The sequence below is a fragment of the Carcharhinus amblyrhynchos genome, chromosome 17 (genome assembly GCF_965287045.1).
Source record: "Carcharhinus amblyrhynchos chromosome 17, sCarAmb.v2.hapA, whole genome shotgun sequence".
Taxonomy (NCBI): domain Eukaryota; kingdom Metazoa; phylum Chordata; class Chondrichthyes; order Carcharhiniformes; family Carcharhinidae; genus Carcharhinus; species Carcharhinus amblyrhynchos.
In genome coordinates, this window is record NC_137340.1 from 2,001,305 (window position 1) to 2,052,514 (window position 51,210).

At 43.5% G+C, this 51,210-nt stretch overlaps 1 protein-coding gene across 3 annotated transcripts; it reads right to left on the reverse strand.

The window, feature by feature from the left end:
* Positions 1-2,554: 2,554 nt before the first annotated feature.
* On the reverse strand, positions 2,555-50,919 carry slc25a16 (solute carrier family 25 member 16). 3 transcript variants are annotated; one of them, XM_080205382.1, is made up of 10 exons: positions 50,843-50,919; positions 47,774-47,911; positions 39,157-39,249; positions 33,240-33,373; positions 26,806-26,869; positions 16,388-16,509; positions 8,645-8,711; positions 7,772-7,934; positions 6,632-6,700; positions 2,555-3,755 (listed from the first exon to the last, which is right to left on the reverse strand). In XM_080205382.1, the coding sequence occupies exons 2-10, from the start codon at positions 47,868-47,870 to the stop codon at positions 3,599-3,601; spliced, it is 966 nt and encodes a 321-aa protein (XP_080061508.1). In that variant the 5' UTR covers positions 47,871-47,911; positions 50,843-50,919; the 3' UTR covers positions 2,555-3,598. The 3 variants fall into 3 exon arrangements, with proteins under 3 accessions (XP_080061508.1, XP_080061509.1, XP_080061510.1); XM_080205383.1 differs by lacking the exons at positions 47,774-47,911; positions 50,843-50,919 and having other exon boundaries at positions 33,314-33,373; positions 39,157-39,176; XM_080205384.1 differs by lacking the exons at positions 26,806-26,869; positions 33,240-33,373; positions 39,157-39,249; positions 47,774-47,911; positions 50,843-50,919 and adding an exon at positions 25,723-25,742.
* Positions 50,920-51,210: the final 291 nt, after the last annotated feature.

Below are 51,210 nucleotides of genomic sequence, written 5' to 3' on the forward strand. Positions count from 1 at the left end.
AGTAAGGTGACCAGAACTGAACTCAGTATTCTAGAGTGGTCTCACCACTGCCCAATACAGCTGCATCAGCATTTTCCTACATACTCCACCCCATTAGCAATGAATGCCAAAGTTCTGTTTGCCTGCTGTACCTGCACACTAACTTTCTGCAATTCATGCTTTGCACCAAAGCATTTTTAAATTTCTCTTCATTTAAGATAAATTGCCTTTTTATTCCTCCACCTAAAATGAGTAGGTAACCTGACATTTATCCATGTTAAATTCCATCTGCTAAATTTTGGCCTGCTCACCTAACCTACCCATATCCATTCATAAATTTCTTACTTCCTCATTCCAATTTGCTTTCCTGTTTTAGTGCCGTTTGCACATTTGACTGTGTCCAAGTCATGAATATAGATTGAATAGCCTCCAACAACCACAACCATCTTCCTTTGTGCCACAAATGATTCTGATGGAGAGTGTCCCTTGCTTACAATTAACTTCCATTTTGCTGGAGCTTCTTGAACCTGCAGTCAGTTGATTGTTGCTTTGATGTGAAGAGCAGTCACTCTCTTTTGGAATTGTTTGTTTTCCATTTATAGAGCAAGTTTAATTAGCCCTGTTAAAATCCAAACTAATTGGTGAGGAGGTTAATGTTGAGTAAGTGCTGATTGACTGCACTATTGCCAACACCTTTAATTACTACTGATTATTGAGTGCAGACTGGGTTAATTGTCCTGTGGCTAAGACACACCAAGTCAATTTTGAAGCTTGTAGGTGGACTGGATGGGGCTAGTTCTGTGGCATAAGCCTTCAGTACAATGCTGGGATGTTATCAGGGCACATGGCCTTTACTGTGTTCCATGCCATTTCTCCACCCAATTTACCAGCCTATCTATATCCTGCTGTATTGTCCAACAATGTTCATCGCTATCCGCAAGTCCAGCCACCCTTGTTGCATCTGCAAACTTACTGATCACACCAGTTACACTTTCTTCCAAATCATTTATGTATGTCACAAATAGCAGAGGTCCCAGTACAGAACCCTGTGGAATACCACTGGTAAGAAGTCTGACAACACCAGGTTTCCACATCGCCAACACCGCTGGTCACAGACCTCCAGCCGGAATGAGTGGATGTGGTGTGACTGCAGAACTTGGATCTGTTCTGTTGATTGTGAGATTGTTTGCCTGGTGCTAATGCTGTTTAGCATTGCATGTAACCTTGTATTACCTGGGTCCACGGTGCTAACTACTGTGACCATCTCAGTTCTAAGGCATCATTGCAGGAGTTCCTCAGGGTAGTGTCCTAGGCACAATTTGACTTTTGTGCTGTTTCCTGCCTGCTGGAGAACTGAGCTTGATTGGATGAAAGCAAATTACTGCAGATGCTGGAATCTGAAACCAAAAGAGAAAATGCTGGAAAATCTCAGCAGGTCTGACAGCATCTGTAAGGAGAGAAAAGAGCTGATGTTTCAGATCCAGATGACTGTCATGTGATCTTTCTCTAACCACTCCTATGGTTCCAATCCAACCATTTGTTACGTGACATGATGTCTCCCAGTGCCTTGCCAATTCTGCTTTGAAAGCAAGACTCTTCAAAGCTTTGACAAAAAGAAATGTCAGCTCTTCTCTCTCCTTACAGATCTGAGAGTTTCCAGCATTGTCTCTTTTGGTTTCTGATTGAATGAGTTGGAGTCAGTGCAAAACTGATTGCTGAAGGCAAGGCAGATCTGTACAGAATGCCCGGGAGGTCTCTCAGAACCTTTCACAGCCAGTGCATGGGTTTGCAGGGTCAACATGAAGGGATCAATAACACTACAGGCTGCTTTTCACCCAAATGAAAAAAGTGTTTACGGCACAGATTGTGTTCTTCCACTGCTTAACAGGGACAGTCCAACTTTCACCTACCTTGAACTTTACTCACATTGATCTATGTTCCTGCTGTCAGCCTTCAGTGCAGCCTGGCTTTCAGGTTCTACCGTGAATCCCTGCTGAAATAAGAGCAGGAACACCAATAGCAGCAGCTACCCCCTGCACTCATCTCCCCCCCTCCACCCCTGCCCACGTGTTTCTTCCTGTCCCCCACCACTCCCAGCCACATGCTGCTCCACCAGCCAGCAGGATGAACATGGTTCCAATATGGAGAGCAAATGGGCTTCCTCAACATGCTGCAGGAAGTGTCTGAAGGATTTGAGCTCTCTCAGAAGGTTGATGTTACAGCCACCTGGGACAATAACTCCTCCCCCAGTGAATGAGGTGGTCCTCTGGCCAATGGTTCCACGCCCACTATTGGTTACGTGACATGACCTCTCCTAGTACCTTGCCTTCCCAATACCACTTGGAAAGTAAGAATCTTTATATTCAAACTAGCTGATTCTAGCTATAACTGTAACACTACATTCTGCACCTTCTCATTTCCTTCTCTATGAACGGTATGCTTTGTCTGTATAACATACAAGAAATACTTTTCACTGTATACTAATACATGTGACAATAATAAATCAAATCAAAGATTCTTCACATCTTCTCACAGCTTCAACATTAAACAATAAACATAAGTATTCACGAGAAAATGAAAGTAGAACAATTTCTTTAATGACCCATTGTTTTTCTCCCAGGTCTGCAGTATCCTTCACTTTTATTTTCCTGGAGACTCCAGTTTGCCTGGACTGAGGCACATAAAATAGACGGATTAAAGCTAGATAAACAGGAAGGACAAAGGAATAGAAGGATATGCTAACTGGGTTAGATGAAGAGGGGTGGAGGGAGGATTGTGTGGAATCTAAACACTGGCATTGACCAGTTCACTGGATGGTCAATTTCCAGGTTTTCCAATTCCATATCACCAGATCCTGTCGATATGAACCCTCCACACAAACAGACAACAAAATGAAGACTGGACAAATCTGTGGCCCTTCATTTAAGGGCAGAACTCTTGGGGTAGAGGAACAGAAGCCACTGGAGCTCAACACACAATATTTGGTACCAACAGGACAGAATTATAAAATGCAATGGTTTCCATTTGAAATTACACTCCGAATAAATGTGCATCAAAATCTAAATCCCTGGAAGTTTACTGCTATCAGCCAGAGATAGGAATTGGTCAGAACAATTATTCCCAGAACTGAAACAATCTCGAGGACATATCTACAAATATTCACAACGGTTTACTGCAGTATCAATTGCCAGAAATTACAATTATTACAGTATTTAAAAATACACCAGATATTTGACCAAGGCTGCAAAAGAAACCTCATCAAACATTTATATTTCTATACATGATGAACAGATTGATAAAATGTTGATATGTAAAGCATTAACAGAAAACTGTTGCTGGATATAATAGGTCCAATATTTCTGCTGCAAACTCAGCCCCTGTCCCAAGAGCTGGTGTGCAGGAACTGAAGCCATTTACTGAAACAAGGTGTGGCAGCAAACAGCACATATCTAAAAATGCAAAGCAAAACTGGTGTTGACTTTCAGTGTTCATCACAATGACTGAATTAAATAAATAATGGTTTAGTGTACACATCTGACCAGAGCTGTGCCCACTGTGGAAATATTCTTATGATCAAGGGTCCCAGAATGTGACGATGAATTGAAAAGTCCGGATGTCTTCAGTTCAGATGAAGAACTTGTCTCATGAGCTCATACGTGGTGAATGCCACAGCCTGAGATGGGATACAGCGGATGTAGTTGAGAGTGAGTCCCCGGTACAGGCCTTTCTGTATCCCATGCATCTTGTAGACATGCTTCAACGTTTTACTCATTGAACTAAAGGAGAAAGGTTAAATTGGACATTATTCCCCGTGTAAACACACCCATTACAAGCAATTTAAGTTTCCTTGCTGAATTAACCAGCTGATTATGACTATGAAGGAACGTTTGTAATAATTAGTATTGATATTGGCTAAGAAAATTTTGTTAATTAAACATCCTTTCCCCATTGGTGGGAGAGGGGGAGGCAGTTGTCAATGACTGGTGACATTTGGGTCACATGTTCTAGGCCTGAATTTCACCCAAATTTGATCATCTCAGTTTATGGAATACAGGGTGGGAGATAAAACCTCCAGGTGGTGTCTGAATATTTAACCAGCTCTCACTCCCAGATTCCTGTGCTAGCCTCTATAGATTTACTGACACAATTAAATCAGAGAATATATGAAAGCTGGCCTAGCCTGAGAGGCTCTGTTCTCAGATTTATTCTGAAGTTTCTCTTTTGCTTTTATATATAGAACATAGAACATTACAGCGCAGAACAGGCCCTTCAGCCCATGATGTTGCGCCGACCAGTTAAAAAAAAATGCTAGTTTCTTGTACATTTTTGGTACCAGTCTCTTCTCTTACATTCAAACATTAAAACTGCACTAAAATAAAAGCTAAATACTGCAAATCTGAAATATAAACAGAAAATGCTGGAAATACTCAACAGTCTGATAACATCCATGGAGAGAGAAACAGTGTGTCCAACATGGCTTGATTTTCCAAAGTGTTATACTGGGCTTAAAGTTTTAACTGTTCTCTCTCTGCCAGACTTGCTGAGTTTTTTCAGCATTTTCTACTCTTATCATTAAAACTGCACACTCATTTTGCAGTACTTGGCCAGTAGAGTGCAGTACCCACTGTTAGCTCCCTGTTAGAAAGTATTGCAGTCACATGAGTATTACCTCAGTGTACAAAGATTTTGAAAATATTCTTTTACAAGGTGAGGGTGTCACTGGCTAGACCACCATTTTTATTGTTCCTCCATAGCTGCCCTTGAGAAGGTGGCAATGATCTGCTTTCCTGAATCACTGCAGTCCCTGTGCTCTAGATACACCCACAGAGCTGTCAGGGAGGAAGTTCCAGGATTTTGACCCAGTGACAGTGAAGGAACTGTGGTATATTTCCAAGTCAGGACAATGGGTGACTTGGACTGGAGCTTCCAGGTGGCAGTGTTCCCATGTGTCTGCTGCCCTTGTCCTTCTAGATGGAAGTGCTCACAAGTTTAGAAGGAGCTGTCTAAGAAGCCTTGCTGCAGTACACACTGTGAATCAGTGGTGGAGGGATTGAGTGTTGAAGGTAGTCGATGGGGTGCCAATCAAGTGGGCTGCTTTGGCCCGGATAGTGTCAAGCTTTGGAGCTGCACCCATCCAGACAAGTGGGGAGTATTCCATCACACTCCTGACTTGTGCCTTGTAGATGGTGGACAGGCTTTGGGGAGTCAGGATTCCCAATCTCTGACCTGCTCCTGTAGCCACAGTAATCTATATGGCTAGTCCAGTTCAATTTCTTGTCAATGTTAAGTCCAGGATATTGAGAGTTCGGTTCAGCAGTGAAAGTACATAGAACACTACAGCACAAACAGGCCCTCTGGCCCACAAGTTGTGCCGATCATATCCATACCTACCAGGCCATAGAACTATCTGTAACTCCCAGTCCCACTAAATCCCATATACTCATCCAGAAGTCTTTTAAAAGACCCCAGTGAGTTCGCCTCTACCACCACTGACGGCAGCCAATTCCACTCACCACCCTCTGAGTGAAAAACTTACCCCTGACATCTCCTCTGTATTTGCTTCCCTGCACCTTAAACCTGTGTCCTCTCGTAGCGACCATTTCAGCCCTGGGAAATAGCTTCCGAGAATCCACCCTATCTATTCCTCTCAACATTTTATAAACCTCTATCAGGTCGCCTCTCAACCTTCGTCTCTCCAGGGAGAAGAGACCGAGCTCCCTCAACCTATCTTCATAAGGCATGCCTCCCAATCCAGGCAACATCCTTGTAAATCTCCTCTGCACCCTCTCAATAGCTTCCACATCCTTCCTGTAGTGAGGTGACCAGAACTGCGCACAGTACTCCAAGGTCTGACAAGGGTCTTATAAAGTTGCAGCATTACCTCCCAACTCCTAAACTCAATCCCTCAATTAATGAAGGCCAGCACACCATTCGCCTTCTTGACCACATCTTAGAACATAGAACATAGAACATTACAGCGCAGAACAGGCCCTTCGGCCCACGATGTTGCGCCGACCAGCTTTTAAAAAAAAAACAACACTAACCCACTAATCTAAACCAATCCCATTTCGTCCATAAACCTATCCACAGATCTCTTAAACGCCCCCAAACTAGGCGCATTTACAACTGCAGCTGGCAGGGCATTCCAGTCCCTCACCACCCTCTGGGTAAAGAACCTACCCCTGACATCAGTCCTATAACTACCCCCCCTTAATTTAAAGCCGTGCCCCCTCGTGCTAGCTTTCTCCATCCTAGGAAAAAGGCTATCACTATCCACCCTGTCTAAACCTCTAATCATCTTATATGTTTCATCTTCCACCTGCGAGGCCGATTTAAGAGTCCTATGGACCCGAATCCCAAGATCCTTCTGCTCTTCAACACAGCTAAGACTCCTACCCTTGATAGTGTACTCCTTCATCCTGTTGGTCCTGCCAAAACAGACCAGTACACATTTATCCGCGTTGAAGTCCACCTGCCACTTCTCCGCCCAGTCTTACATCCTATCTATGTCACAGTGTCCTATGTCACTAGTGATAGTAATGCCATTGAAGATTGATTTATTATGTGGCAAAGAGGAGACAGAGTCTGTTGTCATTTCACATTCTCCTGTCGCTACCAGAAGTGACTTTGTGTGTAGAAAGATTGTACTTACACATATTTATCAGCTTCAGTCAGAATGGAACCTAACTGCATTCGTCTTCGAGCCACATCTAAAGGGTATCTACAACAGAAAAATTCAACACAATCCCTGAAAATACGCTAGAAATATTTCTACTGATAATGAAAACAAGCCCAATGATAGGATTTCCTCCGGGTGCTCCGGTTTCCTCCCACAGTCCAAAGATGTGCGGGTTAGGTTGATTGGCCATGCTAAGAAATTGCCCCTTAGTGTCCAGGGATGTGTAGGTTAGAGGGATTAGTGGGTATAATATGTAGGGATATGGGGATAGGGCCTGGTTTGGGATTGTGTTCGGTGCAGACTCGATGGGCCGAAGGGCCTCTTTCTGCACTGTCGGGTTCTATGATTCGTACACTAGCATTTTCCGCCTGCTGCTTCAAGGCTCTACCCAGCATTCTCTCTAAATGGAAAATTGCCAATGACACTCCATAAAGAAGAAAAGTGAGAGATCAATTCAGAAATGATAGGCTGATGAAATCAATGTGGGAAAGTTAGAATCACAGTGACTGCAACCTGAACAATAATGAACTGATCTGAAAGGGGTAGAAGTTAGGTCACAGCTACATAGCATTTTGATTAAATTGTATAGACTATTTTATATTCCACTGAATATAGGAGATTAAGGGTTGGTCTAAATTAGAAATAGTTCAAACATTTCAGTAGATTTTTAAAGACCCCTGAAGAAGCTATTTGAATGTTAATGTTCGTGTCAGGACATGCAGCCATGATATCAGGAAGCAAAGTGGGAATCTGGAACTCCCCCGCCCACCCCCAAACACATTTGAAAACTTTAAAACTGATTTGAGGGACTTCTTGGGTAATATATTTGGATATGGACACAAGGGTAGATGGTGTGAAGATACAGATCAGCCATGATCAAATTCAGTGTGGGACATATTTGGGGGTGCACCCCGTCCAACCCCGGAGTGGGGGGACCCAGTGGAATTGAAGGACTAGCAACTATTTGAAATTTGGATGGTTAGATGGTAGTATCGCTGGTAAAATCTTAAATACAGCTGATTTTCTTTTACCAATTATCTACTAAACACATTTTGGAGCACAGTGGCCCACGTCCCTCTTCCTCTCTTCCCTGTTACCCAGATGGACACTTACGATACTGTTTGAGCAAACGCTCCTGCTATTCCACCACACAGCAAGTTCACATGGGTTTTTAAAACCAAAACATTTGGATTATCAGAAGAAGGTCTTCCCAGGATACCAGGAGCCTGACTGAGCCCAATACTCTTCAATGTTCCAAATGTGAAGAACGAAATTCCTGAAATTAATATTTAAAACAAAGTAAACATCTGGAATAACAAACCTGTAAATATCCAAAACTAAAAAATGACCAACTGTTGATTAAAGCAAGATAGGCACAGAGGGGACAAGATGAGTGTCATAAACCAGGTGAGCATGGAGTGTACAGGAGGAAGCAGGAGTAAAGAACCTGGGTTCAATATGTATATTTGCTCATAGGTTCTGTACAGGGGAGCAGTAGCATACTGGTTATGTTCCTAGACTAGGAATCCAGGGGCAATTATCCAGAAATCAGAGTTCAAAGCCTACCACATCAACCAGGAATTCAGATTTCATTAAATCTGGAATAAGAAGCTAGTAACAGTAAAGGTGACTGGATTGTTATTTTGGGTGGGGGGGTGGAATCTGCTGTTCTTACCTGTCTGGGGAGCATGTGACTCTCAATCCACAGCAATGTGGCTGATTCTATACGTGCCCTCCAAAATGGCCAAACAAATCTCTTAGTTGTCTCCCTACCTTGTTGATTTGGGCAGTTAGGATGGATAATAAGTGAAGGAATAAAAAGAATCTTTTTGAGACGACGCAGTTGATCATCTTCACATTTTATATTCAAAGTGAAAGTGGAGCAGTTTTTAAATGCACTATGGCCCCCCCCCCCCAGTCCTTACAGAAATGTTTATTAAAAGCATTGATGAAGAACGGTAGGTGTTCTTTCAGCCCTTGGAATACCTGCATATGGAGCCATTCCAATGATAGTCGGGGTCAGACCTCTGTAAAACCCTCGAAATCCTCCTTCCTTAGCAACAGAAAAACAACATTTGGAACATGAATAAACTTCCTCATTCAATCAATATTATTCAAAAACAGTCAAACCGACTTCATTAACCCAGCAACAGCAACTCTCTGACTAATGGGTTTGACACAGTAAGAAGTCTGACAACACCAAGTTTAAGTCCAACCGATTTATGTGATAGTTATTTGAGTTTACTATCAAATAAATCAGTTGGACTTAAACCTGGTGTTGTCAGACTTCTTACTGTGTTTACCTCAGTCCAACGCCGGCATATCCACATAATGGGTTTGAGCCTTGGGACAGTTCAGCATTTCACAACCTGTTACAGGGAGGCAGCATCAGATATTACTGCAAAGTGGCCCCGGGATTTTGGTGGGGGGGAGGGGGGGGCAGAAACGACTGTGGGCTGAGGATATGGGCAGTGACCACATGGAAATAGACAAATGTGATGGTAACAAACGCTGACGCAACAGATGAGTCAAGGCAGTGTTAGCAATGAAGTAGGTGACTGTGTTAATGATGGATGGATATGTGGTCAATTGGCCTGTGCTGGAGTCAAATACAAGACCAAGATTATGATCTGGTTCATCCTCAGCAGGGAGAGGATTAGGATCACAGATGAGGGAAAGACACTAGCCGAGTGTGATTGAACACTCCCCATTTGCCTGGATGAGTAAAGCCCCAGCAACGCAAGAAGCTTGACACCATCCAGGACAGAACAGCCGGCTTGATTGGCACCACACCCACTCCCTCCACCAACAACTCTCAGTGTGCCATCTACAAGTTGCATTGTAGCAATTCACTGAAGATCCTTAGACAGCATCTCCCAAACCCACAAACACTTCCATCTCAAAGGGCAAGGACAGCAGATACATGGGGACACCAACACCTACAAGTTCTGCTCCAAGCCACTCTCCATAGAACCATAGAAAATTACAGCTCAGAAACAGGCCTTTTGGCCCTTCTTGTCTGTGCCAAACCATTTTTTGCCTCGTCCCACTGACCTGCACTTGGACCATATCCCTCCACACCGCTTTCATCTATGAACCCGTCCAAGTTTTTAAAAGTGACCCCACATTTACCACTTTATCCGGCAGCTCATTCCACACTCCCACCACTCTCTGCGTGAAGAAGCCCCCCTAATATTCCCTTTCAACTTTTCTCCTTTCATCCTTAACCCATGTCCTCTGGTTTTTTTCTCCCCTAGCCTCAGTGGAAAAAGCCTGCTTGCATTCACTCTATCTATACCCATCAAAATCTTATACACCTTTATCAAATCTCCCCTCATTCTTCTACGCTCCAGGGAATAAAGTCCTAACCTATTCAATCTCTCTCTCTCTAACTCAGCTTCTCAAGTCCCGGCAACATCCTTGTGAACCTTCTCTGCACTCTTTCAATCTTATTTACATCCTTCCTGTAACTAGGTGACCAAAACTGTACACAATACTCTAAATTTGGCCTCACCAATGCCTTATACAACCTTACCATAACACTCCAACTTTTATACTCGATACTCCGATTTATAAAGGCCAATGTACCAAAAGCACTCTTTACGACCCTATCCAACTGTGACGCCACTTCTAGGGAATTCTGTACCTGTATTCCCAGATCCCTCTGTTCAACTGCACTCTTCAGAGTCCTACCATTTACCCTGTACGTTCTACTTTGGTTTGTCCTTCCAAACTGCAATACCTCACACTTGTCTGCGTTAAATTCCATTTGCCATTTTTCAGCCCATTCTTCTAGTTGGTCCAAATCCCTCTGCAAGCTTTGAAAACCTTCCTCACTGTCCACTACACCTCCAATCTTTGTATCATCAGCAAATTTGCTGATCCAATTTACCACATTATCATCCAGATCATTGATATAGATGACAAACAACAACGGACCCAACACTGATCCCTGCGGCACACCACTAGTCACAGTCCTCCACAACCACACTCTGGCTTCTTCCATTGAGCCACTGTCTAATCCAATTTACAACCTCCCCATGTATATTTAGTGACTGAACCTTCCTAACTAACCTCCCATGGGGGATCTTGTCAAAGGCCTTGCTGAAATCCAGGTAGACAACATCCACCGCCTTCCCTTCATCCGCTTTCCTGGTGACCTCCTCAAAAAACTCTAATAGATTGGTCAAACATGACCTACCACACACAAAGCCATGTTGACTCGCCCTAATAAGTCCCTGTCTATCCGAGTATTTGTAGATCCTATCCCTTAACACACCTTCCAATAACTTGCCCACCACCGATGTCAAACTTACTGGCCTATAATTTCCCGGATTTCTTTTGGAACCTTTTTTAAACAACGGAACAACATAAGCCACCCTCCAATCATCCAGCACCTCCCCCGTGAATACTGACATTTTAAATATGTCTGCCAGGGCCCCTGCAAGTTCACTACTAGCCTCCCTCAAGGTCCACGGGAATACCCTGTCTGGCTCTGGGGATTTATCCACTCTGATTTGCCTCAAGACAGTCAGAATCCCTCCCCTTTAATCTGTAAAGGTTCCATGACCTCCCTACCTGTTCGCCCTATTTTCATAGACTCCATGCCCATTTCCTCAGTAAATACAGATGCAAAAAACCCATTTAGTATCTCCCCCATCTCTTTTGGTTCCATACACAGTCTACCACTCTGGTCTTCAAGAGGACCAATTTTATCCCTCACTATCCTTTTGCTCCTTACATACATATAGAAGCTCTTTGGATTCTCCTTCACTCTGTCTGCCAAAGCAACCTCATGTCTTCTTTTAGCCCTGCTGACTTCCCTCTTAAGTAGCTTCTTGCATTTTTTATACTCATCGAGCATCTGATCTGTTCCTTGCTGCCTGTACATTTCATACAACTCACTTTCCCTCTTAATCAGTGTTACAATCTCCCTCAAGAACCAAGATTCCTTATTCCTATTTACTTTGCCTTTAATCCTGACAGGAACATACAAACTCTGCACTCTCAGAATTTCTCTTTTGAAGGCCTCCCACTTCCCATTTACATCCTTAGGGTTAGGACGTATGCGCACTTAGAGCGTTGTGATCTGATTAAGGATACGCAGCATGGCTTTGTAAAGGGGAAGTCTTGCCTTACGAATCTGGTAGAATTCTTTGAGGAGGTGACAAAAACAGTCGACAAAGGACGAGCCATTGATGTTGTCTATATGGATTTCAGTAAGGCATTTGACAAAGTCCCTCATGGTAGGTTGGTAGAGAAGATTAAAGCTCATGGGATATGTGGTCAGGTATCTAGATGGGTAGAGAACTGGCTTGCAAAGAGGAGTCAGAGAGTAGTAGTGGAGGGGGTCTTTTTCTAGCTGGAGGTCTGTCACTAGTGGTGTGCTGCAGGGCTCAGTACTGGGACCTCTTTTCTTTGTAGTGTATATAAATGATTTGGAAAATTTTTGAAAATTTGCTGATGACACCAAGATGGCTGGATTGGCAGGCAGTGAGGAGCAGTGTCTGGCAATACAGCGGGATATTGACAGGCTGGTTGATTGGGCAGATACATGGCAAATGGAGTTTAATCCGGATAAATGTGAGGTGATGCGTTTTGGCCGGAATAACGTAGGGGGGGGAGTCATATGGTAAAGGGTAAGCCCGTAAGGAGTATAGAATTGCAGCGAGACCTGGGGGTGCAAGTGCACAAGTCTTTGAAGGTGGCAGTGCAAGTGGAGAGTGTGGTGAAGAAAGCCTATGGTATGTTAGCCTTTATAGGAAGGGGTATAGAATATAAGAGCTGGAGTCTAATGTTGCAGTTGTACAGAACGTTGGTTAGGCCGCATTTAGAGTACTGCGTCCAGTTCTGGTCGCCTTACTACCGGAAGGACGTGGAGACTCTGGACAGAGGAGGTTTACCAGGATGTTGCCTGGTGTGGAAGGACTGGGGTATGAGGAAAGATTGAAGAAATTGGGGCTCTTTTCCCTTGAAAGACGCCAACTGAGGGGGGATCTAAAAGAGGTATATAAGATTATGAAGGGTATAGATAGAGTAAACAGGGGTAAGCTATTTCCTATGATAGAGACACGTAGGACAAGGGGTCATGGACTTAAGGTGAGGGGGGAGAGGTACAACACAGATATTAGAGGGAGGTTTTTCACACAGAGGGTAGTGGGGGTATGGAATGCTCTGCCAAGTAAGGTGGTGGAGGCAAACACACTAGAGTCATTTAAGAGTAACTTAGACAGGCACATGACTGGGTTGGAGATGGGTGGATATAGGAGATTGTTTTAAATAAGGGTTATTAGCATTGGGGCATCCCTGGTAATGTAAATGGATATGGTTTTATCTCTTTTCATTCACAGGTTTTAAGTCAGTCCACCTCGTGTCCAACGAGGCGCATACAGGCGATGGGTCGTACTGGGGCTGCTCTTGGTTGTTCGAGATTGGCCTAGTGCTTCATGTCGTTAGTGTGTGCCTAAACTGGACAAGATACTGGGCAAGACGACAGCTCAGTGACTATCGCTGTTTGCTGTGCAGACACATGAATTTGGGCCGGTGTCTGTGGGAGTTTGCGCATTCTCCCCGTGCTTGCGTGGGTTTTCTCCGGGTGCTCTGGTTTCCTCCCACACCCCAAAGATGTGCTGTTAGGCTGACTGGCAGGAGTAAATTGTCCCTAAATCAGTTTCCCTCAATCTGGATGGCCATAAAACATTAGATAAGGGTCGTGGGTGGAGGGGGGGGACTGGTGGTGTTGAGATGGCGGCGCGGGCTCGTTGGGCCGAAGGGCCTGTTTCCCGGGCTGGTTTTGTTCTCTGTCCATCCTTACCAGAGAACAGCCTGTGCCAATCCACACTTCCCATCCTGACTTGGAAATATATTGTTGTTCCATCGCATCGCTGGGTCAAAATCCAGGAATTTCCTCCCTAACAGCATTGTGGGTCAACCCACAGAACATGGACTGCAGTGATTCAAGAAGGCAGCTCACCAGCACCTTCTCAAGGGGCAACTAGGGATGGGTAATAAATGCTGGCCAGCCAGTGACACCCATGTCCCAAGAATGAATTTTTAAAAAAAGCGGTTTGTGATGGGGACCAGAAACCATAGCTTTGCTTATCCCAGTATTTAATTAGCAAAAACTTCTGCTCATCCAGTACTAGATGTCACAAAGAGTGGAAGAATCCAGAAAGCTGGTAGTGAGCTAGAGCAGGGTGTTGTGGATAGTGTGATTTTGGATGAAGTTGAAGCATGAGGAATGCCAGAGTAATGATGTGGTACCGGGCAGAGAAGCTGTTACAAGTGATTCTTTGGCTACAATGGAACAGATAAGAAAGCGATCAGTCAGGGTCAATCCTACCCAAATAAGCAATGAAGGAGAAATGATTTGCAATGGTCACAGTCACAGAACATGCCATTTGTGAATGTGATAAGGGGAGGTTTCAGTACTGTAGCAGAGGGAGAAACTCAGTAGGATTGATTAGAACATGGAGCTGCGGCCCACTGACCCAATTTTGGAGGTGACAACACATTCAAGGACTTTGAAAATGAGGCAAAATAGTTTGCAAGGGCAGAGAGACAAAAGTGATTTTCTGAGGGTGGGAGATGGGATAGGGAGGGGGGGGGGGGGGGGGGGGGGGGGAGGCAGCACCTGGGCAAAGAAACCATTTCACTATAACAGCTAAGGTGGTGGTCAGGGAAAGGGATCTGAGTGCTGAGCAGTCTGATGGTTATAGAGTGTAAAGAGCAGGAGGTTAATAATCCAGCACGGTAGTGTAGATTGCAGCCTTTACTGACTGGCAGCTCTGACAAAGGGTTACCCAGATTCGAAACACTGGCTCTACTCTCTCCTCACAGATGCTGTCAGACCTGCTGAGATTTTTCAGCATTTTCTATCTTTAATGAATGTTTGGCCAGTGAGCTGAGACAAGGCAACTGAACATTCTCAATCTTAGTGACAGAGGGGTTCAGGCACTTGGCGAGGGTGAAGCAGACACAGGAGATAACATTTCCCTCGAATAGAAGACAGGTCATTTTGGGATGATCTCGGAACAAAGAAGAATTTTGACAGATGGGAACAGGACCCGATAATGGTTCTGATCTGTGGCAAGTGGCTAAAATGGTTGCCTGCCTGTCCAGTTAAACCTGCATCACTTGGACTTATCAGCATGGAAGCTGCAGGAACAAACAGGTGAGGGTAATGTTTTTACTGGAGAGGGAGGCATTAGAGTGGAATGTGTGGCTGAGGCAGCTGCACAAGTATCATGGGGAATGGAGAGTTAAAGGGCAGACACAAGAGTTTTTACTAGAGGTGAACAATGAAGAGAGGAGGATTTAGAGGGGAATGTGGGTGGACAGCAATACAAAGAAGGAAGAAGCAAGTGAGATGGTGCAGTTTAGAGAATGGCCATGAGAGTGGGTTGGAAGTTGAGATGAAAGAGAGTGGCCTAAGAGGAGAGAGTATGATGAGTTGAGATGGAGCTTGAGAAAGATGAGGTGCAGGAACTGAAGGAGGAAAGCAGTAAAATAACAAAGGGTCATCCACACTTGAATTGACTCTATTCTCTCTCTCTCTCTCCACAGACGCTGTCAGACCTGCTGAGATTAGAACATAGACATAGAACATAGAACACTACAGCACAAACAGGCCCTTCGGCCCACAAGTTGCGCCGATCACATCATCACCTACCAACCTACAGACCTATCTATAACCCTCAATCTCATTAAATCCCATATACTCATCCAGAAGTCTTTTAAAAGACCCCAGCGAGTTCGCCTCCACCACCACTGACGGCAGCCAATTCCATTCACTCACCACCCTCTGAGTGAAAAATTTACCAGTCTTTCTGTTTTTATTGTTGAAGCTGTAAAGGTAGCTGGTTGAGAGACTTGGCATGCTATTTGAGTGGGCAGTATAGGATTTTAAATGAGTTGAGACGGGGGCAAAACAAGGTGAATTGCTCAAAGGGAGAAAGTGCCAGAAGAAAAGGCAAATAGATAAAATTGTGATTGCTGATAAGAATCACACCATCAGTGTGAATGTTTGGATGGGACAAGCAATGGAAGTTATCAGAATTAGTTTAGGAAGAAACTGTCCTCACTCAGCCTAACTTCTGCCATGGAAATGATACTGGTGCAAATCATCTACAAGGAACTAGCACAGCAAGAACTTGTTCACAACGGACTCAATATCCTGCAGGGAGATGAAACCCCATTTCAGTTGCAGAGGGCTGAGCGATACAGGAAAGTGGTTGGAAAGATTACCCCTAAGTGGGTGAACAGGGCAGGATGATTGGTGAGAGAACAGGACTGGGCATTTGGGGTTCTACCCATGGGAGCCAGTGCCAAGAGTTTCAGTGAGCTCTTTGGAGATGTCAGAGTGGTACACAGTGAAGTGTACTGGCTAACAGGGAGTCTGACTGGGATAGCAATGGTTACTGAATGGAATACAGTATGGAACTGGAAGGGCAGAATGCCTAAGGATGAAGAAATGAAAAGGAGCACGAGTGAGGGTCCAGGATAGATAAAGAGAGTGAGGAAGCTGCAGGAGAAGGGAGAGGACACCAAGAAGCTGTAATGGGGACATAGCTGTGCTGCGACTCTAAAGAAGGGCTGCCTCTTTAGCTCATGGCATTGAGGTCTGAGTCTCAAACCATGATCTATATATTAGTCATCCAAATACAGAACAGAAAAACTTTACAACATATTAGATGTTCTCAAAGTGTAACAAAAAGATGCAATACGCACCTGTGTATAGATGACCCTGAAAGCATCAATGATTCCAGCATACCTGTGCTCACCCTTCACCTGGAAAGCTAGACGAGCTCGAATCATGTCAAGTGGATAGGTACATATCACTGCAGTCATCCCTGGAAAACAAAACCACTGGTTGCCCACCGTTCTCTGAAAGAGCAAGGAGTAAATCAAAACCTAACTAAGGAGGTTGTAGCATGCTTGTGTAATGTTAGTGTCGTCACTGTTTGTGACACAGCAAAACCCATCCGTACATCAACTATCTCACACGGGACAGATGCATTCATCATTATTTTTCACACCAAGCATATCTCCTGTTACCGTCACTCTGACCAGTTTAAAAAGGGACATTGGCAAGATCCATGGTGGCTTTGCATTGAAACCTGAGAACTTTCCTGGAGCTATATGACCACCTAACTACCAATCCTGGGAAATGTCACCCCAGCATCAGCAGCAACTTTCTGTAAACCACGAGAAACACAGACCAAATCCAACAACAGTGCGATAAAGATCGAGGCGTCACTATCTCTTGGGTATCAGAGATTGACAAACCCACCATTGACAGAAACTTCAACATTCATGAGAGTCAGACCTTCAAACCAAGCAAGGTGTCAATGACAAATCTGGTTGGAGATTAGCACTGTCCTTAGAAACACAGAAACACTACAGCACAAAGAGACCCTTCGGCCCACAAGTTGCACCGAACATGTCCCTACCTACTAGGCTTACCTATAACTCTCTATCTTACTAAGTTCCGTGTATTTATCCAAAGTCTCTTAAAAGACCCTATCAAATCCGTCTCCTCCACCACTGCTGGCAGCAGATTCCATGCACCCACCACCCTCTGAGTGAAAAACTTACCCCCGACATCTCCTCTGTACCCACTCCCCAGCACCTTAAACCTGCGTCCTCTTGCGGCAACCATTTCAACCCCGGGAAATAGCCTCTGAGAATCCACCCGATCTATACCTCTCAACATCTTGTACACCTCTATCAGGTCACCCCTCATCCTCCACCTCTCCAGGGAGAAAAGACCGAGCTCCCTCAACCTATCCTCATTAGGCATGCCAACCAATCCAGGCAACATCCTTGTAATGTCCTCTGCACTCTTTCTATGGCTTCCACATCCTTTCTGTAATGAGGTGACCAGAACTGCGCACAGTACTCCAAGTGGGGTCTGACCAGGGTCTTATTAAGCTGCAGCATTATCTCCTGACTCCTAAACTCAATTCCTTGATTGATGAAGGCCAGTACACGATACGCCTTCTTAACCAGATCCTCTACCTGCGAAGCTGCTTTCAGCATCCTATGAACCTGAGCCCCAACATCCTTCTGATCTTCCACACTGCCAAGAGTCCTACTATTAAATTATATTCTGTCATCCTATTTGACCTGCCAAAATGGACCACTACACACTTATCAGGGTTGAACTCCATCTGCCACTTCTCTGCCCAGTCTTGCATCCTATCAATGTCTCGCTGGAACCTCTGGCATCCCTCCACACCATCCACAACACCACCAACCTTTGTGTCATCAGCAAACTTACCAACCCATCCCTCCACTTCCTCATCCAGGTCATTTATAAAAATCACAAAGAGCAAGGGTCCCAGAACAGATCCCTGGTGACCGACCTCCGAGCAGAAAAAGACCCATCTACAACAATTCTTCGCTTTGTGGATTTAGAATTGGCTTGCCCACAGAAGGCAATGTCCCCTTGGATCCCATGCCCCCTCACTTTCTCAATAAGTCTTGCATGGGGTACCTTATCAAATGCCTTGCTGAAGTCCATATAAACTACATCCACTGCTCTTCCTTCATCAACGTGTTTAAACACATCCTCAAAAAATTCAATCAGGCTCGTAAGGCATGATCTGCTTTTGACAAAGCCGTGCTGACTATTCTTAATCATATTACACCTCTCCAAACGTTCATAAATCCTGCCTCTCAGGATCTTCTCCATCAACTTACCAACCACTGAAGTTAGACTCACTGGTCTATAATTTCCTGGGCTATCTCTACTCCCTTTCTTGAATAAAGGAACCACATCCGCAATCCTCTGGGACCTCTCCTGTCTCCATCGATGATGCAAAGATCATTGCCAGAGGACGAGCAATCTCCTCCCTCGCCTCCCACAGTAACCTGGGGTACATCCCATCCGGTCCTGGCGACTTATCTAACTTGATGCTTTTCAAATGCTCCAACACATCCTCTTTCTTAATATCTACATGCTCAAGCTTTTCAGTCTGCCACAAGTCTGCACTACAAGATCCTTTTCCATAGTGACTACTGAAGTAAAGTATTCATTGAGTACCTCTGCTATTTCTACAAACTTTCCCACCGTCACACCTGATAGGTCCTATTCCTTCAGGTCTTATCCTCTTGCTCTTCACATACTTGTAGAACGCCTTGGGGTTTTCCTTAATCTTGCCTGCCAAGGCCTTCTCATGACCCCTTCTGGCTCTCCTAATTTCCTTCTTAAGATCCTTCCTCCTAGCCTCTTTAGATCTCTAACATTACCTAGCACCCTGATCCTTTTGTAACCTTTTCTTCTTGACTACAGCTTTCATGCACCATGGTTCCTGTAACCTACCATAACTTCTGTCTCTTTGGAACGTTGCTATACAGAACTCCAGACAAAAATTTGCCACATTTCTTCTGTACGTTTCCCTGAAAAAACCTCTTTCCAATTTAAGCCTCTAATTTCCTGCCTGACAGCTTCATAATTTCCCTTACTCCAAATAAACACTTTTCTACCTTGCCTGATCCTATCTCTTTCCAATGCTAATGTAAAGGAGATAGAGTTATTATCACTATCCCCAAAATGCTCTCCCACTGAGAGATCCGACACCTGTCCAGGTTCATTTCCCAACACCAGATCGAGTACAGCCTCTCCTCGCGTAGGCTTATCCATATACTGTGTCAAGAAACCCTCCTGAACACACCTAACAAACTCCTCTCCATCTAAACCCCTCACCCTAGGGATATTCCAACCAACATTTGGGAAATTAAAGTCTCCCATCACAACAACTCTTATTATTACATCTCTCCAGGATCTGATTCCCTATCTGCTCCTCAACATCCCTGTTACTATCGGGCAGCCTACAGAAAACACCCAGTAAAGTTAATGACCCCTTGCTGTTCCAAACCTCCACCCACACAGACTCCATAGATAATCCCTCCACGGAACCCATCTTTTCAGCAGCCGTGACACTATCCCTGATCAACAGTGCTACTTCCCCACTTCTTTTGTCTCCCTCCTCGTCCCTTCTGAACATCTGAAACCCGGCATTTGAAGTATCCAGTCCTGTCCTCAAGTAATCCAAGTCTCTGTAATGGCCACAACATCATATTTCCAAGTAGTGATCCATGCTCTAAGCTCATCCACTTTGTTCACAACACTTCTTGCATTAAAACAGACACATCTCAAACCTTCGGTCTGAGTGCTCCCCTTCTCCATCACCTGCCTATCCTCCCTCTCACACTGTCGACAATCTCTCTATTTGTGAGCTATCCTCCTCGCTCCCAGTCACTTCATTTCGATTCCCTCCCCCCAACCATTCTAGTTTAAACTCTCCCAGGTAGCCTTAGCAAACCTTCCCACCAGGATATTAGTCCCCCTGGGATTCAAGTGCAACCTGTCCTTTTCATACAGGTCACACCTGCCCCTAAAGAGGTCCCAATGATCCAGAAACCTGAATCCCTGCCCCCTGATCCAATCCCTTAGCCACGTATTTATCCTCCAACCCTTTCCATTCCTGCTCTCACTGTCGCGTGGCACAGGCAGCAATCCCGAGATTACTACCTTTGTGGTCTCCTTCTTAACTCTACCTAACTCCCTATATTCTCTTTTCAGGACCTGTTCCCTTTTCCTACCTGTGTCAGCGGTACCAGTATGTACCACAACCTCTGGCTCCTCTCCCTCCCACTTCAGGATATCTTGGACGCGATCAGAAACATCCTGGATCCCGGCACCAGGGAGGCAAACCACCATCCAAGTTTCTCATCTGCCTCCACAAAATCATCTGTCCGACCCCCTCACTGTAGAGTCCCCTATCACTACTGCTTTCCTCCGCCTATCCCTACCCTTCTGAGCTACAGGGCCGGACTCAGCGCCGGAGGCATGGCCACTGTTGCTTCCACCAGGTAGGCTGTCCTCCCCAACAGTACTCAAACAGGAGTACTTATTGCTAAGGGGCACAGCCACTGGGGTACTCTCTAGTACCTGACCTCTCCCCTTCCTAACTGTGACCCACTTGCCTGTCTCCCAAGGCCTCGGTGTGACCACCTGCCTGTAACTCCTCTCTATCACCTCCTCGTTCTCCCTGACCAGATGAAGGGCATCCAGCTGCAGCTCCAGTTCCCTGACGCGGTACCTTAGGAGCTGCAGGTTGACGCACCCGGCACAGATATGGACGCCTGGCAGGCTAGGAGACTCCAGGACCTCCCATATCCAACACTGAGAACAACAAACTGGCCTCACACTCATAATATTACTCTGAAGGAAATACACTGAGCACAGTCTGATCAGCAACTATGCAGCTTCCCAGCTGCCAAGCACATGTGAATGCTTTCTTATTCCAAACATTACAACCGGATTGATTAAATCTTGGTCAGGAGAAAGATCTCCATCAAGAAAGACTCTAGCCAATTACCCTTGATATTACAATGGTATTACCATTGTCAAATGCCCCACTATCAAAATTCTGCAGGGGTTACCACTGACCAAAAACTGGACCAGTTAGTTAAGTAATAGCAAAACTTTGAATTTTTAAAAGAAAATTATAAATAGTATGATAGTATGGAACTTCAAACATACTATGTTTGGGATAAGAAAGCATTCACATGCGCTTGGCAGCTGGTTACAAGGAAAGGTCTGAAACTGGGTAATCTGGAATAATTCCGTTCTTTACTCCCCAGTGTCTTTTCCCATCTACACGGCACAAGTGAATCATTATTTAATTAATCCTGGCCAAAGTCAACATGCCAAGCAATCGTGATATAAGTATAAATTGTGATCATTTAAAATGTGGCACTCTTGCACTGTCCTGGCAAATGTAAATGACAAGCTTCAGAAACATGTCTGCCTTTTCAGCAATTTTAAGTTCTGTATTATCAAGCAACCTTTCTCTAATAGTGATCATAATATGATTCAGCTCAACATAGCTTTTGAAAAGTACAATGGAGAAAAAGTGACTTTCCAGACTGAGGTTAGATTGACTATGTAAGGAGACAGACTATCCACATTAAACTGGGGAAACCTGTTAATGGGACAAGGTCAAAAACAGTTAAACCTGATGCAGAATAGGTCTGTATCTAAGGGGCAAGAGCTCTACTTGCTAAAAAATAAAACCGCTATGGGCTATTAGAAAGGCAAGAGACAATATAAATCTAAAACAAAAATGCACATGAAAATGCAATAATTGTAATCTGAGAAAATGGAAAAAATACAAAGAACTAAACAGATGGTAACAGCTGGAAAAATGGATATGAAAAGAAACATGTCAAAGGATACAAGACACAAAATATTGTTATAACTTTATTTATTGAGAAAATTAGGGTGCTGAAGAGTAACATGCACCCCTTGAAATCTGATGTGTTGTTGTCCAGAAAGATAAGGAAATAACACTTGTGTTGAATGTTTACTTACGTAAGTTAATGTCAGTAAGTACAATATAGGAATAAAAATCCAAAGGAAAGTAACCAGGGACTCAACAAGGTTAACATGCAAGAGTGAGAGAGAAAATAGTGACACTAAATAGCAGCAAATCCTCATCACTAGATGGTTTTCATCCTAAGGTTCAGGTGAGAACACTGGTGAAACCCCAAACTTAATCATCAAAAGTTCTCAATTTGAGAACTGTTCCTTTAGACCGGAAAATAGTGCACCCAGCTGATTTATCAGATCCGTTAGCTTAACATTTTCATTCATATTATTATTGCCAGGAGTAAAAGTGCAGTCATTCTAAGAGATTCTATAGTTCGGGGACAGACAGGCATTTCTACAGGTCTCGTCCCGAGTCCTGAATGGTTTGCTGCCTCCTTGGTGCCAGGGAGAAGGACATCATAGCGGGGATTTTTCAGGAAGCAGGGAGAGAGACACAGTTGCAGTGCACGTTGGTATCAACAATAGATACTGAAGACCCTTTAGACTTTAAGAGAAACTGGGAGGTTTAAAAAGTAGGACCTCTACAGACAGATCCTCAACGTTGCTTGTGCAAGACTTTGGCCTTTTCAAGCTCTGTGGATGGCTGTTGCCCTGAAGTTCATCATTAATCCTGAACTACTCCCCTTGTGATTATAATCTTGATTTTGTGGTGTCTTTTATCCAGACAAGGGTGTTTAATATATGTGCACTGAGGTAGATATCATCTGTTATCCTGTTAATCTTTCAGAGCACGGACATCCATTTATTCAGAATGGAATTTATCCACTGGTTTGCTCTGGCGGTGGAATATGGGAGACCTTAGCTTAAGATGTGTTACTGCAAACATTCAATATTGGTCTGTCTGGCACTGAGGGAGCAGGGTGGGTAAGGGGGTCTGCCCATCCTGCTTCTGCCCAGTGTCAATTTAAACTTCTGGGATCTAGTGTTTGCAATAGGAAGAGATATTGGCTCTGCTGATGGATTGATAATGGTTCTCCGTTCTATTGGGTAGGTGCTGGGTTGGTTGATTAATATTGGGATTGTGCAATTTTTTTTTTGTATTGCAATTTCAGCATTTATAATAGATACTTCTATTATATAACCATCCTTTACTTTAAGTATGGATAACATGAGTAGCACCACAGTAGGTGGTGGGCTTGTGGTTTGGTATGGAGGTGATGGGTATGGTATTGTAGTGTTCATAGTGGGTGAGGAAAACCCTGGAAAAACCAGAAAGGAAAACATGCTGTGTTTTGTATTAATTTGGGGTTGAAGAATCTGTGTTGGAGTCCACTAAGGGGACAGACAGATCATGCATTCTGGAAAAGAATGGGTTTTGTCACTGGTGTAGGTGGAGTTGGGGGAAATATCTACTGGTGCACACCCAAGCGTGGATGGGGAATCCTTGGTTGGCTAGCCTTCCTTGGGCTGGTTCCTAGATTTCCCTTGGCTGCGTGGGTTGTGACAGTGGCCATTTGCTGGTTTGGCTCCAGGAATCTATGGTGAGCATATCATCCCGTTGGGAGGAGATTTTTGTCTTTCGCTGAGATATCCTGTGGATGTCTGGACGATCCCTCCTCCTGTTGCTAGGCGAGAAATGGGTAGAATTTTGTTGATGGCGGGGCTTAAGTGATATCTCTGGTGTGACTGGAGATAAATGAGGCTTATTTTGTGGTGAGCCCAAACATGGTGTGAGAATCTTTGGCTTATTGTCCCTTCTTTTATTTGTCAATATCCCTTACTTTCTTTGGCTGTGTCAGCAAGGGTAGCAGCTATTCTGAAAATCTGTACTTAGAAGTTATAGAGATATTACAGGTTTGACCTCAATAGAAGGTATCTTGTTATTCATGGGATCCGGGGGTAAGTTTAGATACCTGGGCTCTGTTTTATCTGCACTCTTCCTGTGAGGCTGCATAGCTCTCCTCCTATTATCCGATGTGAGAGTGGATACTTTTATCCCATGTCTGGGTGTTGAGGTTGTATCCTGATGTTTCCCTCTTTCAGTGATATCCTTTCACTGTTCAAACGTTGCTGAGTTAGGCTCCTATTGGTTATATTTATAAGACCCTTGTCAGACCCCACTTGGAGTACTGTGCGCAGTTCTGGTCGCCTCACTATAGGAAGGATGTGGAAGCTATTGAGAGGGTGCAGAGGAGATTTACAAGAATGTTGCCTGGATTGGGAGGCATGCCTTATGAAGATAGGTTGAAGGAGCTGGGACTCTTCTCCCTGGAGAGACTAAGGTTGAGAGGCGACCTGATAGAGGTTTATAAAATGTTGAGAGGAATAGATAGGGTGGATTCTCGGAGGCTATTTCCCAGGGCTGAAATGGTCGCTACGAGAGGACACAGATTTAAGGTGCAGGGAAGCAAGTACAGAGGAGATGTTAGGGGTAAGTTTTTCACTCAGAGGGTGGTGAGTGAATGGAATTGGCTGCCGTCGGTGGTGGTGGAGGCGAACTCGCAGGGGTCTTTTAAAAGACTTCTGGATGAGTATATGGAATCTAATGGGATTGGGGGTTATAGATAGGTCTATGGCTTAGTAAGTATAGAAGTGATCGGCGCAACTAGTGGGCCGAAGGGCCTGTTTGTGCTGTAGTGTTCTATGTTCTATATTTGACCCTGTGGGACTCCCTTATGCTATGTCACTAAGTCCTTGTTATCCTGTGGGTGAGGGTGGGCACTACTGTACCATGAGCTCGTTGTTTTATCCTGTAATCCCTTTAACTTCCACTCTGTGTAATATCCTTTCATTATCTGTATAAAGGAGGTGCTGGTAATAAAGATTATAACGAACTGTAATTGATAATTACTTTGCACTGGCATTTACCAAACTACAGAATACTAACAAAATATTGATCATAGTGGAGACAGAAGAGGGGCAGCACGTAGAGCAGAGACAGTAGAATAGTTAGCACCGCTGCCTCACAGCTCCAGGTACCCAGGTTCAATTCCCGGCTCGGGTCACTGTCTGTGCGAGTTTGCATGTTCTCCCCGTGTCTGTGTGGGTTTCCTTGGGGTGCTCCGGTTTCCTCTCAAAGTCCAAAGATGTGCAGCTTAGGTGCATTGGCCATGCTAACTTGCCCCTTAGTGTCCCGGGATGTGTAGGTAAGAGGTTTGGCGGAGTGAATGTGTGAAGTTACAGGTATAGGACTTGGGTGGGGATTGTTGTCGGTGCAGACTGAATGGGCCAAATGGCCTCCTTCTGCACTGTAGGGATTCTATAATTCTATGAATAGATGGGTGAAAAAGTTCAGATGCACTGGAAAAGCTGGTTACACTTAAGGTGTTTAAGTCATCTAGTCCAATGGTCTACAACCCAAATTGTTAAGGTGTGGCACGAAGATGGTAGAAGGCATAATATTCCAATCTTCCTTAAGTGCCAAAGGATTGTAAAGTAGCAAATGTGACTCTGCTGTTCAAGATAGAGTATAAGGAGAGTGCTAGTAACTACAGGTCAGTCAGTTTGACATCAGTGGTGGGTAAGGTTTTAGAAACAATAATCAGGAAGAAATTAACAGCTTTAAGTTAATTGAGAGGTAGCATGGAGTTGCAAAATGTATCACTAATCCGATTGAATGTTAATTTTAAGTAACAGAGAAGACTGGTGAAGGAACAGCAATGGATGTTGTGCACATGGATTCTAAGAAAGCATTTGATAAAGTAACAGATAAAATGTTGTTTACCAATATTGAGGCTCCTGGAATAGGAAGGTCAATGTCCAACTGGATAAAAAATTGAGTACAGAAATCAACAAGATATGGTAATGGTTGTGTTTCAGACAGAGAATGATAGACATTTCCCTGAAAATCAGTGTTAGACCACTGCTTTTGCTACATATAACTGATCGGGATATTGGAACACAGTAAAATTACTGAAGTTAAACTTGGAGGAATGACAAACAGCGAGGATGATTCCAATCCACCAACAGGACACATTGGCTAGTGGAATGGTCAGATAGAATTTAGTATGGAGAAGGGAAATGAACATTTTGACAGGAGGGATGGGAAGAGGTATTATGGGCTTAATGGCAGAATTTTAAAGTGTGCAGGGACAGAGGGGGTTACAGGTGCATGGTCTTTGACACACTGAGCAAAGTAAACAGGATCTTGGGCTTCGTACACAGAGGCATCAAGTACAAAAGTAGGAAATATTGTTCTGAACCTTTGTAAAACTAATTATATCCAATCTTGTTCACCACATTTTTGAAGGATGTGAAGGTCTTCGAGAAGGCGCCAAAGAGATTTACCAGAATGATTTAGAGTCTGTGGATTTTTGTTGGGTTGGAGAAGCTGGGGTTGTTCTCCCTGGAGCAAAGAAGACTGAAGGGAGATTTGATAGAGGCGTACAAGATTTTGACACGTTATACGAGGTAGACAAAGCTACTCATATTAGTTGATCGGAGAAGGATTACAGGACACAGGTTTAAGGTTTAGGGCAAGAATTGCAGAGGGGATGTGAGGGAGATTTTTTAAAATCAATGAGCAGTAATGGCCTGGAACGCACGGAAACCATGAATGACCTAAAGAGGAAATTGAATGGATGCTGAAGCAAAATGAGTCAACAGTAGTATGGTGATAGAGAGGGCAAACGGGAGTGATTGTACTGCTTTACTTAGAGCCGGCATTGACCCATTGGCCTCCTTCTGTGCCAATAATGACTGCACACTTCACAAAAAGCACTGGTTTCATTTTTTGGTAATTTCAGTACACTTCTTCACAGCTGCAACACTGGAAGATTTTCTTAGAACTCTGAATAAAACAAGTTACCTGCCATAGATCCAGCCATTAATCGGTGAATATGCCCTGATATACCAAGTTTGCCGATCAAAAGCTGAACAAAACAAAATGAAGATTCTTGTATTTACAATTCTAACCACTCAAAATTCTTCCTAATCCCTGCCACAATATCTACCCAGTATATACAGAACGATCAGCATGATGGACGATGTACATATGGGTCTTTAGTATAACTATCCAACCAATCCCTCTTCCCTTCTCTTTTCAAATAGCTTTTCTTTTCCACTTAAAGTATTCAACCAAATCTCTTCTGACTCAACAGAACCCAAAAGTGTTTCATAAGCACACAAATAGTGACAGTCAAAGAAAGGGTTGGGCTGATTAGGGAACAAAAAGGAAGCAGATGGCATAGTGGATTGTGAGGTGATACATTATGGAAGAAGGGACAGGGAAAGGCAATATAGGTTTAACAACACAGTTTAAATTGTGTACAGAGACAGGGATATGTACATCAATCCTTTAATATGACAGGGCAAATGCATGAGGCATATGAGATCTTGGGCTTCATAAATAGAGGTATTTAGTACAAAATAAGGGAAGTTATGAGCTCAGATAAGGTTACAACTGGAGAAATGTATTCTGCTCTGGTTGCCACCCTTTAGGAATATGAAGGTTTTCGAGAGGATGCAGGTAACTTTTATCAGAATGGTCCTAAGGATGCAGATTTTAGTTCCAAGGTTCGGCTGAGAAGCTGGTGTTGTTCTCTTTAGTTCAAAGGAGATTGAGCAGAGATTTTGACAAGATTACAAAAGGTTTTTTTCCCCATTAGCTGATGGTACAAGGATCTGGAGACACAGCGGTAAGATTTTGAGCAAGAGGATAAAATGATGAGCATTGTGGGAACATTTTTGAAAGCAGGAAGTGGATTCTGCAACTCATTGCCCACAAGGGCATCAATTTCAAAATAAAATTGAATGGGGATACTCAAGAGCTGTGGGGATACAGACTGACTGGATTGCGCTGCAGAGAGCTAGTATGGACTCAATGGGTGAATGGTCTTCTTCTGTGCCATGAATATTCTATACTTGCTCATTATTCAAAAAGAAAGAATATAGGCCAGCCCTTCTCTCCCCATCGGATAATCTGCATCATCCCATGAATCAGTCTGGTGCACCTTCATTGTACAGCAACTATATCCTTCCCTGGGTAATCAGGCCAAAACCAGACACATTACTCCAGGTGCAGTCTTACCCTGTACAACTGCAGTGGGAGTCCTTCACTCTATTATAAAGGCATTCAAGTATAAAAGGTTATGCTTTGCTGACGCAAGGCTCAAGGATACCACAAGGCAGCTGCAGAGTGCTCTGAGGGAAAAGGCTAAACAGCCAGCAGTCACGGTCCAAAACTGTACCGATGACATAGGTAGAAAAACAGTTGAGGCTCCTCTGGTGGATTTTTTTGGAGTAAGGAAAGGGATTAAGAAGCAGGATTAACAATCTTAGGATTACTCACCAGTGAGTACAGAAATAGGAGGATGGAGCAGTGGCTGGCAAGATGGTGCAAGATGGAGGGCGTTAGATCCTGAGACAGTGGGACAGGTTCTGGGGAAGGTCGACATTCCAGAATCCAAGGAATTCTGAGAGATCAAAATCTCTGCATTCAAAAGTTCTTCAACTATATATTGTAAAATGCTAGGATGTAGGCCATCAGGTCCAGGAGGTTTGCTGGCTTTTAATCCTATTTACTCATCGAGTATAGACAATTAGAGTGTGTCAATAATGACAGCGTTATTCAAGAAAGGGTGAAAGGACTTTCATAATAGCTACAGGATACACTGACACAGCAATGAGTACAACATCAAGTAAATTAAGCCACATCATGATGAAGTTCTGCTTAGAAAAGAAGTGCAGTTGTGTGTCTAACTCTGGCTGTCACATTTCAGGAAAGACCCAAGTGTTTTCGAGGAGTTGCAGAGGAGATTTACCCAGAATGGTCCTAGGATTGAGGGATTTTAACTACACGGTTCAGTTGAAGAAGCTGTGGCTGTTCTCCCTAGAGTAAGGGAAATTGGGCAGAGAGGTGCACAAAATTATGACAGGTTTCAATAAGATAGCCAAGAAAAAACTGCTCCCATTAGTTAAGATTAGGCATTAATTGAAAACGAACAGGAGACACAAGGTTTAGGGCAAAAGACGTAGGGGCAATGTCTGTATTACACCCATATAGCAATGTTCAGTTCTAGATGGCCATGGTACAGGGAGCTGTTCAAACAGGAGGGAGAAAAAAGAAATGTAGTCGTAATTGGGGATAGTATAGTTAGGGACATTGACACTGTTCTCTACGTACAACCGATTTATTTGATAGTGAACTCACATCCTCAACAGGGATCTTGGGTTCATGTCACACTACCTGTAACCCCCACGATTTGCCTGGGTTTGCTAAATCTCACTTACTGTACTGTCTGGAGACAATACACATCTCTTTAACCTGGGCTTAATGCTCCTTCCACTCACATTGTTGGCCACTTTAAGACTTGAATAGCAGGTTAGGTGCAAAGGCTCGCATTCTAATCAGTAATCTGTAAACTGTCTGCGCTGTTATATGCTCTGTCTGAGGCCAGAACTCTCCATTCACCTGATGAAGGGGCAAACCCCAAAAGCTTGCGAGTTTACTATCAAATAAATCGGCTGGACTTAAACCTGGTGTTGTCAGACTTCTTACTGTATTTACCTGGATTACCTGTGTTTATTCGGATTGGCGGATGGTGACTAGTGGAGTGCCTCAGGGGTCGGTGCTGGGGCCTCAGCTATTTACCATTTATATAGATGATCTGGAGGAGGGAACCAAGTGTAGGGTGTCAAAATTTGCTGATGACACCAAGGTTGGAGGAAAGGCAAATTGTGTGGAGGATGTGGAGAGTCTACAGAAGGATCTAGATAGGCTGGGCGAATGGGCCAGGAAATGGCAAATGGAATTTAATGTTGGCAAGTGCGAGGTGGTCCACTTTGGTAGGAATAATGGTAGGAAGGATTATCACTTATGTGGTGAAAAACTGCAACAGGCGACGGTGCAGAGGGACTTTGGGGTCCTTGTGCATGAGTCGCAAAAACCCAGCTTGCAAGTGCAGCAGGTGATCAGGAAGGCGAATGGGATGCTGGCCTTCATAGCGAGGGGGATTGAATATAAAAGTAGGGAGGTCTTGCTGCGGCTGTATAGGGCATTGGTGAGGCCGCAGCTGGAGTACTGTGTGCAGTTTTGGGCGCCGTACTTACGCAAGGATATTTTGGCCTTGGAGGGAGTGCAGAGGAGGTTTACTAGGCTGATGTCGGAGTTGAGGGGGTTGAGCTATGAGGAGAGGTTGAATAAACTAGGCTTGTACTCTTTAGAGTTTAGAAGAATGAGGGGAGATCTCATTGAGACGTATAAGATGATGAATGGGATGGATAGGATAGAGGTGGAGAGACTCTTCCCGCTCAGAAAGGATAATAGGACTAGGGGGCACAGCCTCAAGATAAAGGGGGGGCGGTTTAGAACGGAGTTGAGGAGGAACTTCTTCACTCAAAGGGTGGTGAATCTCTGGAATTCTCTGCCCGTTGAAGTGGTGGAGGCTGCCTCGCTAAATATTTTTAAGACGCGGGTTGATGGGTTTTTGATAAGACAGGGGATTAAGGGTTATGGGGAGAGGGCAGGAATGTGGAACTGAGCCACGACAGATCAGCCATGATCTTACTGAATGGTGGGGCAGGCTCGAAGGGCTAGATGGCCTACTCCTGCTCCTATTTCTTATGTTCTTACGTTCTTATGTGCCCCAGTCCAACACCGGCATCTCCACATCATGACTGTTCTCTATGACCAGGATCATAAATCCCGAAGATTGCGTTGCCTGCTTGATGCTAGGGTTCAGGATATCTTATCTGGGCTGCAGAGGAACTTGGAGTGGGAGGGTAAAGATCCAGCTGTCGTGTTCCACATAGGTACCAAGAACATAGGTAGAACAGGAATAAAGATTCTACTAAGGGAGTATGAACAGCTAGGAGCTAAATTAAAAAGCAAAACCTAAAAGATAACAATCTCTGGTTACTACCTGAGCCACGAGCTAATTGGCACAGAGTTAATAAGATTAAGGAGGTAAATGTGTGGTTCAAAGGTTGTGTGGGAGGAATGGGTTTGACTTCATGGGACATTGGCACCAGTATTGGGGAAGAGGGGACCTGTTCTGATGGGACAGTCTTCATCTGAATCGTGCTGGGACCAGAGTCCTGATGAATCGTATAACTAGGGCTGTAGATAGGGCTTTAAAGTAAATAGTGGGGGAGAGTGTTCAGGTGTATGGAGAATTATAAAATCAATGTTAAAGGAGAGGGTAGAAGTGCAGGTTAATGGAGCTGAGGGCTCAGGAGAGGTTACTAAAGTTTCCAGACCACGTAATAAAACAGAGAGTATAGAAGCTGGCAGTTATCTAACCTCAGGCAGAGCAAAAAAGCTGTCTAATACGGGAAGGGAGGTGATTAATGCAGGACTGAGGATCTTGTACCCAAACGCGCACAGTAAATGGAACAAGGTAAATGAGCTTGTTGCGCACATTGAAATTACATTGTTAGTAAGGAGTGAAGTTAAATCGATAGCAAGAAGTGATATAGGATTAGAAGGCACAGAATCTCTTTGGGTATAATTGAGGAATCTCAAAGATAAAAAGAATAAAAAGACCCTGATAGGAGTTATGTAGCAGTTATCAGGATTTGGAGCAGAAAATAAATCAGGAAATAGAAAAGGCATATAAAAAAGGCAATATTACAATAATCATGGGGGATTTCAATATGCAGGCAGATTGAGAAAATTAGGTAGGGAGTGTATCCCAAGAAAAGGAATTTGTGGAATGTCAAAGAGATGTTTTTTTTTGGAGCAGCTTGTGACAGAGCCTACAAGGGAACAGGCAATTCTGGATTTGGTGATGTGTAATGTGGCAGACTTGATTAGGGAACTTAAGGTGAAGGAACCCTTAGGGAGTACTGACCATAATAAGATAGCATTTACCCTGCAGAGAGGAGAGAAGCTGGAATCAGATGCAATGGTATTACAATTAAATAAAGGTAACTACAAAGACATGAGGGACGAACTGGCCAGAGTTGACTGGAAAGTGAGCCTAACAGGGAAGACAGCGGAACAGCAATGGAGGAGTTTTTGAGAGTTATTCAGGAGGCACAGTAGAAATTCACCCCAAGGAGGAGGAAACATGCAAAGGGGAGGATGAGGCATCTGTGGAGGATGAAGAAAGTCAAAGACAGCATAAAAGAAAAAGAAAAAGCATACAAAGTGGCAAGGATTAGTGGGAAACTTTTAAAAGCGAGCAGCGGACAACTAAAAAAGCAATAAGAGGGGAGAAGATGAAATATGAGTGCAAGCTAGCTAGTAACATAAAAGAAGATAGGAAGAGTTACTTTCAATATATAAAACATAAGAGGTGTAGAAATAGCCATTGGACCACTGGAAAGTGAGACTGGAGAAGAAATAATAGGAAACAAAGCAATGGCAGAGGAACCGAATAGTTACTTTGCATCAGTCTTCACAGTGGAAGACGCCAGTCGAATGTCAAGAGAGTCAGGGGGCACAGGTAAATGTAGTGGCCATCACTGAGGAGAAGGTTCTGGGGAAACTGAAAAGTCTAAAGGTGGATAAGTCACCTGGACCGGATGGACTACACCCCAACGTTCTAAAAGAGATAGCTGAAGAAATTGTGGAGACAGGGATGTACTTCTCAGGTTGTATCAGGCTCTGATCAGACCCCATTTCGAGTACTGTGAGCAGTTTTGGGCCCCATATCTAAGGAACAATGTGCTGGCCTTGGAAAGGGCCCAGAGGAGGTTCACAAGAATCATCCCTGGGATGAAGAGCTCGTCATATGAGAAACGGTTGAGGACTCTGGGTCTGTATTCATTGGAGTTTCGAAGATAAGGGGGGTATTTTATTGAAACTTACAGAATACTGCGAGGGTCTGGATAGAGTGGACATAGAGAGGATGTTTCCACTAGTAAGAAAAACTAGAACCAGAGGGCACAACCTCAGGCTAAAGGGATGATCCTTTAAAACAGGAATTTCTTCAGCCAGAGAGGGGTGAATCTGAGGAACTCTGTCGTAGGAGGCTGTGGAGGCCATGTCATTGAGAGCCTTTAAGACAGAGATAGATAGATTCTTCATTGATAAGGGGATCAGGGGTTATGAGGAAAAGGCAGGAGCATAGGGATGAGGAAAAAAAGTCAGCCATGATTGAATGACAGAACAGACTTGATGGGCCAAGTGACCTAATTCTGCTCCTGTGACTTATGGTCTTATTACTGTTCTAATGCACTAGAACCTATTTGCTCCAGTATTACAGCACACTATTCCCATTTGCAAGCTTACTAAATAATGATTTCATACTTTAAAAACACTACTATCATGAATTCTATTCACTCAGCTAACTTTACCTTTCTGTATCGGTCGAATGCAGTGAACTGAATAGCACCATAAGGAAAGATCCTGACCATCATAGCTCCGTTACCTTTATACAATCCAAGGAAACCTTCTTTCTTTGGTACAGCACGCAAAGTAGAAAACACTCCTGTAAGAAAGATTCCAGTCACAAATCAGGTTCCAAACAAACTTTTAATTACAAAACCAATTTGCTTACCTGCATTCCTTCAACAAGATACCAATTATACTCCACATGACGAGCATGTGCAATACCTTCACTGTTTGGAGGGTGTATCCAGAATGCTAGAATTACAAATGTAAATTTCCATTACAAATGTAAATGTAGAAATTTAACTAAATACACAAATAAGATCAGAATGGTTTTTAATTGAAGACTGAACTATATTACTTTAATACACTCCATCCTGCGCTCAAATTCACTTTAAAATGGGAAGCCAAACCTGTGCTAATTGAGAAATCCGCTAATAGGTTCTCTGCCACTGTTTACCTTCACCAGTCAATATCCACATTGGAATTTTTATAGCTCCATGTGCTCTGATCAGCAATCTTGTAAAGATTGCTTGAGCTACTTGTTCACCATGTAAGCTTGACACAGAGTGCATCAGAACTATCCTGATCCAGTCACTGTGTATAGTGTACAATCTCACAAATGGGTCACAGATCACCACTTGTACAGTAAAGCTTACTAGTCACAAGTAGGCTTACGTTAATACTTAATGAAATTACTATGAAACTCCCCTAATTGGCACACTCCAGTGCCTTTTCGGGTACACAGAGGGATAATATAGCATGGTCGATTATAACCTGCACATCTTTGGACCGTGGGAGGAATCCAGAGCACACAGAGGAAACCCACACAGTCAGGGGGAGAATGTGCAAACTCCACACAGACAATGACCCAAGCTGGGTATCAAACCTGGGTCCCTGCTGCTGTAAGGCAGCAGTGCTAACCACTGTGCCACTGATTCAAAACTGAACAGTGCCCATCCCATCTTAAATTGCCCCGGAAAGGCAAACCATCTAAAAAAATCTGAACAGGTTAAACAAACTGTTTCACACTGTTATTATGCATTGGCTATCTTGGTAGTATTTTCCACCAACAGGATGCTGCCATCAATCCAATAATCAACCCTCTGCTGACCACATAGTTCAGTAATGTGATGTATAAATTTCAGTGCCGTTCTGATGCTACTTGTCCCAATGAATGGTTAAGTCAAACATGTTCCTTCACTTGTTTGCAGTAAGCAGCACGCAATCCACATTTAACCAGCCTGTACATGAAAAACCCAAAGCAACATTTTTTTCTGCAAGATAGGATTTCCATTTTGGGTAGTACCTACTGAACAATGTTGAGTGTGCTAATGGCTTACTAACAACTGACTTAAGATAATTAACCAAGATCATAAGGTGGCTCATTGTGTCTACTAGAAGTGAGATACATTTACACACAGGGATCCACTTTCTGCAAATGAAAGGAACGTTTTCAAGTCTTGTGCTTTATTTTGAATTACCCAGGAGATTAGTGCATCTATAGTTGCCTGTGTTCCCGCTATATCAATGCCTCAGCCAATCATAGTCCACTTGCCAACCAATCAGCACCATTTTCTTCTGTGGTATAAATAATAATTGTTTGAAATTGCTATTCTTGCATTTATCCTGATGAGTCTAGAAGCCAAAAGGCTTCAGTGATATTTTCAGAAACATTCAAATTCTCTGGAACCAAGCTGACTGCTTGCGGTTCCTGATCTAATTAACTCTCGTTCTTTCACCCTGCTTCACATGAAAATTACACCTGGTCATGATTTTTTTTGTCCAATAGAGTCATATAGTCATAGAGGATTACAGCATGGAAATGGGCCCTTCGGCCCACGCTGTCCATGCTGCCCAGCTTTTATCTTTAAGCTCGTCCCAATTGCCCGCGTTTGGCCTATATCCCTGTATATCAATCTTACCCATGTAGCTGTCTAAATGCTTTTTAAAAGACAAAATTGTACCCGCCTCTACTACTACCTCTGGCAGCTGGTTCCAAACACTCACCACCCTCTGTGTAGAAAAAATTGCCCCTCTGGAACCTTTTGTATCTCTCCCCTCTCAACTTAAATCTATGCCCTCTAGTTTTAGACTCCCCTATCTTTGGGAAAAGATGTTGATTATCTATGCCTCTCATTATTTTATAGACCGCTATAAGATCATCTCTAAGTCTCCTACACTCCAGGGAAAGAAGTCCCAGTCTACCTAGCCTTTCCTCATAACTCAAACCAGCTAGTCCTGTTAGCATCCTAGTAAATCTTTTCTGTACCCTTTCTGGTTTAATAATATCCTTTTCATAATAGGGTGAACAGAACTGTACACAGTATTCCAAGTGTGGCCTTACTAATGTCTTGTCTAATTTCAAGATGTCCCAACTCGTTTATTCAATATTCTGACCAACGAAACCAAGCATGCTGAATGCCTTCTTCACCACTCTATCCACCTGTAACTCCATTTTCAAGGAGCTATGAACCTGTATCCCTAGATCTCTTTATTCCATAACTCTCCCCAACACCCTACCAATAACTAAGTCCTGCGCTGGTTCGACATACCAAAATGCATCACCTTGCATTTATCTAAATTAAACTCCATCCGCCATTTATCGGCCCACTTGATCAAGATCCTGTTTCAATGCTAGATAATCCTCCTCACTGTCCACTATGCTACTAATCTTGGTGTCATCTGCAAACTTACTAACTCTGCCTCCTAAATTCCCATTCAGATCATTAATCTAAATGTCTAATCCCCCTGATACTAAGGACAATTGAGCACGGCAAATCCACCTAACCCACACCTGTGGGAGGAAACCGGAGCACTTTGAGGAAATCCACACAAACATGAGGAGAACATTCAAACTCCACATAGTGAATATGAGTTGGTATGATTTTTTCTCCCCCACACAACTTAAATAATATTTTCCCGCTGTTTAAATTTAGAACTAGGTGGAAACTGATTTTAACAGTAACTGATTTTCAAATAGAAGATAAAACATACTGAGCTGGGCCTGCATCATGAGTGTGGCATGAAGGCAATGGTAGTTAACAAGGAGCCAACATAGTGTTCAACACAGAATATATTCCCAACAGCAGCCTCTGCATCAAACCAACATTGAGAGATATTTCATTCGTTTGCTCTTGGAGCAAGAGTGATCCCAGACTCCATAGTGCTTACAATTAAGTCCTGCTTCTTCATCCGCCCTGCCCACCATATGGCAAACGCCTCCCCTATCACACAGCAAAATGACTCCTTTCCCCTCCAGTTAACAGATAATTACACTTCAACCCAGCTTGGAAATTACATCCCTAAATCAACCCAGTCCCTGTTCATATATCAAAGGGAGATGATTCCTTCCACAGTGTAATTAATGCCTACAGCAGGATAATTACATGACCCTCAGAAGGTTAACTTGGGAGCTATTAGAGTTGGGCTTCCAGACTCATGGGGATTGATTCAAGTTCAAAGAGGCTAACTGGGGCTATGAGACTGAGAGATCAAAGGTCATGGCTGGGCCACCCGGATGTCCAGGTTGGGGGGAACTGGTGTGGTGATGGTGGGAGGGAGGTCAGAGTTGCTCTATGATTGTGACAGTAACGGACTTTTCTTTATGACTGCAATGTCTATTGTTTCTTTCCCTATAATAGCACAACTGTCGTGGGAAATCCAGTTAAAGCAAGGACCTGAAGCAGTTGCTGTACTTTGATTCGTTTATGCAAAGGTCGTAAGAACAACCTCAAGTGTGGGTAAAGGGCATCTCTTGTTTATCCTCATCAATATTGGGACAACAGACCTATTTGAAAGACTCTCCATGTTTCCTTCCTACACTGTTTCCTTGTCAATTTGGGGTGTTACAAAGCCTATTCTTCAGGTCTGACCCATCATACTGTGATAGGCTATTTTCTAAAATCTTACAAAGAAAACAACAACAAAAAAGAGGGAGAAGTAATTAATTGAAGGAGACTGATCCATTTTTCTCCTCAAAGTTACGCAGTTTAAACAAACTTGACTCAGGATGGAATATTCTGTGGGCTGTGGTATTTGCTTTCTAGGCCCAGGTTCTGGAGAGTTAGAACTATAAGCTGTTCTATACTGATGGGGTCATAGAGAAGGCCATGTTGGGGTTTGGAATAGGAGAAAGGAACATGCCACGTAAGGAGGGCAAGTCTCTGTTATAAAAGGTGGGCGGAGTGCCAGGGCAGTTATCCATGCTACTCTCTGAATGGAGAGGCTCACTAGACAAGGAGAGGCCATTCAGCACCCTGACAGGGAAGATGGATTGGAGAGAGAGAGAGAGCAGACAGGTCATGGTGTTTAAACTATGCAGAGGGACTTGCGGTAGGAGAGACTGAAAAACTGGAGCAAGCTTTAAAATGCACCTTTAAAAACACAACTAGAAGTTACCAAGTCTAATTCCAATAATGGGAGATGATCCAAACAAAGATGTTCATAATGTATATGAGAAAGATACAAAGCAATGGAGCACTAGTGTAACAAGTTGGTCAAACACATGTTACACAAAAGGTCTTGCAGCAGTTGATAAACTAGACATTAGAAGTACCACACAGACAGGGTGAAACGATTCCAAACACTGAGGTACATATCTCAATACTGGAATTGTTCAGAAAAGACTCTTTTAGGAGAAGTGGTGGAATGGAGTACAGTAAAAAGTCTGACAACACCAGGTTTTAGTCCAACCGACTAAAACCTGGTGTTGTCAGACTTTTTACTGTGTTTACGCCAGTCCAATGCCGGCATACCCTCGGAATGGAGTACTCCAGTAGTGGGCTCAAAAGAGAAAGCATATAAAAGAGAGGTCAGACATAACCATTCGGTGCTGGGTTCACTTATCTGTCATTCATTAAATGATTAGATTGGGAATTTAAGAGGCATGGTTAGTCAGTTTGCAGATGACACCAAGATTGGTGGCACAGTGGACAGTGAATGATTATCTAGGATTGCAATGGGATCTTGATCAATTGGGTCAGTGGGCTGATGAATGGCAGCTGGAGTTTAATTTAGGTAAATGCAGTTAACTACAGTTAACTACGTCATCTGACACTTGATTTGATTTTAAAATCGCCCATAAACTCATGTCTATGTTAGTCTATGATGGCAGATTTATAGGAAGCAATTAAATGTGAAAATTTTAAAGATAGGCTGGAGGAATTTGGAATAAGTGTGAAAACGAAATAATCTTAATTTGGTAGGGTTAATTAAAACAGAAAAGCAATCCGACAGTACTGAACTCTACCTTTCCCCTCAGGCCCCTTTGGACTCCAGTGAGATAGTCCTCTTTTGCCACTGGTTCAATTAGTCTTTGTCCTCTAATGCCACCTTACCAGGAGCCCATCTTCAAATGAGTTCATTCACATCAACAGAAGCAAACTGACTCCCGAGGATAGCAATCAAAACATTACTCAGAAGGGACATTTTTCAGAAATTGAAACAACATAAATTCACCCAAAAATGTCAGCATCAATTGCCATCGCTGGTTCAGTCTGTTTACATTGTCCCTTCCATGGCAAATATACATTTCTATCCTGCCTGCTCTATACATGAACACGTGATCCTGATATGACTAGGTACTCTATCAACATGGAAATGTGTGAACATTCAGCAGTGGTTAGGAGTTGCTCCTCTTCTGGTTGGTCCTTTTCTTATGGAGAAAAACACCCAGCTGTTTATTTCCCCATTCTAGACAGAGGTTGTGCCTTAACCATTTGGATCAACCAGTAAGAGAGTATTGTATTAAATACTTGTTCAATGGTAAATCTGAAATGAGACATTTTAAAACTGACATCTTCCCTGTCTCTTTGAACACCAACGTGCTCACAAATTCAAGTAAAAGTTACAGCTGACTGATAGATTTCTGTTAATAATTACCAAGGTGTTTATAATGATGATTGTGAGCCTGGAGTAAAATTTTCACTCTGTCCAAGGGTGCAATTGTCGACTTTGCACAACATCCTGCAACACCTGCACAAAAAAAAACTTATATTAAGCTTCAGCAGTAACAAAACAGTAATTTCCACAAACATTTGCATGTAATAACCTGCACCAAAAATACAAGTAAATTCCTCTGGCTCAGATCTTCAGGTCGTCATTGGTCTCTGGTGTAGTCCTGGAGGATTGGAGGATAGCGAATGTTGTCCCATTGTTTAAGAAGGGGAACAGAGACTTTGCCGGGAATTATAGACCGGTGAGTCTTACTTCTGTTGTGGGCAAGGTTTTAGAAAAAATTATTAGGGATAGGATTTATAGTTATTTAGAGTGTAATGAATTGATTAGAAATAGTCAGCATGGTTTTGTAGCGGGTAGGTCGTGCCTTACTAACCTTATTGAGTTTTTTGAGAAGGTGACCAAAGAGGTGGATGGGGGTAAGGCAGTTGACGTGGTATACATGGATTTTAGTAAGGCGTTCGATAAGGTTCACCATGGTAGGCTTCTGCAGAAAATGCAGATGTATGGGATTGTGGGTAATCTAGGAAGTTGGATCAGGAATTGGCTATCAGATAGGAGACAGAGGGTGGTGGTGGATGGTAAATATTCATCATGGAGTGCAGTTACGAGTGGTGTGCCTCAGGGATCTGTTTTGGGGCCACTGTTGTTTGTAATTTTTATTAATGATCTGGATGAGGGTATAGTTGGGTGGATTAGTAAATTTGCTGATGACACCAAAGTTGGAGGTGTGGTAGATTGTGAGGAAGGGTGTCATAGTCTGCAGGGAGACTTAGATAGGTTGCAGAGCTGGGCCGAGAGGTGGCGGATGGAATTTAATGCGGAGAAGTGTGAGGTAATTCACTTTGGTAGGAGCAACAGATGTGTCGAGTATAGGGCTAACGGGAGGACTTTGAATAGTGTGGATGAACAGAGGGATCTAGGTGTGTGTGTACATAGATCCCTGAAAGTTGGGAATCAAGTAGATAAGGTTGTCAAGAAGGCGTACGGTGTCTTGGCGTTTATTGGTAGGGGGATTGAATTTAGGAGTCGCAGTGTAATGTTGCAACTGTACACTACTCTAGTGCGGCCGCACTTGGAGTACTGTGTGCAGTTCTGGTCCCCGCATTACAAGAAGGATGTGGAGGCGTTGGAGAGGGTGCAGAGGAGGTTTACTAGGATGTTGCCTGGTATGGTGGGGAGGTCCTATGAGGAGAGACTGAGGGATCTAGGGTTGTTTTCGTTGGGAAGAAGGCGGCTAAGAGGGGATCTTATTGAAACATATAAGATGATTAGGGGTTTAGATAGGGTGGATAGTGATAGCCTTTTTCCTCGGATGGAGAAAGCTAGCACGAGGGGGCATGACTTTAAATTAAGGGGGGGTAGCTACAGGACGGATGTCAGGGGTAGGTTCTTTACCCAGCGGGTGGTGAGGGATTGGAATGCCCTGCCTGCTGCAGTTGTAGATGCGTCTAGTTTGGGGGCGTTTAAGAGATCTCTGGATAGGTTTATGGACGAAAAGGGATTGGTATAGGCTAGTGGGTCATTGTTTTTGTAACTGGTCGGCGCAACATCGTGGGCCGAAGGGCCTGTTCTGCGCTGTAATGTTCTATGTTCTATGTTCTATGTTCTAAATTTGATGTCAGCTCTAATCCAGTAAAGTGCAATTGCCCAAGACAGAACATAAGAAACAGAGACAGGAATAGACCATTCAATTCAGCTCTTTGCTCTATCCTTCAACAGGATTGTGGCTCATCTCCCACCTCAACTCCATCATAGTATCCCCAATATCCCTCAATCCCCTTAGTAAGCAAAGATCTACTCATCTGTGTCTCAAATATATTTAAAGACTGAGCATGGATGGAGAATTATAAAGATTTAAAACCTTTGAGAGAAGAAATTTCTCATCTCAGACTGTTCTCCAGATTCTTCAACCAGGGGAAGTATTCTCACAGCATCTACCCTTTCAAGCTCCTTAAGAATTGTATATATTTCATATCAGCTCATTGCTCATTCTTCTAAATTCTCAGGACTATAAGACAAGCCTATTCAATATGTCCTCATTGGAGAAGCCCCTCCTTGCAGCAATCGGTCCAGTGAACTTTCAGTGCTCTCCCACCAAGACAACTACATCCTCCGGAGTTAAGAGGCCAAAACTGTACGCAGTAGTCCAGGTGTGGCCTCATTTAGGCTCCATGTAATTGAAGTAAGACTTCTTCACTCTATTTCTCTACTGGCTTTGTATCTATATGCTAATTTAGTAACTTCAAAAGCAACTGGGGACAACCATGGGACGGCACGATGGCACAGTGGTTAGCCCTGCTGCTTACAGCTCCAGGGACCCGAGTTCAATTCCCGGCTTGGGTCACTGTCTGTGTGGAGTTTGCACATTCTCCCTGTATCTGTGTAGGCTTCCTCTGGGTGCTCCGGCTTCCCCCCACTGTCCAAAGATGTGCGGGTTAGGTGGACTGGCCGTGCTAAATTGCCTCTTAGTGTTAGGTGGACTAGCAGGGTGAATGCATGGGGTTATGGGGAAAGGGCCTGGGTTGGATTGTGATCAGTGCAGACTCGATGGGTCAAATGGCCGCCTTTTGCACTTTAGGGTTCTCTGATTCTAACTCACTGTGGCTTCAAGTAATAACTGATTTATTAACAACAACACAAAGACAAGGATCTGACAACTGTAATACACATCAGCTCTCTTCTCCTCTCTGGATCCAATTGAGGTTTCTCTGACCCAGGACATGCACCTTCACTCCCAATTGGCAGACTTCCCGCACAGCCTCTCTCTTGGGTCCGGCCCGATCATCTGGCCCTCTAGGATTGTCCCCTTAAAGGGGCCACATTAGCACAGTTAACTTTCTGATTTATATACAATGACCACCACATTCCACTGAATACCAACAATTTCCTGTTCCTCACCATTCAAAAAGTATTCGCTTTTCTATTTTCCTTCCAAAATTCAAATTGCCCACATTATGTTCTCTCTGCCATATAATAAACTCATTTAGTTTATTTCTTCACCACTTTCTTGTGTCCTCACATCTTTTCTCACCTAACTTTACATTGTCAGAAAGCTTGGATAGAGGACACTCTGTCCTTGGCTTCATTGTTACTGACTGTAAGTAGTTGAGGCCCAAATACAAATGGCAATTGCCCAACGGTCGCAGCCCATCATCCTGAAAATGATCCCTTTATCCCCATTGTGTTCTCTTTCTTTAATTAATCCTCAGTTCACGTTAATATATTACTCCCACAAGCCCTAACTTTACGTAAAACTCCGTGTGGCACTTAACTGAATACTTTCCAGAAATCCTTCCATGGCCTTGCCCCCTGCCTATCTCTTCAATCTCCTCCAGCCCTAAAATGCTCCAAAAAATCTGTGTTCCTTTAATTCTGGCTTCTTCAGCATCCCCAATTTTCTTTGCTCCATCATTGGGTAAAAATCCTGGAATTCTCTCACTCATTGCATCGTGGGTGTACCAACACCTTAGGGACTGCAGTGGTTAAAGGAGGCAACTCAACAATATCAACAGTAATTAAGGACAGGCAATAAATGTTGGCCAAGCCAGCAATGCCCATATCGCATAAATGAACTTGTATTTCTTCAGTTGCCTTGCCTAAGCTCTGAAATTCCCTTCCTAAGCCACTTTGCCTCTCCACCTTGCCTTCCTGCTTTAAGACACTCCTTAAAACCAATCATTTGGATTATGCTTTTGGTTATCAGACCTACTTTCTCTCTGTGGTTCAGTTTATTCTTTGTGAAACACTGTGGAATATTTCATTAGGTTAAAGCTGCTATGTTAAAATGCTGGTGTTAATATCTGGCTGTAACTGGATAGTTAGGATTGGAACCAGATAAAGGCAGTAACAGTGGAGAGATGTCGGAGAGGGTGATGTGGCCAACCACATCAATTGTTGCAAAGCGGTTGAGAAAGCTCCACAGTCACAGTGGAGGTTATGTCACTGAGTAAAGCCATATTAGTACCACAGCAGAGTTTCATATTTACAGCAGCAGGTAAGGCGAGCACGGATTAAGAAGAGAGGAAGGATAAGGATGGAACAATAGTTTGCAAGAACAGTGTGATCAAGTGTCGGCTTTGGGGAAAGATGGGGTGATGACATAAAATTTGAAGAGGAAGTGGTCAATATCCGAAGAGGGGGAGACCATTCATCAGCCAACATGAGGGGCAAGAGAGCAAGTTGAATGGTCAGCAATTTAGTGATGCGAGTCAAGGGGCATGAAGTGTGTTAATAGAAACAGAAAATAGGGGCAGGGAGGCTATTTGGCCCTTCAAGCCGGCTCCACCATTCATTATGATCATGGCTGATCATCCAACTCAATAGCCTGATCATACCTTCCCCCATATCCTTTGATCCCCTTCGTTCCAAGACCTATGTCTAACTGTTTCTTGAAAACATACCTCAACTGTGAATTCCACAAGCTGACTACTCTCCAGGTGAGGAAGATTCTCCTCATCTGTCCTAAACAGTCTACCCTGTATCCTCAGACTGTGACCCCTAGTTCTGAACTCCCCCACCATCGGGAACATCGTTCTTGCATCTACCCTGTCTAGTCCTGTTAGAATTTTATAGGTTTCTATGCAATACCCCCTCATACTTCTGAAATCCAGCGAATACAACTCAATCTCTCCTCATATGTCAGTCCTGCAAACCCAGGAATCAGTCTGCTAAACTGTCTCTGCACTGCTTGCTGAGGAAGTAAGAACAGCCTTCCTTAGATCAGGAGACCAAAACTGCACATAGTATTCATAGTATGGCCTCATTAACGGTTTAAATCTCAAAAGGCATAAGGGGAGATAGGGGAGAAACTACAGAAAGATGCACATTCAGGGCTACGTGAATCAATGCCTGTTGGTCTGGAAGAAGCATGTGTTTAACTATTTTATCCCAGGGTCTCAATCGTAGTGACAAAGAATTTTATAAACTCCTCATACTAGTTTTTGCAAGTGAAGATGCCAAGAGTCAGGGGGAGCTTTTTAAGATTTGGGTTAGAGTTTAGTTTATTCATTCGTGTCATAAGTAGGCTTACATTAACACTGCTATGAAGTTACTGTGAAAATCCCCTAGCGCCACACTCCAACATCTGTTCGGATACACCGAGGAAGAATTTAGCATGGCCAATGCACCTAACTGGCATGTCTTTCGGACTGTGGGAGGCAACCGGAGCACCTGGAGGAAACCCACGGAGACACGGGGACAATGTGGAGACTCTGCAGAGACAGTGGCCTAAGTTGGGAATTGAACCCAGGTTCCCTGACGCTGAGAGGCAGCAGTGCTAACGACTATGCCAACATGCCGCCCACTTATTGTGGAAGAAAAGAGAGCTGGGAGCTATCTTTATTTCCAGGGTGACTCAGGAATGGTTAGCAGGTTTGACAGAGGAGTGCAGGCTCTAATCTTGCTTGACATGCTCAGTTGGGACAATAAATGTTTAAGTCTGCATCCCTTGGATTTTTGTTTCTAAAAGCTTCCGTGACATTGAGGTTAAACTAATCGTCTGGCAATTGCTGGGTTTTTCCCTTTTTTGAACAATTTGCAATTCTCCAAGTTTCTGACAAACCTCCTGTATCTAATGAAGACCGGAAGATTTTGGCCAGTGATTGGTATGGGGGAGGGTGCGCATTAGCTATGAGAGGTTGGAGAAACTTGGTTTGTTCTCACTGGAGTGACAGAGTTTGAGGGGAGACCTGATAGCAGTCTACAAGATTATGACAGGCGTGGAGAGAGTGGATAGTCAGAAGCGTTTTCCCAGTGTGGAAGAGTCAGTTACTAGGGGGCATAGGTTTAAGGTGCAGGGGGCAAGATCTAAAGGAGGTGTACGAGGCAGATTTTTTAGAGAGTAGTGGGTGCCTGGAACTCGTTGCCGGGGAGGTAGTGAAAGCGGATACAGTAGTAACTTTTTAGGGGTGTCTTGACAAGTACATTAATAGGATGGGACTAGAGGGAAATGGTCCCCAGAAGGGTAGGAGTTTTAGTTAAGTCGGGCAGCATGGTCTTTGCAGGCTTAGAAGGCTGAAGGATCTGCTCCTGTGCTGTAATTTTCTTTGCTCTTTATTTGTTCTTTGACTCAATTTCCAACTTTGGGATCCTGAAGTTGGATCACTCCATTTGACTAACATTAGAACAGCATACTTTCAAGGTTACAGCTTCATGAAGTGCATGTACTATTCTAATGTAACAATGTGGTCAGCCGTGCACACAGAAAACTAATGTGGACATTCCATTACTCAATTTGGCGCCCAGGTTGTTTGTGCTCATGACATTTCACAATGAAACTATAATTCAGCAGCAACCTTTAAAATGCTAGCTGCTTCAGGAAATATCCGCTTGTCCAGTTAGCGTGTTTGCCAAATAACAGCAACTTAAATCAAAATTTAATTTATAACAGGGTATCTTTCCTCTTCTGCATATCACACATAGGACTGAGAAATATTTATTTCTTGGGAAATATTCTAAATGGCTCATACACATTTGATTTTACTCTTGCACTTTCCCCCACTTCTCGTAAACAGCAGTGTGTTTTCCAGCTGGCTGTGTCCAGTGGGGACACAGGGCGTGGAAAATCTAGGCATCAAAGTTCCTGCTGAATATGAATCCTGGAGCAATTTATTCTATGACGATAGTTTTAGAAAATGCAAATGTCTGTCTGTACCAGTAACAGGACAGTTGACCCTTTCCGAGACTAATTATACACAATGGCTCACCCAGCTCAGCCGTGGTTCAGCTGGGAACACACTCCCCTGAGTTACAACATTCAAGCTCCACATCACGGACTGGAGCAGAAAAATCCATGTCAACACTCCAGGGCAGTACTGAGAGGGTGCTGCTATATCAAAGACACTGTCTTTCAGATGAGAAGTTAAATCTGTTCTCAGTTAGACATAAACACGTGGCCTATTTAATATAACTAGTAGGCTAGATATAATTTGCTATAATGCCTTTGGAAAGCTTTCAATTACAACACAAAATTAGGTCAGATGGATTGGGGCTAATAAATCATCATCCCAGTTTGCGAGGTTGGAAAGGAAGCTATGAGGAAATGAAGATAGGTTGCAAAGGGATAGAAACAGTGAACAGGCAAGAAAATAACAATTGCACAAAATAAGATCCAATGGGGTTTAAATAATTCATTAGCTTGGATAGAGGGCAGGGAGAAAGCAAAGCCAGGATTAAAAGATTTTTTCAAGTTGGCAAGGTGTAACTAGTGAGGTGCCACAGGGTTCTGCTCACGCTCAGCACCTCCCAACCCATGCCCCACCCCACCCAGCCCCTGCCCACGCCCAGCTCCCGCCTCTCTCTGGCCCCACCTGGCCTCCGCCCCTCCCCAGCCCCCCCACGCCCAGTTGCCACCCGTGCCCAGCCCCTGCACCTCCCTGGCTGTGCCCACACCCCAGCTCTGCCCCAGCTCCTGCCCTACCCCTCCCCCTGCACCGCACCCCGCCCTACCCTGCACCCCACCCCTCCCCCACTCTAGGCAATGGATCAGAAAAAATAAAGCAATGCTGAGATTGTTGGAACACCAAGCACAAATAAATTAAGGTGTCCCCATGCTAAACGAATTAATGCCCTTTGTCTCAGGAAGTTTGAAATACAAAGACAAGGAAGTATTGATATTGTTATATAAAGCTCTGGATTGATTTCATCTGGAGGACTACATTCCATTTTGGTGCCACACTTCCAAAAGTAAATACTGACCATGCGTTATACCAGGGCTCAAATTACAAAGACAGGTTGCATAAACCAAGTTTGTATTATTTTGGGTAAAGATTTAGAATGTTAATAGGTTATCTAAGCCAGTTATTTGTTCTATTGAATCCCTTTGTCATTTCAAATAGGGAAAACTATTTTCTTTGGATGAGTCCAAAACACGGGAGCATAATCTTAAAATTAAAGCTAGGCTGAGGAAGGAAACTGAGATGTATTTATTCAAATACAAGAAATCTGGAACTCTCTCCCAGGGGTAGATGCCAAGGGGCAATGGGAGTTTAGGTGATCAAGATTTTTGTTAGGTTAGGGATATGGAGCAAGAGGAGTAAATGGAGTTAAGGTCCAGCCAGCTTGAGAGACTAAATGGTTTATTCCTGTATTTTTAATTTGCTGAGAATATCAGCCATGGTTCGGCTATTAGTATTTTTACCTCAGCGTCAGGAGGTTGGGGTTTAAACCTCATACCAAGGACTTGAGTGCCGCAAGCCAGACTGATACCCCAGCATAGCAGTACAAGGGAGTGCTGCACTGTCAGAGGTGTCAGCTTTCAGATTACACATTAAACTGAGGCCCATCTGCTCTCAAGATCATCCCATGACACTACTTCAAAGAAGAGCAGAGCAGGTAACCCCTGTCTCCTGGTCTCAACATCATAAAAACAGATTTATAACACTGTTGTTGGTGGAAGATGCTTTGTGCGAAATGGTTACCAGATTTCCTACGCTACAAATGACTACACTTCATTAGCTGTGAAATCTTTGGACAATTGTGAAAGGTGCTTTATAAATTCACATATTCCTTTTGCTAAATCAATTATTTTGAATACGGTTACCTCCTGCCACTAAGGATCGCAGCCAAAAGAAGTCTCGATGAGTCGGGGTACCCACACCAGATTTGGCACCGCTAGGAATGGATGCTTCTGTTGTCATGACGACCAGGGCTTTTAAAGTTGTTTGATCCTCATGCAAAACTACAAAAGAAATTAGCCAAGTTAATTGAGCACAGGATACCAATCAAAAACCAGTCACTTTACCTCTTTTCAAATGTAATCTCTTTAAATGTTCATAGATTTGGTGGGGTATTAAAAGGGTCAAGAAGATGGGGTAATAATGGCTGTGCTGAATGAGCAAGGTAGTGAAATTGGTCTGAGATGGATAGAAAAGCATGCAGAAAGTGAAGAGAATGGAATTTAACAAGCTGAGATCATAAAAGATTCTGCAGAATGAACAAAATGGAATTGGGTTTGGTGGGTTCATAAAGGGCACAGATAGAGCAGAATAGAATTAGAGTGTTTGATATTCTAAAGCATATGAAGAATGATAAGAGTGAGTTTGGATCAGGTACTTCAGGAATTGTGTGGAGAAAGATTGGCAATGGGTGGTGGGGAGGGTCGCTGCTGGGAGTGATAATAAAAAGTTTAAGTTGAAATGTATGATAAGACCACCTTAGTTTGCAAATGTTGTTGAGAGTGAGGAGAACAGCAGGTATGGACTTGATTGTTTACACAATTAGGAGCATTGAGAGAGAGCAAAATGTTACTGAGAGAGATATTAACATGCACAAGGAATGAACAGCAGAGTGGGATTGAGTGGACAGGATACTAAAGGGTAAACAGGAGACTGGGATTGGAGAGGGTGAGACAGAATAAAGATTAAATAAATTGGACATTAACAGGAAGATTGGAATAGGATAAGGAGATGTGATTTGGCAGCACATAGTGGCTTTGGGTCCAACTGGTCTGTGCTGTTTTCCTTTATTCAAGGCTTTGTTTCAGATTCAAAGGAGCTTCCTCTGACTTTACTTGATCTATTCCTATCAGTATATCCTTCTATTCCTCTCTCCCTTATCTGCTTCCCCTAAAATGCATCTTTTCTATTTAGACAGCTGCCCACTTTAACAGTAATTTCCATATTCTCACTTCTCTAATTAAAGTTTTGTCTGAATTGCTAATTGAGTTTATTACTGATCATCTTCTATTTACGGCCCTGAGTTTTAGACTCTTCATAAGAGGAAATATTTTCTTTGCACATACTCTATCAGAACACTTTATAATATTAAATACATTTGTCAAGTTCCTTTAAACTTGTCTCTTCTGGGGAATAAAGGGTCCCAGCCTGTTCAGTCTTTCCTGCTTGCTATCACCTCAGTCCTTCTGCTTTCTTTGCCCCTTCTCCAGCTTCCCTAGATTCTTTTTTATTCAGGGAATGTGAGCATCACACACGAGCAACATTTATTGCCCATCATTAATTGCCCTGGAGAAGGTGGTGGTCAGCTGTCTTCTTGAATTGCTGTAGCCTATGTGTGTAGATACACCCACATTGGGAGTTGAGGAGAAGAGGAGGAGGAAGAGAAGAATCAGTGATAAATTTCTAAGTCAGGGTGGTTTATGGCTTAGAGGGAATTTCATGTGGTGGTGTTCCCATACATCTGCTTCCCTTATCCTTCTAGATGGTAGTGGTTGTGAGTTGGAATGTGTTGTCTAAGGAGCCTTGGCAGTACACACAGGTGCAAGCGTTCATCAGTGTGGACAGTGTGTATGTTTTCGGAAGGGGTACTTATCAAAGTGGGTTGCCTTTTCCTGGATAATGTTTAGCTTCTTGAGTGTTGTTCCACGCATGTGGAGAGTATTCCATCATCACTCCTGACCTATGCTTCGTAAATGATGATTTGGAGAGGCTGGAGTTGGACTACGGTGGACACAGTAAGAAGTCTCACAACACCGGGCTGAAGTACAACAGGATAAAGGAGCAGTGCTCCAAAATCTTGTGATTCCAAATAATTCCTGTTAAACTTTAACCTGGTGTTGAGAGATTTTTTATTATAGATGATGGACTGTCTTTGAGGAATCAGGATGTGAGTCATTGCCTGGCACTTGTAGCATGAATATTACTTGCCACTTGTCAGTCCAAGCCTGGATATCGTCCAGGTCTTGTGGCATTTGGACTTGGCCTGTGTCAGTATCTGAGGAGAAGTGAATGGTATTGAACATTGTGCAATCACCAACAAACATCCCCACTTTTGACCTTATGATGGAAGGAAGATCATTGATTAAGCAGCTGAAGATGTTTAGGCTTAACAGCTGAAAAAGAAAGACACCTATTTATATAGCATGTTCCAAACACTGGGCATCTCAAAGCACAGCTTGATGTGCAGTAAAGTAGATCAAAGGCTAGAATTTTAAATTAAATAAGGGCAATGATGTGGGTATGAAAGTTGAGCTTAGTGGTGAGCTGGCATACTTAATAAGAGAACAGATCAAGAGAAGCAGTGGCAGATATTTAAAGGATACTTTCAAATAGTCAATAAGTATATCTTGCAGCCAGATCTCCGTAATGTCTATCACATCATATTTATTTACTTCAAGGTATGCTATCAGTTTACTTTATGCATTTTTCGCACATTAAGATGCAGTATCTTTAGTCTTTTTCTATCTTTGTAATATCTAGTCTTGATTCTTTTTATGCTCTTGGGTTTGTTTTTCCCTCTGTCCCTTCCTGTTTTTCTGACCCTCATTTTACTGTTTTTTCCCTCGTCTCTACACCATCTCTTCCCATATTGGATCCTTCTGCCCTCAACATTCAGAAGTGGTGAATGATACTGAACATTGTTAACCACGCACAATATTCCAAGTGTGGTCTAACGAGGGAGAATTTAACACCCCTCTGCTTTTGAATTCAATCTGTAGAAATTAACCCCCTACCCCATTTCCGACATCCCTCCTAACGGCTAAACTCCCCTTTCCCCGGGGTCTCTCCCCCCCGGTCTCCCTCACCCCCTCTCACATTCCCGGGTATGTCCCCCCCCCCCCGGGGTATATCTCTCTGTCTCACCCTCTCTCTGGGTGTGCCTCAATGTCTCTCCCTCTTTCTCTCTCACTCACTCTCTCCGGACTCTCACTCACCCGCTGCCTCCGCTCCATCCGGGTCCTGGAGTCCAGTGAGTGGTCAGTGCCGCCACAGCGCCCCCTCAGTGCGGGAGGAGATATTGTCACTCTGTGCGGGAGCAAAGTTCCTGCATCATCTATACCCACCCTATGGAATCTATACTTCATCTTATTATCCTATAATCTATACCTCATCCTATAATATATACCTCATCCTATTATCCTATAATCTATACCTTATCCTATTATCCTATACCTCATCCTATTATCCTATAACCTATACCTTATCCTATTATCCTATAGCTTATACCTCATCCTATTATCCTATAACCTATACCTTATCCTATTATCCTATAGCTTATACCTCATCCTATTATCCTATAACC

What these genes read in the sequence shown, in the direction of transcription:
- slc25a16 (XM_080205382.1), bottom strand. Translation starts at nt 47,870, where the DNA reads ATGACAACAGAAGCATCCATTCCTAGCGGTGCCAAATCTGGTGTGGGT. An exon ending in GCGATCCTTAGTGGCAGGAG is followed by an intron (nt 39,250 to 47,773) that starts GTAACCGTATTC and finishes TTTTTTGTGCAG; the next exon opens with GTGTTGCAGGATGTTGTGCA. An exon ending in TCATCATTATAAACACCTTG is followed by an intron (nt 33,374 to 39,156) that starts GTAATTATTAAC and finishes TCTTTCTTACAG; the next exon opens with GAGTGTTTTCTACTTTGCGT.